The sequence below is a fragment of the Phragmites australis genome, chromosome 11 (assembly GCF_958298935.1).
Source record: "Phragmites australis chromosome 11, lpPhrAust1.1, whole genome shotgun sequence".
NCBI lineage: Eukaryota > Viridiplantae > Streptophyta > Magnoliopsida > Poales > Poaceae > Phragmites > Phragmites australis.
The window spans coordinates 3583608-3655696 of record NC_084931.1 but is presented as its reverse complement, the minus strand read 5'-3'; the positions used below and the strand labels follow the sequence as shown (position 1 = coordinate 3655696).

Here is a 72089-nt window from a genome sequence, read left to right as displayed (position 1 = left end):
GCAGGGAGATTTGGGAGTGGTTTAGATCTAATGATTGAAAGTGAGGATAAGTAATCTCCAGTCACCTGAAATATAGGAAAACCCATATAAAGTTCCTCCTGACATAGCACTATGTATTTGGCTCATAGCTAGGAGTAGCTATCAATTTCTGTCCACGTGGATGACTCGAAGGCATGACCATTGCATTGTATATGTCCCCTTGACACCGCAAACTTTGTTTGGCAGTGTCGGTTCGTGGGTCTCGAAATCCACTTTTAGATGCTGAAAAAATAAATAAAAATTTGTAAGGCATAAGTCACCCGATTCTTTTCACATGCGTACAATTTATAAGAGTTGAACCTACAATCTCACCTTTCTCATTAGCTTCCTTACCATCCTATCTCATAACAATAGCTAATAGCTAGAGAATAATTTATTATTTTGACCATCATTGCTCGTAACTTTGAACAATTATTTGAGCATTTAGATGACTCTAAATAAAAAGTTGTCAACTACGAAGTTCATATAGATCTAATTGAGAGCTACAATTTTATATAAATTTTTTTTCATCTAACTTCTTATAAATATATTATGAATTTATAAATATCTCACTACAAACATGCAAACCGATACATGTTTTCCATGACTTTATTATGAATCAACTTAAGCATTGATTATATCATTTCACCTTGAAAAAGAGTTACGATGAGTGTATTCTATATATAGAAATATGTTAATCTTTCTAATATGTTTAAGCATTGTATATATTATCATTTTCGTTGTGTTTGTTACTATTTTATGCCTTTTCATGTTGTTTAGGAGTGCTAGATACTCCATGAGTGAACCACATCGAAAGAAGTCGACCTTGATAATTACGGATGCCAAATTATCTATCAGTTAGATTTAGGCATCTAGATCACTTCAAATTAAAAAAGATTTCAATTACAAAGTTGTAGATCTCATAGAAGCATATAATATTTATATAAAAATCGTCTCTATTTGACTATATAAAAAAGTTATGATTTTCCAAAACAAACTGTAATATATTATTATTGCTAGTTCGTAATAAGAACCAGCAGTGGTAATAGATTAACAATGTCAGTTCATGTCAATAACTGGAACTTATACTATCACTGTCGGTGATAATAGTTTTTCACTACTATTTTTTTGGATGAACTATCACTACATAAAAAGCACTTCAGTGACGGGTGATAACAGTCATAGGTGACAGGTCCTACATCCGTCACTCTGAACATATCACTAATGACTGATAGCTTATCATAAGTTACGGGTCATAATCAAAACACATCACTAATGATTGATTAACGTTTTTCGTATTTTTAGACACAAAAAAGTTAAAAAAAATATTTTTTTTTCACCCGAGCCATCCCAACACAGGCCCATCGCAACTTACCACGGGTCTCTTGCTATTTTTTAGCACTATTTTTAGTCTTTCCATTCCGTGGGTATCAAACTCGCAATCTCCCCCTCACGTGCATATCCCCTTATCATCTCACCTATCCCGTGATTGTGATAACATCGAATATTTTATCCTTTTACCTTCTTTGCCGAAGGTCATAAGTGACGGGTTAGAACTCTGATCTATCACTTATGAATTATTAGTGACGGACCATAATCTTGACCCGCTAATGACTGAACATTAGTGACGGATTGTAATGTTGAAATGTCACTAATGACTTTTTTTGGCTTTACATATAAAATTTGTATTAACATTTACATATAAAATTTGTATTAATATTTACATATAAAATTTGATAAGTGACTAGTTATAATTTACATATAAATTTTTTCTTCATCTAAATTTGTATTAATATTTCTTCGTGCAAACGATCATAATTTAGTAGGTGACTCGAAGTGCTTTTGATAAAACACGCATAACTTTTACATACAAACTCCAATTTTCATGTTTTTTTACTCTACGGATATCTACAGAAAAAGTTACAACTGTTTCTCCCCATTTCATCAGGTTAGACAACTTTTTCAAGGCTAAATTCGGCCTGGTAGATTGAGTTATCGTCCTCTAAAGTTTCTACACCGTTTTTGGAACGCGCGTTCATGTCATAGCCACCACCCCTTACATCAAACTTGAGCAGAAATGTATATTGATTCCTATTTTAGTGCTGCTGAGGTGAAAAAATAAGAGAAAAATAAATGAAAAATAAAAATTATAACTATATATCAAGCTTGTTCTTGCGCTTGAAATTTGGAGAAGTAAGCACATGTGCTTTGATTGATTGGGCATGAACAGATTGAGTTTTCTCATCCTAATCATGAATACATGTTTCCTCCACTTTGCTCTCTCTCTCTTTCTATACACACACACACACACACACACACATATATATATATAATTTTCTTTTTCTTTCCATGAGAATTTGGCTTTTGCTGCCTAGGGGCTGCACTCCACTCCACATCTTGTTTTTGCAACATGAAAGGTGGAATTAATAATCAACATATACCTGGCCAATACAATATTATCAAAAATGTTTAGATCAAGATTTGTAACTACTTTAAAAATCTTTTGTCACTATTATCATAAGTGATGAGTCATGTTACGACCCATCATTAATTTTATGTATCTTTTGTCTGTTTTTCACGTAGTGTATCATTGCCAGTTCATATTACTAATCAGCAATGATACTATCTTTTGAGATTTCTATAGTAGCATGCCCCTTTAGCGGTCGGTATCACGGTTTGAAAATGCGATGGTTATCAGTCGATAATCGCGATTACTGGCTATATCGCTACAAATCGAATTCATAATGCGGTCGATAATCGATTTTGAATTCAAAAAACTCAAATTGGTTTTAAAAAAAATTAAAACATTCCCAAAAAATTGATAAAAAACTAGAGGTAATTCTAAGACTATTTGTGAAAAAATTTTCAAAAAAATAATGTTTGCATCAACAAATATGTGTTGAAGCATCAAAATATTGGAAAAAGGCCGAAACAGACTGAATGCACAGTGCAAACGGCCCGTTTTGGCCCATCCAAGTGGATAAGGGTGCAAGTGCTCTTCTCATCGGCAGCGTCACAGTTCACTTCCTCTCGCATCGTCCTACCGCAAAAACCACAGCTCCATCGCCCGACCGGCCAGATCCACTGCGTTGGTGCAGAAATCCGGCGTAGACAGCCAAAAACTCAAGCGAGAAGCATAGGTTACCGACCGCATACACCAAGCAAAGTGGAGCGCACAACTTCGAGCGCATTTCAACGCGATTTGATCGGTAACCGCCTAAATCCTAGCGATTTTTCGTTAAATTCGCACGATTATGACTTTGTGTTAGTAAGGGTAGTTAATATTGGTGAAGTTAATTGTTTGTTGAGACATTTATGCTTGAATAGTAACATGACAACACATGTTTATCAATTTAACATGCATGGACATAATTAATTTCACTAGGTAGTGTTTGTTATGGTCGATTTTTAGGTTATTAGGGTTGGTCAGTGTCCATAAGTGTTGGTTAGTGTCTAGTACTTGGAATTTGTGGAGTGCTAATAGGATTGCCGGATAGAGATGTGGTGTGGCAGTACGAGGACAATTTGGCCCCGGGATTTAGGTGCAATTACTGTCAGAAGGAAAAGAAAGGTGGTGGTGCCACAAGGTTGAAAGAATATTTGGCAAGGCGCGGATCGATGTTATAAGTTACGATAGGGTGCTTGCAGATGTGCGTGATTACTTTAGGCGTGAGCTTGATAGGGCAAGAGATAAGAGGAAGGGAAGGTCTGAAGAGAGGCTTTGGAGGTAAGAGGCAGCTGCCCACGTAGATTTGACAAGCAATAATGATGAGACGTGAGAGAAATAGGTGCAACGTGCCATGGCTCAGTCTAGGGAGGAGGAAGAGTTCAGGAGGAGGGTAGGTGATTCCTACAAGCATGGAGGTGGTAGTGGAAGTGCCAGAGGAGGTAATATTTTAAAGAGGATGCTTAGGAGGGCATCTTCGATCAGGGAGCCACCAAGTGCATGGGAATATAATGTTGATGTATCAAAAGCCCCTGTGCAACAGAAGATTGACACCGGGTCATGGTGTGCGAAGGGAAAGAATGCAAAGGTAACTATTGGTTTGTCATGGTCCAGATTTTTTCACACTTCAATTATTCCTGATAGAAGGGCGAACGATGCATTCTTTGCTGCTGTAGTGAGAGAAACACAGAAATAGGGTGAGTGATAAAGTTTGTAATGAATTTTATTGTTATCATATTTCTTTCTTTTTGATTTATGACCATCTGTTCTATAACAGGAGAGGGTATCCTATCTCCAACTGGCTGTGATATAGATGGTAAGTACCTGGACGAGAACGAGAATGCATTGAAGAAAATATTTGAAAAATGGAAGCTGGAATGGCCAGAATATGGTGTGACCATCATGAGTGAGGGGCTCCTGAGATAAAACATTGTCAAGCAGGAGTACGATTCGTTGTATCACAATGATAGAGATACCTTTGAAAAGTACATAGCAGTTATCGATCACAGAATGTATGATCTAACAAATGAGAAGTACTTGAATGCCGGTGAAACACTCTTACCAATTGCATTCTTATTGTACTAATGCTTATGGTACTAATGCTTGTGGTATTAATTCTTTGATCATCACCTTGAAGTGGCCGTATTGAATCCCCGAACGCACTACACATATGGCATGGATCCAACCTTGTTAGAAGATCTCTGGGAGGCATTCGAGAGGATGATTGATGTTAGTACTGTCGTGGAAGCACTTAATGAGATTAAAATGTATCGGACAAAGTCTCGGTTATTCGCTGGTCCGCTCGCCCCCCCCCCCCCCCTCATTAGAAGCTGGTGGTACTAGTGATGATAATTTACTTTCTTCTACTACTTTATTTGTATACCATGGTATTATACTAATTTTTTCCATATCGTAGGTTGCATGTGGCGTGGATACTATGCAAACTATATTTTAAGCATCGAACATCACTTTGGTAAGTATTGATGGATGGTATGTGATTGTGTTTCTATCTTTTGTATAGATAATTACACATGTTTATAAATTCGAGGTGCTACTTATATAATATATGCATATATTCGATGAAACAATTATATGATCATACTCGTATTGCTATTAGTACCTATTTGTTTCCTTGGAAATGTCCAAAATATAGCAAAGGTTATACCAAAAAAAATTTTGATTAAAAAAACATAGCAAATCTTGTTAAATTTAAATTATGCGGCTGGTTATCGCTATAATTCAGTCGATAAATTGTCCAATCCAGTCGAATTAGTGTGTGCTCGGTTATCATTAAAACCGATCGATAAATCGTACAATTCACTCGATAAATCATGAAATACGGGTGTTTACTGGTTATTCGATTCGCTCTGAATCCTCGCCAAATTTGCAAATTTGATCAAATAAACTTGTCTGAATTCTCATCAAATTTTACATGGTTATTGCGGTAACCGCGAATTTTCGGTAACAGCCGGCGCCCGGTTTTTTTCACCTCCAAACGTATTTTTAACCTTGGTCGGCATTAATCAATCATCAAACCGCTAAAATTAATTAAAGCAGGCACACAGTTCCTCAATAGAACATTAAAGCAGACAAAAAGTTGCAAGCATCTCTGCCTTTTCCTTGTAGAGAGCTAAATGGCATCTAACTCTACGTGTTAGATAGAGAAGCACACACACATGCACCAAACAGATTCCAAAACAGTCTTTAGCATGATAAAGTATACTCTAATGCAAGCTAATTGTCTAGTAATACTACTACACTAGCTAGTAGCTAATTGTCTAACTAACCAAACAAACTCAAGCGTTGAAACATTGTTCAGGTGCAGTGCTCCGTGCATGAAACATCAATAATGCAAGCATGTTTGCTTCATAGTGTGATTAGTACTTACATGAATAAGCAGTTTAAGCTTTTGAGCGTCTGAAGCTACTTGATTGAGCTTATCCTGAAAAGGGATTGATGCTATATTTAAGGTTTTCAATATATGTATATTTAATAGTTCATCACCTGCTCATCTGATCTGCATAAACTATTATCACAGTAGTAAAATGAAATTCGTGAGTACCTAGGGGTACAAATTATTGGCAGACAAGAACCGGTGTCGTTCGGCGCGCGGTGCATGATTGAATGTGACGGATTAAGGGCTAGTTTAGTCAAAAGATGTTTAGATTAAGCGTTAGTTTAAAAGATAGAACGATGCTGCATAATTTATGTTAGATTCTTGGAACAAATGTCAGATAGGAAGAACATTTCGGCATGATATCTTTTCTGTTGCACGCACGCATGCATGCATGTAGGAGGTAGAGTAGTAGTTAACTAAGGTCAGAAGGTACCAACTTTTCTAGACAAAACAGCTTTATCCAATGCCTACATATATAGTTCCTCTTTTTGTCTATTGTCTGATTTTCTTTATAAAAGTTGTGCCTACTCTTCCTAGTATTTATGTTGCTATTAACCTTTCCAATCTTTGTCGCAACTAGCTAGGCAAGGTAAAAGCCTTTTGTGCGTGTTTGTGTGGTCTTGATTTGTGGTTACTGCTACAGCGGGTACGTATATCCATGCATCTAGTCTATCGCTTAACTTTGTTGATAATGGAGTGCAAATAACTAGCTAGATTGTTGACTTGCATCTTAAACACACTAATTTTTAGTCCACTCAAGTGATGCATAATCACTGAACGTGGCACTTACTACATCCATCCGATTCACTTGACGTATGATTAGAACATTAACACGGTCTCCAATGCACACATTTGGTGTTTTTAAGTACATGTTACCAAAATAAAAATTATAGTGACATGAAAATAGTTTTGATTAATATTAGTTTCTTGTGAGAGTTTGTCTGAATAGGATGATATTTATTTTAGACCGAGGGTAGTAGATCATGTGCATGCATGTATTGATAGATGTTACGCAGATTTCTTTTGCCACTGGCACTTTAGAATGCAGCTACACTTTTGTATTCTACCATCTAAATTTTTTTATATAATTATATCAAATAATACTACGTGAAAAAAGCTCAAAAGTGATGGATCATAATCGTTATGGGTGATGAGTGCCGTCGCTCCAAATATGTCACTGATGATTAATCATAAGTGATGAGTAAGGACCTGTCACCGATAAGGTCATTGGTGATGGGTCACTTATTAAGATCATAAGTGACGGGTCATAACTGACTGATTTACGTTTTTCACGTTTTTTGATAGAAAAAGTCGAAAAAATATGTTTTCACCGAGCCATCCCAACACATGCCTATCACCACTGGTCACGGATCACTTCTATTTTTTCAATACTATTTTCAGTCTTTGTGTCAAGCGAAATCGAACCCGCCATCTCTTCTCGCGTGCATGTTACCACCTCAGCTATTCTGTGTTTGTGATGGACAATAGATATTTTATCCTTTTACCTTCTTTGCCAAAGGTCATAAGTGATGTGTCATAAGATCATCTCCAACTATATTCCCTTTATTTCGTTCTATTTTCCATTCTCATTCCCTTTATTTTTCTCTCATCTCTAACAGCTTCCTTTGAGGGGAATCGCGAAGGGAAATGAGAGAGAATCCCGTCCTGGAGGGAATGACCCTGGGAATCCCTTCGTGACGGAAACCGTGAAGTGAAACAGTTGGAGCGGTGAAGGGAACGAAAATCCCTTCACGACGGGATTTTCACCCGCGATGGGAATTCTTTGGGCATAGTCTAACCGTGACCCGTTACTTATGAAGGTTATAGGTGACGAGTCGTAATCTTGATCCATCACTAATGACTGATTTTTTTTATTTTACATATAAAATATGTATTAATATTTACATATAAAATTTGATAGGTGTCTGGTTATAAATTACCTATAAAATTGTATTAATATTTTATAATTTTCTGAATATCTCATACAAACGATCATAATTTAATAGGTGCTCCAGAGTGCCTCCAGTAAAACGGGCATAACTTTTGCATACGAACTCCAATTTTGAATTTTTTTTACTCTACGAACATCTACATAAAAAGTTACATCCGTTTCTCCCCCACTTTATCAGGTTCAGCAATTTTTTGAGGCTAAAAACTACTTGGAAGATTGAGCTCTCACCCGTGAAAGTTTCTGCACTATTTTCGGACCACGCGTTTGTGTCCATAGCCACCACCCCTTACATTAAACTTCAGCAGAAATTATATATATATATATATATATTCTATTCTAATGCTACTGAGGTGATAAAAAATAAGAAAATAAAATAAAATAAATTAATGAACTAAGTATTTATGACTATTATCATTGTGACCCGTCACTTATTATTTATCATAAGTGATAGGTCACCTTAGGTCAATCATAAGTGACAAGTAATAAGTGACGAGTCATACTTATCATCAGTGATGGGTCACCTTGCACCACTCGTAAGTGACTTGTGACCCGTCACTTATGACCTGACATAAGTGACGGGTCATGTTACGATCCGTCACTATTATCATAAGTAACGAGTTATGTTACAACTCGTCATTAATTTTATATCTCCTTTATCTATTTTTTATATAGTGTAAAGAGAGGATCATTCAATTATAGGTCTCGAAAACAATATAGTTTATGTGGAGATGCCCAAAGATAACATGAGTGATCGGTGGAAGTTAATCACCTGATGATTTTCCATGATCTAATTTGTTTATTTTCCATTTTCTTTTCCTGTCGAAGTTATACTGTGAGCGGAGATCACACAAAAGAGAAAACGAGAACGCATACAAGCTGCTTCAGGACATGTTTGTTTTTTATTGTGATTATGAAAATTCAATTCTGAATTGTAGATTTTGAAAAATTGGATTATAAAAAGTTGAGTGTTGTTTGGCAACTCCTGTATTTTAGATGTCTTGGATGATCGTTTTGTGTGTGTTATGTCTGTAATACCTAGCAGTTAGATTGAGATTTAGAACTCGGATGGTTAAGGACAGAGAGAGCACGCGTGAGTGTCCTGAACTCCCTGGTGCGTAGCGGGGCTCCCAGCATGACGACCGACAACAAGCGCGATCGGTCTCGCCCTGGACCAGCCGGTGGGGCGTAACATGCATGCGCTCCAATATATTTGCCGTTTGGCACGGCCGAAGTGTCGGTCGGCAGGTGGTATATGTGATAGGTGATCCAAAGTCAGTACACTGCCATTTGTGATAGGTGACCTGAAGAAGTCCAGAGAGTCCAGGCAGCCCCAGTGTCCGTAATCGGGTGTGAGTTCTCTGATCCTAGTTGAAGGTTTCAACAAATCCATCAAATTTTGCACTTTGAAAGCTGGGTTTCAAAATATCACACTTCAAAACTCTAAGATCTTTCGTCGCAAAAAACACTCTTAGATCTTATTTGAAAGCTCATAATTCTCTCTATTTTCCCGTACCTACAACTATACACTACCGGATTTTGATGGGCACACGGCAAAGGCCTAAAAACACTTGGCAACGTGTTTGCCGAGTGTAACACTTGACATAACACGGTCGGCATACACAGTGCCGGCAAACAGCTGTTTGCCGAGTGTTTTATGTCGAGCACTCGGCAAACATATTTACCGAGAGCCAAATACGACACTCGGCCAAAAAAAACGACCTAACGGCGCCAGGGCCTTAACGGCCTCTTTGCCGAGTGTCTAATGTATACACTCGGCAAATCCGAGGAGACGTGGCGCTTGCGACTTTGCCGAGTGTCCGTGAAATACACTCGGCAAATCACGTCAAGTTTGCCGAGTGTATTGGAGGGTACTCGGCAAAGTGAGTACAGAATAGCGCCGAGATAGCACTCTTTGCCGAGTGTATTGGAGGGTACTCGGCAAAGTGAGTACAGAATAGCGCCGAGATAGCACTCTTTGCCGAGTGTATACACTCGGCAAACTGGCATCCAAAATGCCAGATTAAACAGCCTTGCGACACGTGTCACGTATGCCGAGTGTAACACTCGGCAAACTGTTCTATATCAGACGGCCAATTGATCCATACCAGATTCAAAACTGTCGCTGCAATTCAAAACAATTTATATATATCTCACAGATTACCACATTCACATAAACATCACATAAACCGTCGCATAAACATCACATAAACCGTCGCATAAACATCACAAGTGACACAAACATACAAATTGTCGCGACAAGATAGCAAAATATAGTCCAAACAAAAAGAAAATGTTGCAGGCCGTAACAGACTCCACACTTGATTACCACCTTAACCTGCATCAATCAAGGAGCAGAAACACTAAGTAAGAAGTATGCATTTGAAAGTAAACATAAATACTAAGTATAGATATGGGGTTACAAAAGTAAGTTTTTAAAGTGAGGAGAACAAACTAAAGTGAGGTGGAGTACCAATGTGCGAACCTCCAGCTCCAGGCGTATTCGATCCCTCTGATGGATACTGCACAAAGGAGGAGATAGTTAGCACAACACTCTATGGTTGTAGGAATGACAATAATAGTGATTACAAGGTTATAAACTAACTCACAGGAGTGTGTGGAGCCTGTGGAGCAAGTGGACAAGAAGGGGTTGGCATCGGTGGCGGAGTTTGGCCCATTGCAGCATAAAGGGGCGTCATCATCGCATACCACTGGGATCATTCTGCAGCCATCCTCTCCTCGAACGATCTCTCTAATTCGTGCCGGAGCCTCCTTTCTTCATCCAGCTGGGCCTACAATATGTCATCGTAATCTCATCATCGTTCCAATGCAAAGCATGTAAAGATCGTGGAGGATGAATGAAATAGAACTAACCTGGATTTCGTTCATCGCAATCCGTGTAGGCTCTGGGCGAGGACGTATACTCGGACCTGAGCTCGTGCTCTGAGCTCTAAGCTGAGAGAGAGAGGGAGTGGTGGCCGTATCGAGTGTGCCGTCGCCAATCCAGAACCTGCCATGTTTCTTGCCTCCTCCCGCCCTCATAACCACTTCCCCATCAAGATCATGCTCGCTCGGATCAAAGTCTGGGCCGTGGACCTCCTTTGCCATCGATGTGTATCCATCCAGGCGAGCCTTGACGTTCTCATTGCTGTACGCTGAGGCCGGGTCATTCGGGTCATATGCAACCCCGTGCATCGCCTTTGACTTATGGGCCAAAGCATAAGCCTTGAACTGGGAGAGAGGCTGATCATCATTTTTTGCCGACTGCAACAGAAAAGCAATAACATTCATAAAGGGGACGCCCGCACAGAAATTAAGGAGAACTGAGCTTGGGAACAACAGATGCTATTGCATACCCATCTAGCCGCCAAACTAGTCAGGCTGAGGTTGCCTTGATGGTGTGGCGCGCCAGGCATCAACAATCGCCTTTCCCGGCAAGCATTGTGACTCTCCTCCCACTCGGGAGCGCACCACTTCTCCACGATCACCGTCCAGCACGGAAGGTCTCCTGCGCACCACCCCGGAGGCACCTAAATAATCAAGTACATGATATATAAGAAGAAGAAATTAAGTGTTAGTAATCTAAGGAATAATAAGCTTTAATGTACTTTACCTGCAGGTACTGCTCCCGGGTCAGAGATATGGTCCTAGCGTCTTTTTTTGTCACCTTCGCTCCAAGGTGTTCCGCGTGAAATTTGATCACGGCCTGGACGCGCGCCTCGTAGTGCATATCCTTAACAAGCTTCTTGGCAGCTTTGTCGACGACAGCAGCTGCCCTAGCCTCTAAGCCCGGCTCGCATCTAAAAAAATCCTGCATATAGACGCGATGGATCCAGTCATTAGTTAAATAATTTCCATGCGATTAGTATTGACTAATGTAGTGCGAAAGAAACTTACCCACAGCTCGGCTCTATTGGAAAACACCCTTCCCTCCCGGTCACGGGCGTCCGGCGCGGCTGCATAGTGGGCCCATGTGTATGCCGGCTCGGTTACTCCGCCCAAAGTAACCATGCCAAGGAACTTCTCCTTGATCAAAAGTCCAAGGATGCCGTTTACATGGCGTGAGTGGTCACCCTCTCCAACCCTCAGCCAGTTCTTGCACAAGTGTAAAGGCAATTTATTAGTATGTGTTGAAATATTGAAGATACAAAGGCAAAAAAATAGTGAGAGTAGAGAGAGCCATTTACTTCTCTCCATCTGGTCGAATGAGCGGGCGTCTAGCCATTGGCACCGGTCGCCTCGGGAGGCTAGAAGGATCACGCAGCCACACACAAGAAGAAGTAGAGCTAGAGCTACCCCCTGGTCAACCTGCTCCTCCTCTACCTGCTCCTCCTCATCCCCAGACTGAGTCGCAGCCGTAGGTATAGGCGAGTCAGACTCAGACTCAGCCGCACCTAGAGGCGACTCAGTCTCCTCCTCAACAGCAGGTATAGAAGGACCTCCTCCACCCCTGCCTCCGCCTCTCGGCCTTCCTGGAGGTCTTCCCCGGGGTCTCTTTCCGGACCCGTCACCTGCATCCGTGGCTTTCCCCGTCGCCTTTTTTATAGCGACGTTAACTTCCTCATACCGCCCACCATGCTTCAATCACTTCCTCTGAGAACGAGTAAACCAATTAGTACGGATGTTACAACTTGATGTAAATAAATGAAGCATAATAAAAAAACATGCTATGAGAAAGAATAAATCATACAGTTATTAGAAATAAACATACAGTTATTAGAAATAAACATACAGTTATTAGAAATAATCATCATCATCGGGATCAGCTGGATCATAAGTCTCATCATCACTATCACGCGTGTTGAAATAATCATCCTGATGCTCGGGAGGAGGAATGCCGTCATCATTGTCATTGCCTAAATGTAACCGCTCAAGTAATTCCAAGTCCCTCGCATTCTCAACCTCGTCTTCTTCGTCCTCGTCAGCACCAGTTTCATTGTCTACTTCCATGCCCTGAGCTTCCGTCAAGTCGATCTCAAAATTCCCTGCGAGGCCATCTTCTTGAAAGAATTCTCCATCATATGTGTTGGGGTCTATGTTGTAATCTTCATTGTTTGGGACTGATAGTTTACCGTGTGGCGGTACCTTGTACACAACATCCCAACCCTTAAGACGCTGAACGGTTTTGCACGGGTACGAGAGATAATAAACTTGCGTGGCCTGTTGAGCCACAATATAGACATCGTCTCCTGGTAAGACGGTTGATTGTCGAATTTCGACTAGCCCAAGATTAGGGGTCCGTCTCACAACTTCTGGATCGAACCAATGGCATTTGAATATGACGGGATTCAGAGGTTTGCTCCCATCAAAATTCAGTTCGTATATTTCTTCAATTCTTCCGTAGTACTCAGCCCCATCTAAGCCTGGAGTAAAAACTCCGGTATTTGTTGTTCTACGATTGGGCCGACTCTGCTCGTGGCTTGCTGTGTGGAAGCGATATCCATTCACGTCGTAAGCCTTAAATGACCTGAGGCCTAGCAAATGCTAATTCCAAGAATGCATCGGTCTTCTGGATCCATTCATCGGTCAAAAAACCCTGACTAGAGCGGCCAGTGTACATCCACTCACGATCATCCATCCTCTAACATATTGGGAAACATACACATATAATATTTTTTATTCAGCAAGTAATATAAAAGTCAATTTCATCTACCTATACAATTAATTATTTCCATCAAATATTTGTGTTTTACCATAAGAGGGAATCGGCATGCATCAAACTATCTAATAGGTAAAGATAGGTCCTAATCCCACCCGACGATGTGTACATTGGGCCGTTTCCATGCTCTACTCCGATCCGAGACAGAATTTCGGCAGCACCTCCCCGCTGTTCTCCAAATACACGTCTCGGCAACAAGCCAAGACAATGTGTATCCGGAGAACAACGGGGAGACGCTGCCGAAACTCTGTCTCGGATCGGAGTAGAGCATTGAAACGAACCCAATCTACACATCCTCAGGCTGTCCAAAAAATATGGACAATTCGAAACAGTTACGGTTATAGATATGCAAAGACTTGCATATTTATAACCATAACTCTTTCAAACGGGAGACGCATAGGTTACGCGACATGCACATCCTAAACCCTAAATTAGCCAAAATTCTATGAGTCTCTAAATTGTAGTTCGGAAAGGTTGGTTTCGCTTAGAGTACAGGAACAAATCATTAAACTAATTTCTATCTTAAATTTATCAGTTACAAAAAGGTGAAATGGAATAAAACAAGGATCTTATCACCAGGGAACAACGCACAGAACTTTTTTTTTTCTGCAAGGAACACAATGGTGTTTTCTTGCAATGGATCCATATATATATATAGCTCTTCATACTAGACAACATGAAAATTTCTTTCTTTTGCTTTTGCGTGTATAATTTTACTTTTTCTTATATTGTTCTCTCAAATGGGTACAATTAAGTACGGTGTTGCTCATGAGCATTGCGCGAAGAACCAGCTATATATATTTTCCTTCTGTTCTTTATCAACCTTTTGTATATTAGTTAACCTGGATAGATGATTGGACGAAATAAATAGTTAATTAGAATTAGCTGATGAAGTATGCAAGAAGGAAAAGAAAGATGTTTCGTTTAGTTGATTCAAACTTTTCCTTAGATTAGGGAAAGTGATAGATAGCCAGGGAAGAGTGTAGCTTCTTTTTCCTGCACTGTATTAGTAAGCCTTGATCTTGCTCAAAAGAAAGGTAGGGTACAGCTAGATCAGCTAATGTAAGAAGCAAAAAAGGTGTGAGTTCATGACACTACAATACATTGTACATACGCACACAATTGGCAAAGAATATTCTTTAAAAAAAAACAAGTGATAAAAAATGTTGAATTACTTTTAATTCAACTGAATTGGCAAAGGGAACAATACGCTGGAAGCATGGAACGAAAGGTGGTGCTTGGAGTTAGATCCAGGAATTTTACAGAATAATGTTTGTTAGTAATTACTCTACAGTGTTCAAATTAAAGTTCCTGCATTGCAAACAGGTCACTGATACACCTGTGAAATGTATAGATAAAACTAATAGGGTAGCGTGTGTGGACTGTACTGAACAAACATACTGAAAATGATCCAAGAGGAGACAATGCAAGGAACACACTCAAATGTAGTATCCCATTTTCTCATATATATATATATAGATTTTGTTATATATTCCCCCCTCCCCCCTGAAAACTACAGCTTACAAAATGGGGAAAAAAAAGGAGGTAAAAGAAAAGAAGAAGTAAGTTTAAATTATTAGAAACACAGAAAAAGGTCATTGTAATACTAGTCAAACAGAAACATCGAGAGTGACATATCTTATTGAACTTTAGCTGAAAATTTATTTTATGTACTTGGCTAGGACTAAAATTTTAATTAAGGTATACAAGTATATAAAACAATATATAGACTGCTCCAACTTAGTACTGTAGTTTAAGATTTGCATCACCCATCTGTTTTCTCAATCGTTGAAGTGACTTGACAGCTATGTACTAAACAATTCTTATAAGAAAAACTCTCAACTTTGTACTTTTTTATCGTTATCTATATATAATCTGTAAGGACTAGCTCCCTCCAGTTTCTAAAAAAAAAAGAAAAACTCTCAACTCACATATTGAAATTCTCCAATTTCCTATAATACCCTACGGTTCAAAGGAGCCCTCAAAGTAAAAATATGTGAACCACCATGCACTACAGGATACGATGTTAAAAACCTAAGTAGCCTATTTGCAAAGTTGAAATCCTTTTAGGTTCATGCTAGAATTAAACTGTTTTCTACAAAAATTGATAAAAAAATTACTGTGAAATTGCTGTCTTTCAAAGATCCCTCTCAAATTGGGCCACCAACATATTGCCCCATTCATCAGCGAGTCAATGTTTTCTAAGGTGCTGCTATCAAACAAATTCCCGTGTCATTTTCCATCTTTATTGCAAGCTTCCAAGTCCCAACGCAATTTAAGCAAATTATCACTTGCGGCCACATACCTTGCTGATTTGCAGGAGGTCGGAGGGGGGCGGCGCGGGCCGGGGCGGCGGCGTCGGGCGGTGGCGCGAGGCGGGGCGGCAGCGGAGGAGGGGGACCTGGCCGGCGCGGGTCGGCGCGGGATGGCGCGGGCCGGCGCGAGGCAGAGCGGCCGGCGCGGAGCGGCGTCGGAGGGGGGCGGTGCGGGCAGGGCGGCGCGAGGCGGCGTCGGGCGGGGGCGCGAGGCGGGGCGGCAGCAGCGGAGGGGGATCTGGGAGGAGGGGGAGGGCGGCGCTGGCGGCAGCGGCGGATTGGGGCGCGGGAGGCGGCGGCGGCGGCCGGGGAAAACGAAATAAAATCGGACTAGATCTGTCCTCGTGCGCGGCCGGGGATGGGAAACCCTATATTCGTGAAATTGCCGAGTGTCTGTTTTTGCCGAGTGTCAAATCTAGAACACTCGGCAAAGCGATTGTTTGCCGAGTGTAAACGCAAGAACACTCGGCAAACACCTGAATTTTTTTTTTTTGCTACAAATGCACTTAATGAATTAAAAATAGCAAACAGACCCCCAAAAATACCAGATTTTAACATCGAATATGCTATGCTGTATGTTGAGTGTAGAAAAAGTTTCAAGGTCAAACGACGATTGAACCGTCACTTCGGCTTCAAACTTAATCCGTTCCCTCTCGAAACAACGATTCTTCCTCGGAGATGCTTCAGTTTCTAAGCATCGTACGTGATAACTTTTGCGAAACCTTCTCAAATTTTTATCACAGCCTCTACGTATCATATCATGACACTATGGCAAGTCTCATATTTTTCAGACTTCGTTTTTTTTTTTTTAGAATTAGAAAACCAATAAGCTACATGTTGGTGGTCGAGTGTTGCCGTCCAGATGTTTCAAATTTCTTTTCATTTCTTAGGTAAGGCCTAAAAATAGACTCAACAACATGAATATGATTTTTCTACCCATTTTTGTTCATTATTTCATGTACTTGCAGATCAAAAATTGACTTATATCCATTAAAAGCCAGGAAATGCACTTAATGAATTAAAAATAGTAAACGGATCTAGAAAAATGCCAAAGTTTAACATAGAATATTCTATGTTGTATGTTGAGTGTAGAAAAAGTTTCAAGGTCAAACGATGATTCAACCGTCACTTTGGCTTCAAGCCTGATCCGTTCCCTCTCGAAATCACGATTCTTTTTCGGAGATGCTTCGGTTTCTAAGCATCGTACGTGACAGCTTTTGCTTCTTCCACTTGGCAAGCATTGAAAATTCCTTCTTTGTCTGGATGACAGCTGGAATGATAGTATATAGCAGAGAAATTCCTTTTTTAAGGCAAGCAAGAAGAATTGTCATTCTCCTTTGTTTGTGAGCTCAGCTCATCACACGGTAGCATCTTTGACACATGTTTAGAGCACAACTGATTCCAAGGGCCGCTCCCAGGAGTCCACATCTGCTGCATCTCAATCTTGAAGCACGACTGAATTCTAACTCCAAGTTCATAACAATATCATCCTTAAACCATACTGCAGTAGTACCGGAATCGATGTGTGGCGGCCCTTGGTCGGTTGTTATTACGAGAAAGAAAAGAGAACAAAAGGAAACCAAAAAGAAAATAAAGGAAAAAAATAGTTTGCCGAGTGCTTAATATCGGGCACTCGGCAAAGGGGCGACTCGCCGTCAGCCGCCGAACGGAGGGACACGTGGCGCGTTGTTTGCCGAGTGTTTTTTCTCTTTTTGCCGAGTGCTATTGTTTGCCGAGTGTTTTTTGATGAATTTACCGAGTGCCTAATTGTTTGCCGAGTGCTTTCGTTGGGAACTCGGCGTAGGTGGTTGTTTGCCGAGTACCCGATATAATGCACTCGGTATACACGTAGGCACTCGGTATAGGCCTCGTTTCCGGTAGTGATACGAGGCAATAAGGCGACAACTCATGTTGGTCATTTGACAGCTCTTGCGCTCCTGCCGGTACAAAAGTAAAAGGTGTATTTTTTTCTCTAAAAAGCCAAAAAAAAAAAACTCTTGTCGGTAAAGAAGCACCATTAACGTGAGTGTTGGCTGTTTTAACTACAGTCCATATATTTCTATTTTGTTAGCTTGTGTTGAGGCTTACAATAATGAAATTAACTGAGTGTTAAGGCTTGCAATAACTGTGGAAGAAAAACAAGGTAACATCATTGATATAATTGTACTTTTGTCTCTAGAACATATCTTCTAATGGATATCAAGGATAATAATAATCTATTCTCTCATAGAAAATAAAATGTTAGCAAGATTATCACGAAAGATATTCATGTCTCCATCTTTATCTCCTAATCCATTGCCACCACCTCTTTGAGATGAAGATGATTGACCCTCACTTGGGATATAGTTCACGTCTTGATCACGCCTCTCAAAGTCTTCATCCATCAAAGCGCTTTCTGGAATAAAGTTGTGAAGAACTATGCATGCAATAATTATTTTTGTTGCTTAGCCATAGGATAACTAGGCAGGTCCAATAATATTCTTCACTTCATCTTCAAAACTCCAAATGACTGTTCCGTCACATTGCGAAGAGATAAATGCAAATAGTTAAACCTTTCCTTCTTACCACTAGGACGTGAGCCTTATCAAAATTTCAGTAAATAGTACTTTACTCTTTTGAATGGAGCTAGATACCCCACTCGATTAGGATAACCGGAGTCAACGAGATAATATTTTTCTAAAAAAAAACATATTGCATGATAAATACTTATGACAATGCTATAGTGAAACGAGAGTGGATAATATGCAAATATACTTTGTGGGGATGTGGATGATCAAATAAAGTTAAACCAATACGCCCAAATTGTGTGTAAAGATTTGACATGGAAACATTCAGTTAAACCAATACGCTCTTTCATTTATATATAGATTCTTCTGCACAGGAAGAAAGAAGACAAGAATCACACTAAATCTTGCATCACTAAAAAAACACGCAAATGATATGCAGATTTGACATGGAAACCTTGGTACCGTTTTTGTCGTTATGGTCGTTGTGTTCAGTTCGTGGCAAGTTCTGTTACGGGTGTGTGTGTTTGGGTGTGCTTGAACCCTCTTTTATCCTCTCTTAATACAATGATACGCAGCTCTTCTGCGTGTTTGAGAAAAAAAAACACACAAATGGTGGATCTACAACAGAAAGCTGTAATCTAAAAAAAAAAAGGAGTTTACCACAATTTTCTCTGGATTTTCTAAATTCAGATTTGGATGGACCCAACCAGTTCTTATAGCCTGCAATGAAAAACAAAGAGAAATAAAACCATGATGAGCTCACCATGTTTGCATTGAAACTGATAACAAATCCCATGCTGTGGCATGATGGCATCCATGCTGATTTAAGCCATAACAACAACAGTAGGAGTTATTATAAATAGTAATAAAGGATGAAAGGTAGGCCATGGTTATACAGGAATAATGAAACCTGAGTAAACATGTTTATCTAAAAGAATCATTATTCTTCATTCTTTAGAAAATGGAAGGAGCTCTGATATTCAAGTTGCAGATATTTAGAGAAATAAAAACTGTACAAGCATTTGCACCAAATCTAGACCCAATAGTACTTAATTTTTACTTGAAAGATGGCAAAACACAGTTAACTGTAGAGCATCTTTACAAAATAAAGGTCACACCAACCATTCTACATTAGCAAAACAAGTCATAGAATAGGCTAAGCTTTAAGATAATGTGGTTTTTGACTTGTATTGTGCCTTCTGAACATGGAATTACGACATGAAGCTAGCTCCGAGCAAGTATTAGCAAAACAAAGAACTCGTAATTAGGCAATTGCGGGCCAACTCGAGAAGAGGACCAACAAGTTGGGATTTGTTGCAAAATTGGGAGAACGGATGGAGCCGTACCTAGAGCTTCTCGATGGGGACGACGGGGCAAGACGAGCCGGCGGCGAGGCTTGTCGGCGCGGACTCCAGCGGCGGCGGCTGGTGGTGGTGGTGGCGCCTGGTCGATGGCTGTTCGCCTCAGGCTGAGACGGAGAAACCACGTTTCAAGAATTACGACATGAAGCTAGCTCTGAGCAATTAATGAAGTGGTTTCGATCTCGCGAGCAAAACCGATTGGTTGCAAGATTTGGATAGAAAGGAAGATCGAGATCGAAGCCGTAGTCGTTGCAGTGGTCCGGCACAGGTTCTTGCTCGTTGACGGCCGCCGGGAATGGGAAGACGGCTGGCTGGCGGCGGGACGGGTGTCTCACGGCTGCAAACCCTACATCACGTCGTCGCTGTGACGGGAATCGACCGATAGATTATCCGTTTCGAAGTTGATAATTATTTGATCGTAGGTTTTATAGGAACTGATTTTTAATAAAGATTAGCCTTTACCTCTCTTACTCAAAATTTTGTTATAAATTAATTTTTATAGGACATATGATTAACTTAGAATATATTATTAAAAGTTAATCAATTTTGAAACATATAATCAATTTTTCCGAGAGTTCAGGAGCGGGTGCGGGTATACCCTGTGGTATTTATGAATAATGTTACTATAATTGTATACCTATTCTCATATTCTTACCCCTCACAATCTAAAAAATCATCTTTTCTCTTGATTATGGATTTTGCCACAATCTTAATTGTGATTATCATATTATAGATTGTGAAATCTAACTATTTATTTTTTTTATTCTAGCTTTTAAAAGCTATAATTCACCATCACAATAAAACCAAACATGTCCTTAGTCTGGATAGAAAACAAAATAATTGTACATATGCATACGTGTGCCAGCTGCCTCGTCGCTTTTTTGGAACATGGCCACCCAATACGTTTATCCTACGTTGAAGGCGCCTTATTTTTCCTCTCGAAAGCGAAACGCCGATGAAGAGAACGTGAGCGACGTCATGACCGCGCCGCCTGATTAGGAGAAGACTAATAAGTTAAGACAAAGTATAGTAGGTCCATTATTTGCTGTGCATGCATGCATTAGCCCGCAAAACGTTTGGAATATACGTTTAGTTTGGTTTGCCAAATAATCGACCGATAACGTGTGCGTGTCACTTTCATGGACGGTTTTTTATGATTGTCTTTGAGAGGTTCTAAAATTATTTTAGATATATCCTTTCGGGAAAAAAATATTTGGATATCGTTCTGAACATTAAGTTATTTTTAGAGTAAAGTTTCAGTTTGAATCAGATTTTATCGTACTCAGTGCACTTTGGTCGAGATAAAAATTAAAATGAGAACACACAGGGAAGACGTCTCTTCGGTGTTAAGTTGAAAGTGATCCTCGAGATTGCATGGGTTGGGTCCGGACAACTAGGCTCGTGAGAGGACCACGTTTTGACCAAGTCACAAAACAACTTCCTTATTCCATTAGGTATTTTGCACAAATGTTGCCCTTTTAATCATGTGTTCCTTTCTCTCTTTTTTTGTTCTTTTTCTTTTTTTTGAGACAACCATTTGCTTGTTTCTAATTGGAGGATAGTAGAGCTGTACTGATTAATTTGGCGTAGTGCTACGCGTGGTGCTAAGTGCGGTAATGTACTCCTACTGCACATGAGCCTTAACACTACTTGTGGGCTAATTGAGTTGGGCCAGGTAGCAAATCAAGCATGCTCCAGTCCATGTATAAGCAGGTAGATGGGCCCACGGTGTCTTGTCCCAACTCCACTCTTATTCTGATTTTTTATATTTTCTAAATCCAACAATTATATATATATATATATATATATCCATTTTGAAATTTTGCAAATCTATACTCCTATCACCCATTTAAAGAGCCACACCGTCATAGGAGGTAAAAAAATATGTGTCCTCACACTGTTAGTTCGCGGTTCCGGCACACCGCATGCGATGGGTTAATGGTGTCTTGTTCCAACTCCACTCTTGCTTCGCGGCTCCGCACACACCACATCCTTGGTTCTCTTCTTCTTATTCTCTTCTATTGGTGGCTCTTCTTCGTCTCTGGTCTTGAGAATGTGATGCGGCCGATTAGCAATCGGTGAGTTGAGTGCGTGATAATGTGCCGAAGAGCAATCTTTACAGTAGAGTAAAGATTGAGAAAATGAGAATGATTGATTAATTCATTGAATAATTGATGTTTTATACAAGTCAAATAGATGCCCTCTCCGTAAGGGAGACATTTCATTCCCCAACGGATGGGCATATGACAGATGTTGATAATCTTGGTTCGTAACAAAGAAAGATGACCAGACTCAAGTAGACGCCACATCAGCACCACATTCTTCGGAAAAAAACGATGACTTGTCAAAACCACCGCCACGTCAACGCCACCTCAGAGCAAAACTGCTTTTAGATGGACCGAGAGGGTATTTTGTCTGGTTCTAATAGTTTAGCGTGTTGGATATCCGGTTCTCAAGTTTATGGTGAAAAATGGAACTCGCGCAAAAGTTGAGGGGACTTTTTTCGCCAGCTGACACATGGCAGCTAATTTTCCGCTAACACCGTTCTGGCCCAAGAACGTCATGTCTCGGTTCACTCTCACAAAAATGTCCAGCCTACTCATCTCAAACAACTCGGTAATACCGACGAAAAATGTGTACGCACATGGCGCGACAGCATATAATCTCCAACCAGAGGGGAAATATATATGAAACAAAATGCCAAAAAGATTATTGTATCTTATGGTGTAAAAAAAGAAAATCACATTCTGACATAAACTTTCATATTTCCCTGATCAAGAACGATAATTGATATAATCATCAATTATATATACTCTCTGTCAAAATACAGGGCGTATTAGGATTTAAAATTTTAAAAAAGTCAACCTTTTATAAATTTTAACCAACAATTAATTAAAATTTACGTATATTTAATGTGCAAAAGATGTAATAATAGATTCATATTTCACATATCTTTTTAATAAGATATTGATTTTGTAACAATGTATAATATATTGTAAAAGAAATTAATAATTAAAATATACTTTAAAAGATCTTCCTAAATTCTAATATGGGCTGTAAGAAAGAAATGGAGGGAGTATTATTTATGGGGAGCTACTTGGTCAATTGACGGGAACTGAAAGGAGTTTTGGTCGATGATCTGTGGCCGTTGGATTCAAATCCAATGACCCAGACTCTTTCATCTACATCTAGATAAGCCATTTCTCTTCTCTCTCCTGCAACATAGCTGCGACGATGCCTGCCCGCACCCCGCCCTCCCCTCGACTTTTTTTTATTTTAGTCTTTTTAAAATTAATATTTTAATAATAACCCGTCAAAACCTAAATTTTCATAAACTAGCCCCTTTTATCACGCCAAAGTCTCTGATATGACTCTCCAACTTAGTCACGCTATATTTATTGACGTGATCAAAATAGTCACGCTAGCGGAAACCCTGACGCCTTTACATGTGGCAGCCTGAGTCACGCCAAATTAGTTTGCGTGACTAGTATGAACAGTATTTTCGCGGATAAACAGTGCTTTCAGCGGTTTCAATTCTTCTCTTTCCGCTTTCTCTATTTGAGCAGTAGGGTTACCGTACTCTAAAATTCATAAAACTTTTTCTGTATATCCTATAATTCATGATGAATCCATTTTAAAAGGATTCACCTCAATACCCTATCTAGGTTTTAAAATAAAAAAAACTCCAAAAATAGTTACTTTTAGAAATTCTAGTAATTTTTAAGGCCTCAAATAAATTCCCAAAAATCTGAGAAAATTCACTAATATTCCTCTCATGTGGCATAATAATTTCTAAAATTATTTCCAACCCTAGGTTACTTGGTGAAAAAGTGAGTTCCTTTATAATGCTCCATTTATATGTATTTTTATCATTTCATACTATTTAGCCTTGTAAACGCCCTCTAAATAATTAGCAATTATGTTCGATTTTTCTCAAAATTTTGCCAACGCTTAATGCAACATGTACGGGTCCTATTTGCAAACATGCACATCCAATAGAGTCGTAGAATTTGAATTATTCAATTCCGAATGTTGGTATATGTTACAATTTGTTCTATAACAATAATACTTAGGTGACTTGTGGAGCTAAAAAGAATTGCCATTTACGGTCTAAACCATACCAAATTTATTGTATGAATAGTTCATAATATGTTTTAGCCGAACCACATACATGATTTTTAGGAAGACTAATAAACTTTAAATAAGTAGACTAAAGAGAAAGAATAAACGAAAAATAGTAAAGATTGGTATATAAATTACAATAAGTTATTTTATGTAGTTATACCTGCCAACCGAAATGTAGATGTGTCGTATTGTCTTCTTAATACCTTTGACATAAGTTGTTGTAGCAGGTTCAATAGAGACCCCTTGTCCTATTGTGTCTGTATAATGTTAGATTATATGTTATTTTATTAAAGTTATAGGATGGTATTACAATAGATAAAATGTATATTAGGAATGGTAGATGTAATATATAAATGAATATATAGTTACCTGATATGTCTCTAGTGTAATCAATTCTGGTCCTTAATGTATCAAAGGATGCTAGAGTATATGCATATTTGGGGAACGTTGAGAAGCACTAGGGAATTCAATTACCTCAGTGTGACCTGTGAATTTTATCATGTATATATGGTCAACTGCTCGATAATTATTCTTAGCTGGAAACATTTGGAAAAACGTTATGAAATATACAACTCATTCTCTAAGGTGTGGCTTGAATTGATCTACATGGCGTCGTGGCACTTGAGCTTCCTTTGCATTTCCCTGTACATTTGCATAGAAAATTATTGTAAATGATGTATACTCTTTTATTTTTTTCTAAAGTACCTAATGTTTGTGAATACCTCTTGATCCAATAGTACAAAATCAAGTCTATGGACCTTTTCTAGTTTGTCATCCAGAATATATTCGGATAATCTTGTCACGATAGATGTGTTGTCATTTCATGCTAAAAGCTCTGTCGTGTAATTACCATCGGATGGCTCATTCCAATCCACAGTTAAACTACTCATGGATAATGGTTACCACTGTTTCACTCAATGTAATCTAAATTGTGTATAAATTCTTGATGAACATATCTCATGGCTTAAACCTAAGAACATTAATGTTATCAATTGCCTACTTTCAACAAAATTGGAAATTATTTCCTAATTTAAATGTACGTTTCAAAATGCTTAATTCACCCTGTAGTCTCAAAGGCAGTGGGTAGCCATAGCACTTAGTCATGTTTGAACATGCGCAATTTAAAGTTTATTAGTCTTCCTAAAAATCATGTGTATGGTTCAGCTAAAACATATTCTGAACTATCCATACAATAAATTTTGTATGGTTTAGACTGCAAATGGCAATTCTTTTTGGCTCCACAAGTCACCTAAGTATTATTGTTATAGAACAAATTGTAACATATACCAACATTCGAAATTGAATAATTCAAATTCTACGACTCTATTGGATGTACATGTTTGCAAATAGGACCTGTACATGTTGCATTAAGGGCTGGCAAAATTTTGAGGAAAATCGAACATAATTGCTAATTATTTAGAGGGCGTTTACAAGGCTAAATAGTATGAAATGATAAAAATGCATATAAATGGAGCATTGCAAAGGAACTCACTTTTTCACCAAGTAACTTAGGGTTGGAAATAATTTAAAAATTATTACGCCACATGAGAGAAATATTAGTGAATTTTTTCAGATTTTTGGGAATTTATTTGTGGCCTTAAAAATTACTAGAATTTCTAAAAGTAACCATTTTTGGAGTTTTTTATTTTGAAACCTAGATGGGGTATTGAGGTGAATCCTTTTAAAATAGATTCATCATGAATTATAGGATATACATAAAAAGTTTTATGAATTTTAGAGTACGACAACCCTACTGCTCAAATAGAGAAAGCGAAATAAGAACAGTTGAAACCGCTGGAAACACTGTTTATCCAAAAAATACTGTTCACCCGAGTCACTCCAACCAATTTGGCGTGACTCAGGCTACCACGTCGAACTCACATGTAAAGACGTCAGGGTTTTCACCAGTGTGGTTATTTTGGTCACACCAATGAATATAGCGTGATTAAGTTGGGGAGTCACATCAGACACTTTGGCGTGACAAAGGGGGCTAGTTTCTGAAAATTTAGGTTTCGACGAGCTGTTATTAAAACATTAGTTTTAAAAAGACAAATAAAAAAAATTCCCCTCCCCTTCTCTCGTCTCTGGCAGCATCCCCGCTACCGAATCCATGCCCATTTCCCCATCACGCTAATATGAAATCGTCGGGCCGCTTTCTTTCCACCCTAACCATCGACACTGGCCGATGTCTGCCACCTCGTTGTTTGTCACTGCCGTCAGGCCGGTCGCCTCCAAGGCCATTCCTCTAATGCTGGCACTGGTGAAGCCCTCTCACCAACACTAATTTCTCACCGGTGTTCTTCAATCAGGCATTGCCTGAAATTTTGTCCATTTTCATGCAACTGAGAGTGAGACATTCCGCTATTTGTGTGTATGCTTATAGTATGCGAAGGATAGATTTCACAGTAATAATCATAAGCACAAACTTAACAATTGGTTCCTCGAAACATTCAGTCATCCTACGGCTTAATTCCTCAGCACCAGCGATCCGTCGACAGGCGGGGGCAGCGCACGCAGGGAGGGCATGCCAGGTCCCCGGAGGGCACTTGAATAATATACGGCAGCTCTGCCGATGACTGATGTGGGTGGCGGAGGAGGTGCTTCCAGTGGACAGATACTTCCACCTTAATGGCGCGTTGCTGACGCCGTGGAGGAGAGCATTAGCGGCAGGAGGAGCACCGTGATGGTACACTATCACACAAACAGTGAAGGTAATGGTTTCTTAGACCTGTCACTATTAAAGTAGTTACAAATGGTTGTTAAGATAGATGTGTTTATAATATGATCACTATCTTTGTGTGGCAAGAGCTATATACGGTTTTTTAAAATCTGTCTGTATGTCTTTGATAGACAGATGGATTTTAGAATAAATATCTGTAACATTGTCATAAATGGTTTCTTCTAAACCCTGTCTAGACAGTTAAAAATGATAAATCGTCTATACTTAAAGACCATCTTCACTAAGGTGAATATATAGACGGTTCATTCAAATAACCGTCTGTGTCCCTCAATTATTGATCTTAAGACATGTTCCTTTGGTGCGAGTTTTTCAGACAGAGGTGTGCGCGAGACTTCAGACATCGGGCTGAACTTCCTTTGCGAGGTGATTTCTTTGGACCTTGCCTCTGCAGCATGAGCTTCCTCTGTTTGAATACCTAGAGGTTAGTATTTACCATCTTTAGCTTCAAATTGGTAGTTAGATTCACAGAACTATTGTGTCCAAATATTTGAGCTTATGTTGAACTATGCAGCGTGAGCTTTCTCTACCGGGTGATTTGTTTAGAGATTCCTCTGTAGTGCGAGCTTCCTCTATTGCAATTCCTAGAGGCTAGTATTTACTTCCTTTAGCTTCAAATTGGTGCATTCACAGAACCATATCTTAAAATATTTGAGCTTCTGTTCAAGATTTCATATATATACATCTGTTGTCTTTTTCTCGTTCAGGACCGTTATATTGCCTCTAAAATTTACATTTAAAACAACTCTGTAGCTTGAATATTCAATAAATGTTAAATTTTAGAAATCACAGATGTGGACCGAAGTTGGATGTGCCTAGAGAATCGTATTTGTGATGAGTTCCTTGATAGCATATCTGGATTCATGTGTGCTTCCGAGCGGATATATTGAAAAAGAATGAGAAATTTATGTCTTGTCCATGCATTGATTATAGAAATAAGAGAAAATTTTCAAAGATATAAAATATATATGCACACTTGATTATACATGGGTTCAAATCGAATTATACATGTTAGACTAAGCATGGAGAAGAAGACGTGAATGATCCTGATGGTGATATGCATGAAGCAGGAGATCCTGAGTGTGATGTGTATGAAGTTATTCCTAACAAGGACATCAAAGAGATTGTTAATGACTTCATAGACTGAGGTGATGATATTCTTGAAAATTTAGAGCAGATGGTCTGTAATGCTAAGGGGGATGATGAATACAATGATAGAGAGTTTGCTAGATTTCAAGAATTTATGCAGTAGTCGAATGAACCTTTATATCCGGGCTGTGAGGAGCGATACATGTTGCTGCATGTTGTACTTCTACTTTTGAAATTGAAGACAAACAATGGGTGGTCTGATAAGAGTTTCGCTGTATTATTACGTCTATTAGCAGTATTACTCCCCAATGGAAATTTGCTGGCCACATCAACGTATGAAGCAAAGAATATAATTTGCCCATTGGGATTGGAAGTGAAAAAAAATTCTTGCCTGCAAGCAAGACTACATTATTTATCGTGGAGAGAATGCAGACTTGCATGAGTGTCTTGTATGTGGAACCCCTTGATACAAGGGTCATAATGATGGGGATGCCTGTAAGAACTAAGGACCTATGCAAATGTGATGTGGTACCTTTCAATAATTCCTCGGTTGAAGCGTTTGCTTTCCAACAAAAAAAAGAGGACAAATTGCTTCATTGGCATAAAGAGGGCTGTAAGAATGATTCAAACTTGTGGCACCCTACTGATTGTGTGTAGTGGCAAAACGTCGATACAAAATTCAAAGAGTTTGTGACAAAATTGGGGACATTAGTTTGCTTTGAGCATGGATGGAATGGATCCTTTTGATAGCATGAGCAGCAGACATAGCACCTGACCAGTAATTCTATGCATACATAATCTTCCTCCTTAGCTCTGTGAGAAGAGAAAGTACTTATGATGTCAATTTTAATCCAAGGGCCTAGGCAACCTATCAATGATAACTATGTGTACCTCAGACCATTGATGGATGACCTTAAAATACTCTAGTCAGAAGATATCGAGGTATGAGATGGATACAAGAGAGAGAGCTTTAGTCTACATGCCATATTGTTTTGCACACTCAATGATTTACTAGGCCTTGATAATTTGTCAAGGCAAAGTATAAGAGGAATCAAAGCCTACCCCTAATGCTTAGATGCTACCGAGAATATGTGGCTCAAAAACTCAAGAAAAATAGCGTATATGCGTCATCGATAGTTTTTGCCTTAGTCTCATCCATATAGGAATATGAATAAAGAATTTGATGCAAGAGAGAGAATGTGTTAGCTCCTAGATATTTCAGCGGTCAAGAGGTCCATGATAAGGTGAAGAATATGAATATTGTTCTTGGAAAGAGAAAATGCTCTAGTTGTGATGAAAATCTCATGTGAAAAAAGAAATCGATATTTTAGGAGCTACCTTACTGATCGTACTTAGAAGTTCGGCACTGTCTCGATGCCATGCACATTGAAAAGAATGTCTGTGAGAGTCTCGTTGGTACCTTATGCAATATCCCTGAGAAAACAAAGGATGGTATGAAGGAACAAAAGGACCTGGTCAATTTGAACATACGACCGGAGCTTCATCCCCAAAAGGATGATAAAGACAGAATGCATGTCCCTTAGCTGTGGGATATTGACACCTTTCAAAGGAGGAGAGTTTTTTTTCGAGTTTCTACATGGTGTGAAAATTCCTTCTGGATACTCCATCAACATAAAAAAACTTGTTTTTATAAAATATTTGAGACTTATTGGCATGAAGTCTCATGATTGCCATGTGATGTTGACATAGATGCTTCTATTGCAATCAGAAAGATTTTGTCAGTCACTGTTAGAGAGTCTATTATGAGTCTATGTTTTTTCTTTGGCTCAGAAGGTCATCAATCCCACAACACTAGATGCACTACAAAGAAATATGGCAAAGACTTTATATCAGCTTGAGATGTATTTTTTGCCTTCATTATTTGATATTATGGTCCATGTCATTATGCATCTTGTAAAGGAGATAAAGTAATTTGATCCAGTATTTCTACATTAAATGTATCCATACGAGAGATACATGGGTATTCTAAAATCATATGTAAGGAACCGATCTCAACTAAAGGACTGCATAATTGAATGCTATACATCTGAGGAGGTTGTCGAGTGGTGTGTCGATTCCATTGATTCATCAAGTGCTATCGGTGTGCCTATATCTCAGCACAAGGGCTGACTGTAGGTAAAGGGATCATCGGAAAAAAGACAATAACTCATGACTAGAAGTCTTATGCTCAAGCTCACTTTATCGTTTTGCAACAAATAGATTAAGTGTCAAAATATATCGAGAAGCACAAGGCATTGCTCATTTGAGGAAATCCGGAAAGGACTGATGTATGGATAATTAAAAAGCATAACAAAAGGTTCAACACTTGGTTCTGAGATCGAATCCAAGCAAGTTCATGCACAAATCAAACACTTAAGAAATTGATAACAAGGCCGATCTTTACAATTGTGATATGGAAAGGATACAACATTAATGTGTACATATTTTACACAGCCATGCAGGATGAGAAATGTACAAATCAGAATAGTAGTATGCACATAGATACTTATGGAAATAATATGCACAAGAGCTATTACTATATGCAGATAGAGGAAATATGAGAGCTCGACTATATAGGTATCAAGATACCACTATTTCGATGTTGTTGAATTTAGGGCCCAATGGGCATGAAGGTGGACAAGTACGATATCAGTACCGTTGACCTGCGATGCGTTGGATATAAGGAAGAACCATTCATTCTTGTTAAGCATGTTATCCAAGTGTTTTATGTGCGTGATACATCTTTAAAAAACCAACATGTAGTTCTCAACGGGAAAAGGCAAATTGCCAGAGTTGAAAATGTCATTGACGAGGAAGAGTACAATCAATTTGATGAAGCTCCCCTTTTTGCTGATATTTCACCATTTTTGTAAATTGCACACCATATTGATGAATTGATGTAAATATGTGTAATGTAAATTGTTTGTGTTGAAATTAATTTCTATCATGTTTGTGTTGAAATGCCTATGTTCAAATTTATATCATGTCTATGTTTAAATTTATATCCTTTATGAAAATATATGACAATTCTAAAGACACAGATGACAGTTAGAAGACACAGACGGACATAAATCAAAACCGTCTATTTTCATAGGACACAGATGTGCATCAAACAAAAAGTATCTATGAGTATTGGCTCTCTATGGTAGTCTGTGTCCATGGTCATAGACGGACATTAAGAAAAAATCATATGTGACTATTAGTGCGGCATAACAGGTAAAAGCGTCGTACCCCTTAGACATGATGCCACGGGTCCTGGCTTCCCAGAAGGTTTAGGCATGGGATATGGCACATACAGATATTAAGAAAAATTGTCTATGATGTAGTAAGACATAGTCGTATATTAACAAAAATCATATGTGTTGTGTAGTTTAACTTAGCTGCTTATTCAAATGTTCATTCTCAAACAGATCTCGTGGGCGCTTCATATTCTCTTCTTCGTCCTCCTCATTGCGGCGGCACTCCAGTCCTCCTCCTCCACTGAGGCGGCGCTCTGGCCCTCCTCCTCCTCCTCTCCATGGTGGCAACGCTCTGGCCCTCCTCCTCCTCTCCAGTGAATTGACACTCAGGTCCACCTCCTCCACTGTGTTGGCGATCTGTTTTAACTCCTCCCCTACGATGGTGCTTCTAATCCTCCTTCGACACTGATTAGGTATTACAATACTTCCATGTTGTATTCTTGTTCCATCTACCGATCCCTAGGGTTTCCATGTCTAATCCCTAGGGTTTCTATGTCTGGTAATGCCTATGGAAATTGCAAAATAAGCATGTTGGCCTACATGGTCTACGCTAATTGGTGGTAGGAGTATTGTGGTTAATTTATGCGTTAATATTGTGCCTATATACCATATGTTCATGTACCTTTTGCCAACCACAATGATTTATCTTGTAGATATAAAGCAATGATGTGAAAAAGTATCATTTTGTGAAATGAAAAAACATTGTAAATCTAAATCAATCAAAGGAGGCCTTGGAATTTTCTCCAAAGTGAAAAATATGCAATCCTATTCTTGTTGCAAGGATCTTTTGAAAGTTAGGGCATTTGAATCTAAAAGTTAGAGGTGTTAAGACTGAAAATGTTAATCCCCGCGATTATGGGAAGATAAATTGTACAGAAACCAACCTTTAGCTTTAATTTACAATGCAAGAATGCAAGGCTAAAATGAGAAAAATGCTATAGTGCAATTCTTCAGTTGTAGTAGATTTTCAGTAAATAAATCCATGTCACAAATGAGAAAAGAGAAAAATGGCGCAGTGTTGTTAAATCTCTGTAGTTGTATGAGCAAAAATCATACAACTTGTACCTCTATTTCTGAATTACCACTTGGTGGAATATTGATGATCCTTCATATGTAGGAATTCATACCATTAAGGTTCATGCATATGAACCTTTATGTGCTATTTTGCATGTTTTTATAATTATAGCACAGTCATATTTTTATTACAATGTTTCCAGACTTTCAGAAATTAGTACTATGCTTTCCTTCATTTTATTTCTTTCTTTTGCATTAATAAATTAATGTAAAGGTCTTTTGCTAATGCAGTTTAACTAGATGGCATCGAGTGCTCAATCTTCGTTGTCATCCTCTGATGAACATCCCCGCTCAGATGAAGTACCTCGTGGAGATACAATCACATCAGGGGGTTGGGTTCAGCTTGCTAGGACGAACACTAAGTGGCCTACAAACAAAACTCCCATCACCCAGATCAACTTAATGGGGTTACCTATGGCCCTCCTTACGGCGAAGAACCATGTTCGACGGGTTTGTGGTCTCATTAGTAGGGAGAGGGTGCCATTGGTCCTTGCGAAGTGGAAGCTCCTCAGTCATTCAGAGACTGAGGCATTATTTATGTGCCTTGAGAATTATTTGGAGATACCGTAGAATACGTGGGAGCTTGTGACGAGGAATGCTTTGGGATTTATTAACAAGGCTTGGAGGTTATTCAAGAACCAACTTGTTAGGGAGTACATTGATCGCACTAAGGAGCCGTTTGATGACTACAAGTTAATAACACGTGAGGATTGTGCTGCCTTTGTGGAATTGAAGATTTTAGAGGATTTAAACCAAAACGTAGCAAACAAAAGGATGTTCGGGCTCACAACAAGCACGACCACAGGTTGGGCACAAGTGGCTATGAGGGAAAAATCCTTCAATGGTAGAAGGAGGATGAGAAAGCTAAGAACGAATGTCACTCAGTGCCATTTTATGACATTCCCGAGGGGTGTGCCAGGAATTGGTTGCAAGGTAGGTCAACTGTGTCGCCTAGTGGCAAGATCAGCTTCAAGAGCAGCGAGACCCAAGAGTCTCTGAAAAAAATCAGAGAGAAGCTGCTAGAAGCTAGCCAAGGGTTCTTCACTGGTGTTAGGGAGAAGAATGTCCTCTCAGTTGCCATCAAAAACCCTGAGAATCAGGTCGGGTTCGAGGACCTTCTAATTACGAGGGTTGAAAGCATACATGGCCTGAACACCGTGACTTGTATAGAAAGAGGAAGAGGAACGAGCCCGTGGACATTGAACAACTTTCTTAGAGGATTCAGGCAGAAGTCATTGAGGATTTCTTGGCCTGTGTGAGCACCTCGCTTAAGGCGCAATGAATTTAGTTTGTACCAGTTAGTGGAAGCTTTATTGTTCTAGGGAAAGAGTAGTTGTGCATCTATTGAGGTGGAGCATAGCTGCCACGATCCCATAGGTGAACTTGATAGTCCCATGCCATGCACCCTTGTATTTAAGCCCAGCGGTTTCACCATTGAGGTCGCAAGAGGTCAGGTGCAGCCACTACAGAAGACAATGCATTGTGTTAAGATGCGGCAGGGCAATACAGTGGTTCATGTAGACATGGTCCTTCCCAACTTCATATCAGATAAGTTAGAGATCCCCTAATGATGAGATCACAACTCTAGGGGAAGCTCTCTTATAGAGGATCTAATAGAAGAAGAGTGATATACAGTTGAACCCTCCGGCGCTTAGCATTCTTTCCCTACCGTTAAGTGCTCCCACATAATCACTTCCAACCCCTACAATATTTTCAACATCGGCATCATTTTGTGCACCTTCGAAACATTAATCCAAGAGCATTGAGAAGGAGATCAGGGAATAGGAAGTGCATCAACAGGATGTCCTGCGATAGGATGTGCAACAAGAGGATATCCAGTAGAAACAGGTCATCCAAAAGCAACAAGATGTCCAGCAGAAAGAGATCATCCAGGAAGAGCATTGTGTGCTATTCACAGAACGTTATTCAAAACCCAAATTCAAGTATGGCAAGCTGATGCTTTCCGCTTTGCAATCTCAGAGACAGGTCCTACATGTATTGGTCTCCATAATTATTACATGGAGCAATGCAAGACTAAAAGGGTAGACATCTTCATCAAATTTGGTCGAAAGCATTTCTACCATGAGGATGGCTACTTCCCTATCGGCTTCAATGATTTGTTTGACATCTTTATCCTTGATGAACTGGACATGTCACTCCTGAGGGCCTTCACATTGTAAGGACTTTCAAACGTACATTCCAATCATTCATACCACTATATATATGACATATAACTCATTTCTTATGTATATATAAGCACATGATACAAGAAAACAGTGTGAGAAAATAACCTATTTCATATCTTGATCCCGATATTCTAGCCCTACAAAGCATTTGGTTAGATGAAAAATGGTCGTTAAGTTCCTCATAAATCAATTCTCGCATTTCAAGTCCAATGACTACTTCATGTTTCTCTATAACCCCGTTAATCATTGAGTTCTAGTATTTATAATTTCTAAAGTCAACAAGGTGTGGTACATGAATTTCATAAAGGTGCACACACACGACTATGTGACACTACAAAATGTTATAGATACGTGAGTTATGTCAAACTATACTCAATTCATTTGAGGTTCTTTTCCAATTGTAGAACTTAAATTTATATTATTGTTGCATGCATGTAGAGCTTTCGAGACATACGTCTACCACAAAGGAGGTGCACAGACGAAAGAATCAACCAAACTGCACCATTACTTTAAATTCCTAGTATATTAAAATCTTTTAAATATGTTTTATTGTTACTATGTCTCCAACTCACTTTACACAAATATATTTCTGTGCACTACTGCAAAAAGGCATATCAGTGCCCGTTAAAAAACGGCTTCACTGCCAGTTTTCCAACCGGTACTCTTTACTCAGTACTGATACTCGGCTAGTATCAGTGCCGGTTGCACATCCGACACTGTTGTCGTTTCCAGTGAATACAAAAAAGAGAAAATTGGCGACGGCGGGAGCAGCATCCGAGCCGACTCGATTCCGAGCCAGCTCGGATACCGCTCCCTCCGCCGCTCCGCCACCGCCGTTGCCGCCCATCTCAAACCCACCACACCGAGCACCACATACACAAGCACAATACATTGCAGCCTAAAAATCAAACAAAACCCCAAAAATCAAAACAAAAACGCCAGATCTGTGCCATACCAAGGCCTCAACCGCCGCGCCAAAGAGCCTCAACCGTCGGATCTCAAACAGACAGCAAGATGTACCTGCAGCCACAACAAACCAAGCATGAAGAGAAAATTTCAAACAAACAAGCTCAAACAGGCAGCAAGATGTATCTGCAACCACCACAAACCAAGCAACATCTATGCGCAGTTGAGGTTGATGCCGAGGTTGTTGGCCTTGATGGCAGTGCAGAGGCAGATGGCAGCCTCCAGGTCAACAAGACCGTCCAACAGTGAGCAGCATGGGTCGTGGCCGCCGAATGGCTTTGGTGTCAGCGGCTCCGGAATCGGTGGTGGCAGGCAGTAGGTCACGCTCGTCACGGCGGCAAGGACCAGGCTGACAGCTAGGAGGAGTACCGTGGGAAGGAGGCCGGTGTCCGATGGTGGGGAGGAGGCCGGCGTTCGGCGGTGGGGACGAGGTAGGGGAGGAGGCCGGTGGGGAGGGGCGTGGGGAGCAGGCTGGCGCCTGGCGATGGGAAGGAGGCGCACGGGAAGAGATAAGGTTGGATGCCTGGGGAAGAGATAAGGCGTGGCGTGGGGAAGAGATAAGGCCAAGTGAAGCTGAACTTGAGGGTTGTGAGCCAAAATCATATCGATGAAAACAATCGGGTCCGTCACCTTCACTATCGGATCGTTCTGGAATCAGTGCCAGTTCTAGCCACGAACAGGCACTGATAGTTTGTTTTCCGTGCCGGTTCTTAGCGCACATGAGATTATTTGCGCACAGGAGATTAAGAACCGACACTGATATCTTTTCAGTTTCGGTTCCTGTACGATCGGCACTGATGAGGCACTACTTATTGCATGTTCTGTAGTAGTGATGCTTTCCGGTGCTACCAGCAAGTACCAGGCAACACATGTTGTTTCTACATTGCCCGTCATATGCAAGTCATCACTGAAATGAGCAGTCGTGAAGATCCAAAGGTTGATACATCATCTCTTTTAGTTCAATCTTGATTTACACATGCTCATTACTTACATTTTTCTCCTACCGATAGACTTTCAAATTGCCAACTGAAAAACTTAGTAAAAATCCAAAGATAGCTCACTCTTTTCTTACTTTCTCAAGTAATATTCAAGAAATGGGAGTTTCATTGAGATTGGTGATGCATGTCTGAGTTTGAACTATGAGATGTGTATGGATAATATTGTATCTGATGTGTATGTTATATTGTGCAACTTTGATAATGAGTTATGTACACGTAGTCTTGTGTTGTTATATATTGTGTAACTTTGATAATGAGTTTTATTTAATTTTGTGCTATATAATTGTCATGTGTATCTGTGTGATATAAATTACATATATATATATATATATATATATATATATGTTTTATAATAGATTGTAGTATGTCCATATGGCTGTCTGGGAGCAAAATTGGAGCTCAAGAGGGTTTAGGACACACATACGATTTTTGAACAAATACATCTGAAATATACAGACACAAACGGTTCTTAAAGTAACACGTCTATAAAATTTTACCTGAAAGTCAGTATGTATCACAAGACATAGACGGTTTCTTAAGAACTCCATATGAAAGCATTAGACAGTTAGAAACGATTGCTAAAATCTTCATCTGTAACCATCTAAAATGAACATATGATTCTGAACCAAAACTGTATATGACACTACATATACACAGATGGTTCTACCAGACTTGCGAAACTGATATTTGTGCAGCCATTTTACATATGCAATTGTTAATTAGATTTATCTGTGTGTAGCTATATTACAGACGAAGTGATATCCATTTATAATAAATATGATAACACATACACTTTTGTACAGATATAAATAAAACCGTCTATAATAAAATTTAAGAACTGTATGTGATAACACATTCTAAGATAGTGGCAGCGTCGTGGTGGAGGTCTTTTGCCCGGCCATTGTGTTGCAACGGTGCTTCCATGAGACGGGCACATATATACTGTGGACTCGCTAACTCGAGAGAGAGGTGTGATTGCTGTTTAAAAGCATTTTAAAATAATCTGGATTAATTTGGCAGCACTAATTCATGGCGATTTGATTTGCTATCTGATGATAATGCGATGGTTCTGGCAGTGCTTAACTGAGCAAGGATTTGTATCGGCTATAATAGGAGTCGATTATTTGCATTGAGAGGGAAATTAAGGTGGAAGCAAGACTATTTCAGCATGAATTAATAATGCAGGTTTATGTACATACCATCGTTGTAAGTAGCAGCATAACGACATAGCCTCGCAGGCATGCATTTTTTTTAAGCTACGGTTATCTATAACAGGTCAACAAGCCAGGCAAAGAAATTGGATTTTTGCAGCATACATGACATGCATGAATGGTCGATCAAGGCTGCATATTTTTTATTTTTTATAACGGTGGTAGATCGGTACAAGCATCACACGCACCGCACGCATGCACGTAAGTTACGACTAATAATCATCCGCATCTCTGTCAATCTGACTTGCGCGAGTCTAGCTAGCTTGTTGCATGCATTGTTATTAGCTTCGTGCATGTCCGCATGGGTATTTAGGGCATATATATATAGCAGCTACGTCTCGCCGGGCTACGATTGATGCACGCAGCACGCTGAATTACTACTGGTTGCTTGGTACGCAGGAGACTCTCCTGCGTATTCGGCAAAAGAAAAGGAGGAATATAGATCAGTCTGAACGCCCAGTGCAAGACGCATGCATTCCCGGACGTAATGGATCGGTTCCATTTCGTGCCATATGGTCAGGCAACAAGGACATTAGCAAATAAACTATGGACATGGAGGAAATACGGGCATCATAAATTTCCTCAATAATTGTTTGTTATTGTACATCTTCTAAATTTGAGACGTCTAAATACGTCAAAGCATCTTAGTTGACCGTGCGAACGGGTGTGAACACATATGGCATTAGGCCTGCTCATGGGTAGCCTGATGTAGTAAGCCCGACTTGACCTCGCCTAGCCTGAAAAAGCTTGACTTGGCCTTATCCGACTAGTGCACAAGGCCAGGCTCAAGCTTAACTTTCTAGCCCCATAGATTTTTCGGACTGAGCTCGGCTTCAAAAATAGGCCTGAAACCCAAAAAGACCTCACAAAACCCAGAAAAGCCTGAGCCTGACCTGAAAACACCCGTTATTGGGTTAGGCTCGGACTGGGCTTGTGGTTTTCCCATCAGGTTTTTCAAAGCCCCGCCCAGCTCGACCTTTGAACAGGTATACATGGCATTCTTCTTGGTGGGTTTTTTTCATCTCCAGACTTAGAGGGAGGTCTGTGGGCACCAGGTCGGCTTGACGGTGGTTGCAGGCAGGGGCATTACCAGCCTCGGGTGGCACAGGATGATTGGATGGGTAGTGCCGGGATAGGGCTAAGCGGAGACGACTCGATGGAGCCAGGTTAGCAAGGTGGTGGATGGTGCCGATGGATTCAACAGTGGGAGCGCCGTCATAGATGGGTGGATGAGGGCGGCACGGGGAGCAAGGTGATGAAGGCGAGTTCTGTGCTTAGAAAATGGATTCAAAACGACGAGGAGATAATTGCAACGTTGAGAAAACGGATCGAGGAAGAAGATAGTGTGGAGGCTATTAGATTTTCATCCTACAATTCAAAATGATTGACTAAGATTTGCCTTATTTTTAGTATCTCAAATATAGCAACACTCTTATTATTGCCTTATTTTCAGGTATCTCAAATATATCATGCATGCCATTGCAAACGCGGACGCCGATTTGCATGCTGAAGGCTCAGTGCATGTATGAAAAATTATGACGATGGCGCGGTACACGCATCAAATCGCCAGGAAGTCGTCAAGCGCTCGGCGGCGGCGGCGGGCCGCTGGTCATGGCATTCGGTCCACTGGGAAGTTCCCTCAGAACCAGGAAGTCATCGGCAGTGCTTGTGGGCGGCGGCGGCGGCGGGTCATTGTCATAGAGTTCGGTTTATTGGGATCCTTCCTCGGCGGCACCGAGAAGTCATCCGTGTTTATAGAGAAACTTTATATTAAAGTCCTTCACCGGCACGAGATGTACAACGCTTTTTAATTTGAGGTATTTTAAATACCAAATAATAAATGACAGAGGCTTATCTTAAAAAATACATAACTTTTTTATACAAAGTTAGATGAGTACAAACTTTATATGAAAATTATAACTCTGTACAAGATCTATAACTTTGTAATTAAAAATATTTTTATTTAAAGTTATTTATATATCTAAATAATTATTTAAAGTTTTAGACATAAGAGATCAAATGAATTGCATATGGTATTGCTATCACTGGTATTTTTATGGTAGGATGATAAAGATGTATCGCTCAAGCTGAGAGGTTATGAGTTCAAGTGCCACGAAATGCATACGCGTGAAAAATCATGTGACTTGTGCATGGACGTGGGTGCTGGTTGGCTCAATTTTTTTTTAATATCGTTTCGGATAGATTTTCTGAAAAATAGCAACACTGCCAGCTGAAACTACTAGCCAGCAGTGATGCCTCTAAACTCAATACCGGTTTTTGGACGGATAGTGATAATCAGTGACTATCATTATCCATTGTCCACTACCAGCTTCAAAACCGATAATAAAGAAGATTTTAAAATCAGCAGTGAAGCCTTTTTTCGGTAGTAGTGATTTTACCCTATGATAGAAAATCTGCCTCCGGTTTATGGTTTTGCTTCCCCATTTTCTGACGTACGTTGAGCGGAGCCACGTACTACAAACAGACAAAGAAGAGAGAATTTGCAAGGTGCCAATCTTCCCAAATTCTTCCAGATAATATTCATGTATAAACCTGATTACTACACATGAAATGAATGCTTCGTGGTCCTTAATTAAAAGACGAGGAGAAACAAATGGGCTCTGAGCGTCCCAGTGCTTGCATGCGCATTCCTGGAAGATGGACTCGTTCCGGCTTGTATATACCTCCAAACGATCACTGAGATGACATGAAACAGTAAGTATGTAGCATATACTATTTTAGAACGAATTATTACAGACGAATTTTAAATCCTATCATAGACGTTTATGGATTCCGTCTCTATAAAAATATCTGTAACTCATGTCATGCCATTACAAGGAAAACTCTAATGGACGACGGGTCACCCAAAACAAATAGTGTGTGACCACGTGACACCGCCGCCGGAGTAGAGGAGCAACCGAGCTTGAGGCTAGTGTTTCAAGATTTTTGGGATCTAGGGCTGCTCTCTTTTCCTCGGACCTAGAAATCTAGAGCAGAATAGATAGTGTGTGCCGCTGCTATTGGAGTAGAGGAGCAACTGGGCTGGAGGTTAGGGTTTCGAGGTTTTTAGTATTTGAGACTGCTCTCTCTTCCCGGACCTGGAAATTTGGAGTAACACATATCAGGCAATGGGCGCCGCTTTGCTAGCAGGGCAGCGTGGCGCCACTAGCCGCGGGTGGTAGCCACTGATGGTGGGTTAGGTCACAGCAAGGCGTCACATGGGGAGTGCTTAGGGGCGAGCAAGGTCGTTGCGCTAGAGGTTGAGATGGGTGGTGCGACGGGAAGGCCCGACCGTGGTTGGAGGAAGGGAAAGGGAAGGTGTGGTGGGTAGTAGGGCCGCCAATGGCTACCATGGGCGGCAGTAACTTGGGTGGAGGCGGGGCCTTGGTGGAGGGGCGCATGAGCAGCATACATGAGAAAAGGAGGCTGGAGAAAGAGAAAGGCGGGATGCTGGAAGGGGGTCACACGTTCCATGAAAGAGCGACGGGTCGCGGATATCGTGGTCCTGGGAAAGCATTCATGCAGAGTACATACATGCATACACGAGCATTAATAATCTGTGCCGGTGTGTCATGTGTGATAAAAAGGGTTCTGGCTGGATGCTTTCCCTTTCATTTTCTGAGCTTTGAATTCACACTCGATTTATATTCAAAATCACGCATACAAAATTGGACCAAAAATTCAAAATTACTGGGTTCATCTCTTTCTTTCTTTCACCGTTTTTGGGGGTTGAGAGGGTGTTTTACAAGCTGTTTTTTTAGAGATTTACAAGCTGATCGGCGGTCACTTCCGTTCGGGGTTAAGATCAGATTCGTCGCAGCTTGTGCCACGTTTTGGAATTAGATGGGCCTGGAATTCACAGCCCAGAAGCAACCACTCAAAGCGAAAGAAAGAGCCCGGCCTGGTTGTGGCTACAAGTTCCATGCCCAGGTAAGTCCAATCCTTGTTTGGCACGGGCTGGACCAAATATGTGGTAAGGCCGCACATTAGGCATCCATCAGCTCCACACCTGCTGCTTCTGCTTCGTGGAAGAAGCCTCGTCCTCGCCTCGCTCGTGATTCACTTCACCATGGCTAAGTTGACTTGACGGAGACTAAAACAGTGCTGCGGTCCAGAACCAATAAGAAGATGAAGTGTTCAACAAATCTGATCAGTACATGTATTCCCAGCAAGTTGTTACATATGGCGCATGTGCGTACAAAGTTAGATTTGTACTCGGAGGAGCCAACGTTGTTTAGAACACAAGAGCTGGACATCGTTAATTGGTGGAAGTTTGGAGAGATTAAGTATCTACTCTGTAAACACTGTTCAGGATATCATAGCAATTCTTGAGACAATAGTAACATCCAACTCAACTTTTAGTACTAATGGGACCGTGGGAGGACCACTAGTCTGCATCGTAGTTGACCTGCACCCAAAATTATAGAAGCAATTAATATATATATATATATACAAGTTTGATCTCATACTAACATGTTAGGTAAATAAATCTAATCTAATACTTCAATCATTTTTTTCCCTTTCTTTCACTTATGAAAGCACTAACTTCTGAATACTCTTTACTATGAAGAGGAAGAAGAATAAATGGTATTATCATTATCATTCATTTTATCAATCATTCATGTTACCCTCCGTCTCTAAATGTAAGTGTTGGCACAAAAATATGGATTCTCGTGAGCGTACAACAACGGGGGTAACTATTGCACTTTCGCGGCAACAAGCGACCGATTTACGAGGAAACCGACAAAGGATAACTAACCCGGCGAGCAGCACCTGGGAAGCTCAGTCTGGCACTGCGGCGACGGATCTTCGTCAGTAAATCGCACCTGGGAGGGACCCCGTCAGGACACGGTTAACCGGCGGGTTGTCCTTGGTCGTCGAGATCAAGAACGAGTAGCAGCAGAAGGAGGAACATGACTACAAGAGCTAGGCAAAAGACGAAAGAAAATGTAAATTATGTTTGATCGATTGGTTGATTTACTCAATCGGTCATGATCCTCTCATATTTAAAGAGCGATAAGTCTTAGCCGTAAGAGATCAGGACTCCTAATTCAAACCGAATAAGACTTACAGATATAATTCAGCTGTGCTTAAATCTCCAAACGTTCTATAACAAACATATATTTCCTATTCGAACACGTAAAACTCCCATATATCTACCCGAATACGCTTTAATGTAGTTCGGCCATCTTAGATTCGACCAACTCTTCTATCTGTCCGGAGACCAATTGCAGGAACAAACCATGATCACTGGTCACCTGGTCATTCGTCATGACCACTAATCGTGTTCACTAGTCTGAAATCACTGTTCTCCTGGTTGTGGTACTGTTCATCCGGCGGGGTACTGTTGTGGTTACTGTTTATCTCGCAGTTACTGTTTACTGGTCGTGGTATCGTTTATCTGGTCGCCCATTAAGCTAGTCGTCGCTGCAATGGCTACTATAAATGCTAAATCTTCTCATCAACACATGCCCCCTTGTTTTTTGGTAAAGCTTGCGTATCAAAAAATACTTTCATGCGCAATAATCATGAACAGCTTATTATCTATTTCCAGCCTATTTAGGACGATGATAAATGATATGTCGACTATGTATGCTCTTAGGGTGATGATAAATAAATATCGGCCATATATCTTATGCTCTCCTAATAATATTTCTAATATGGCCGTAAGAGCCAATCCTATGTAACTTGCCTTGGTAATGCCTGACTAAACTGTAAATATTCGTAAAACAACATCCAAGGATCACACCAAAACTAAAGAGAATAATCAAACATACCTGGGCATAGTTTCCATGATGAGGACATCAGTGGAACAGGTAATGAACACATATGATGTGGCTACGAAAGGTTTTGGTGATCATGTGAAAACCTGTGATTTTGTGGTTGTTTTCTGAATTCCTTCGCCTTCAAATTTACCTCTGGTGTAGTTCTAGCAATGGATGCTTGAACAATACCTTTAGTCTAAACTTGTGTGCTACCTTTAGGAACCCACATCTTCTTCTTGTAACTAACCACATCAAGGCCATACTTTCAATTAGTCACATCAATTGCCTTCTCACTTTCTTATTTTGAACCTGAACTGGAACACATGCATTCGGCTGCATCATTTACCGTTGAGCTGCTGGACCTTTCCTTTTTGCTAAGCCTGACATGAATAATTCTTCTTCTATGTGTTGTTTTTCCTTGTCGCATACTAATGCAGGAGCCCGAACTAGATGTGTGTTTGGCTTGATCACATGAAGCATGTGCATGTTTATCAGTTACCAATATATCTCTTTCAAATGAATTCACACTTATCAACTCCTAGGGTACAATAGTTAGCTTCTCATCTCTTGAAGACAAATCTGAACTCTTATTCTTGTTATAATCCCTTTTAACATGATAAACTTGTTTGATCACTTCCTCTTCCTTTGATCTCCAGACCGATTCCTTTGATCAAAACGGTTATCTCTAAGATGAGATAGTATATCAAACACTGGTGTCTTAGGTATTGTCCGCCCTGGATGGAATGACTCAAAAGGCATTGGAAGAGGCGTCCATGGACCATGCCAGCCCAGGACGGACAAAGAGGAAATATCATAGGAAGAGCCCCCCACGGCATGGGCATTGGTAGCCCAAAAGGAGGATACGATGCTGCTGTATGAAATCCTTCCCATCACCGATCTCGACCACCAAACTCATACTTTGGAGGTGCTCTCGGCTGCTTAAAATTATCAAATCGACTAGCAGCATTCGGGTTGACTTTCTCCCTCTCATACTTAGCCAGAAGTTGTTTGAATGTCACCTTCGGCTTTGCATTTGGTACAACTCTAACAATTGATGTTTGAACCTTAACCTTAGCTTTAACATTCTGACTACCTTTAGGGATCCAAACTATCTTCTTATTATTGCCTATAATATTGTTAGCTTTATTAATTCTATCATTATTAATCTTGCTAACTATTGCGACCTTCTTGCCTTTTGTTGTATCAGCCTGTTTTGGCCGAATCAACATATTCTTGTTTTCACTACCAGACATAGTCACAGGGAGAGACTGCTTATCTACTTTATGCCTCTCTGTCTCTAGATGGTTTGCAAACTTCAATCAACCTTTACTAATATCCGATTGTACTTGCCGGTGAAACACGTTGCAATCATTAGTAGTATGAGTAAATAAATTATGCCATTTGCAATATGTACGCTGTCCTAATTCTTCACACGAAGGTATAACATGATGACCAAGTAATCTTATATGTTTCTCTTGTAATAAACTATCAAAAATCTGGTCACACATGTTAAAATCAAATGTATAGTTTTTCTTTCTTAGCCGATTCTTTTGTGAAGATGGTTTCAAAGCTAAACAAGCAAATAGTTCAGATTTGATATTAACCCACTCGGCTACACATTTACTTGTATTCATCTTATCCGATATCTTAGAGTTATCTTCTACTATATTAATATTGGTCTCTTCAAATTTCAGTCTCAGCCTTGTATCTCTAAATCCAAAATAATCACAAAACTTATGCTTCATTTGTGACCAAGTGTAGACCAAATTTAGAACAAGTAAAGTAATCCATATAAATATACTGCATAGCAAAGATGATGATGGGAATAATCATAACTTGAATATATTACCATTATCAGCCTTCCTATATGATACAATAACTTGGCTGACAAATCTCCTAGTGATTCTACTATCTTTACTCGTGAATTTTGCAAGTTCTTGCACTTTAAAACCCCACAGGCATGTAACCGTATTACTATGATCACTAATAAACCGTTGGTATGCAATAATAATCGACTTTTTGATATTCATACTCGAACCTAATTGTTTGCTTACATTATTCTCTTTACCCAATCTTTCAGAATCATAAAGCATAGAGTCTATAATATCGGATTGGAAAGCACATAACATAATTTCATATCGTACCTCTTTTAGCAGGGCATCAATGGATGAAATCTCTTTTATCTTAATGACACCATGCTTTGTCTTCTAATAGCATGAAAGCAGCTCCTTCCAATGTTCTTGCAATTTTGCTTTAATCGCGCTATTATCTTTTTCAGATAATTCATTAAGTGTAGATTTGTTGCCACTATTTACATCAACTATGACTGAAACACCTTTATTTCGGTTTTGATCATTAATTGTTTTAGCACAAAATTCAGATGGTAGCACCATAGCTTCCTTTATCTCAAGCATAGCCGTCAATTCAACAACAACCAACTTTTGTTCTTTACTTTCAATTACAACCTGCTTTTCTTTTTCTAAAACCAACTCTGACTCCACATTTGAATTATAGGAACTCACAATCTTCCACACTAGTCAATTAATTCTTTCCTACCTTTAGACCCCAAAAATGTTTCACATATCCTACGTGCTTCATCTCTATTCATGTCAGGTTGCCCCCCGATACTTTTAGGCCCTATATGTTGCTCCGATGTGAGCTGAGTAGATACGGAATTAGCTTGTTGTTCTGGGCTAAAAATATATGGCTTTAGGGTATCACAAGAATACGACGTTGTGGACTATATATATGATATTTCTTGTTGGGGAACACAGAAATAAGTTTCTGGCAATGAATTACAAGGAATACCGGAAATTTGGGTAGTGTGGGAGATACACTATATGCTACAATATTGTATGAAGGTACATGCATACTTGTTGAATTCTCATCTATTTGGTCATAATCTTCAGTGGCGTATGGAGCCGAATTATATGCATTAGGTGTTGCATATGGTGTTGAAAAAGCACAGGGTGTAACCTCCGTTCTAGTGACATATGGTGTAGCATATGGTGATTCAATATAATTGGCCGAATGATCAACATTATTGCGGCTATATATCTCATTCATCGGCATAGCTTGTTGTGTAAGCATAAACGGTGAAACATTTGCCGATAAAACAAGAGGTCTAATTTCTTGTCGTACACTGCTAAAATTATTAACATGTGATAGCTCATAATTATTGGCCAAACCCATCATATCAATTCAGCTGTAATAATTATTCATCGGTATGCTAGTTTGTGACACACTAGGTGGTGCAAATATTGTCGATGAATTAGGAGGTACAAATTCTTGCTGCATGCTACTAATATTATTAAAATTCGATGCACTGTCATCATTCAACATGGTATATTGTATGTCATTACCACCGTATAATCCTTGCACGGTACTTTTGTCTTGGGTAATGATTTTGCTAGTTTTGGGTATGTCCGACCCATATGACCTCTGGTAATATATAGCACGCTTCAGTTATGTACAAGGCAGGAGTTTTGCACTGATTACAACACAAGTGGTACATAGAGACATTATTTTTGTCTTATAGAGATATTCTATGTTGTCTCTATATAGTTTTTGAAGCATTATCTAAAGTGTTATAGTGGTGCTACTACATGCAGTGTCATTACAACGGTAAGGTCACTTAATAAAATGTTTTTACAAACTATAAACTCGCTTGGTAGAGACACGACTTTGTGTACCTACAAATATTGAGACATTTCAAAAGGGCACAAAGAATTAATGTGCTTGTACATGTAAATATATTCTCAAAATATGATGATTTCGGAGAAATCAATCCTCGAACTCAAGACTTAGTGGTCAAATAATCACTATACATGTTCTACTAACCAACTCACCCTCACATCACTACTTGCATATATCCAAATCATTATTCTTACGAATTGTTTATAGGATATCTCAAACGTCAAAAATAGTGCTTCTAGACAACAAAAAATGCCTTAAACAACGTCTCTACAAGGTACGGTCAATTACAAAATGTCACAAAAAATACCTCTACGCTATTTTTGTATTGACAATTTAAAAAATGCCTTGAAAAATGCCTCTATGGTCCATTCTAAACAATCTTTGTCCACAATGTCTTGAATAATGCCTCTACATTTGAGACACGTTCTAAAGTGCCAAAAAACTACAATATAATATGTCAATTTATAGAGGCAAACTAAAAAAATGCCTTTAGCAAAGTGACTCTAAAGGGAGTTTTTGTTGTAAGCAGAGACGAGAGGAGGAGGGGGGGTTGATCGATCTGATCACATTCGGCCAGGTCAAATTTGGACGTGGAATTCGCACCCCAGAAGCAACCAGTCTCCTCCTGAGGCGCTGAAGCGTACAAACACGACGGCACTGCAGCAACAAGCAAAGCCACAGATTTTTTTTCTAAATTATTTTTTATTTTATTTTGCCCAATAGCTCCTCCTCCTCCCAAAGAACCGAACCCGGAGTCAATCACTTGGACATCTAATATAAACTGCTCCCTGAACGTCTCCACTAGATAACAGAAGTTCAGCAATTCAGCCACCACACACACCGTACCCTGCAAAGAAACAGAATGCAGAGATAAGCCAGCAAGCATGCACTCAGTTACAAAGCTCATGATCAATTCCAATGAGAGACTGAAGACTGACCATAACCCAAAGCCCCCCTTTCATGCTTGATCTGATCATCCACAGGTTGAAGAAGCTATCACTATCCCAACAGACCAACAGTACTTGTACCAAGTACAAAAATTTGACATGAAATACTTGTAAATCCTTACTTAGTAATACAAGCAGGCCTCCTGGACTTACTTAAACCACGATCCATTCGCAAAGCGGCATATGTGCGCATTTCATGCGAAGGAGACAATGCAACAAAATGAGATGAACTTTGAACCTAGAGATGCATTGTTTCCATAGGTCCAGATATCTCTACAACATAGACAGCAATCCTCCGTAATGTCATGCATCAGACAATCTATCTTAGAGGTGTCATACTTCAATAAGAACTTTACTAGTGACAAATCTTTGAAGCAAGCACTATGTAATTTAATGGCTTATATCGACCTTCTTCCATTAATTTGAGATATATGTCAATTGTCCCATTAACAAAGCATACACATATTTCACTAAAAAAAAAGCAAAGCATACACATATTTCACTAAAAAAGCAAAGCATACACATATTTCACCAAAAAAAACAAAGCATACACATATTTCACTCAAAAGAAAAAAAACAAAGCATACACATATTTCTAGTTCCGCAGCTTCCGCCGTACCTTTATCGTTCATTAAAAAAGAAAAACAAGAAAATGGTAGACCATATACACCATACAATATAATTTAGCAATTCCAAGGTTGCCTTCCATTATTTCTTGCACTCCACATCAGAACTTTAAAATTTATTGAAACAAAGACTAGTAGCATCAAAGACTACGAAGTATTTATGAATTATTACATTGAAGCCACATCAGAGCATTCTGTTATAGCTGCAAGTAGTCTTGGAATTGGGGGCATATCAAGCTCCTGTAGACCCTCAAGACCCCGGACCACTTCACCCATTGTCGGCCTATCAAACTCACTATCTTGAATGCACCAACATGCAACTTTGCAAACCCTTTCAGCCTCTTCCAAAATGAAGTCACCATGCAATTGTGGATCCACCAAACTAAGCACATCTCCCTCATGAAGCTTGTTGATGGCTTGCACAGGGAAATAGGAACCATGATAATTGCTGCTAGTGTATACTTCAAGTGAATTCCTCCTTCCTGATATGATCTCTAACAGTACCATACCAAAGCTATAAACGTCAACTTTTGGTGTAATAGCAACTCCACTAAGCCACTCTGGGGCAAGATACCCTACAGTTCCTCTAAACGTTGTTAGAACTCGGCTAAAGTCCCTTCCTATAAACGCTGCCATTCCAAAGTCTGCAATCTTAGGAACAAATGATGCATCGAGAAGTATGTTTTGTGGCTTAATATCACAGTGTATGATGCATTCGCGGCAACTCTGATGCAAGTAGGACAATCCTCTAGCAACTCCTACGGCTATTTGATACCTAGTGCTCCAATTTAGGTTAGTAGCATTGCCCTGAAATAGATGGGCATCAAGAGACCCATTTAACATGTGTTCATATACAAGTAGCCTCTTGTCACCTTCACAGCAGAAGCCAATCAATTTGACTAGGTTGATATGTTGGATCAATCCAATTGAGCTCACCTCAGCCCTGAATTGCTTCTCTCCCTGACGGGCATCATCAAGCCTTTTCACTGCTATAGCAGTCGAGTCCCTTAACACTCCCTTGAATACAGAACCAAAACCACCGGCTCCCAGTATTTTCGAGAAATTTTTAGTAGCATGGTCTAAAGTAGTGTATCTAAAGGCTATAATTCCACCACCACTACCTTGACTGTCGTGTAATGGCGCGCCACACCACTTGAATTTGTTCCTCCAAACCATTAACAACAACAGCATGAGCATTAGTAACCCAAAACCAACAATGCTTGCAGCAGTGACAACTCCAACGATCGGTTTTCTTTTGCCTTTTCTCGAGCTTTGCAAATCTTTGGCGGCAAGGCGAAGGTAAAGAACATCTTCAGAAATAATTTCATGGCCATCATTCTGGTTTACATTAAGCAATTCCCCATGCCAGACTGAGCATCTGCTATTGTTATTATAGGAATAAGCAGTGCAGGAGCAGTCATTGAGACACACTTCTGCACATGTGCTCTGAATGGTAGCACCTTCTATGATTTGGGGGTCACGGGGCAATGTGACACGAGCTATGGGGTGGAATATGTCTGTTGAACTTGTGTTTTTCTTACTAGCTATGCAATCTAATGGAGTATTTCTGAAGCACCCTTCAGTTCGGTCACCCAGCTCCCAATCTCGAGGTGACATCCGAGAGAAGCTCTCCATACAGTCACAGAATGGACTTGAATTGTCGTTGCAAACTGTGAAGGGACCACAGGTAGCAAACACAGGGCAGGGAACATCAGGTTCAGAATATATGATTTCCCAAGACTGTCTGGCTTGTGACCAAAGATTCAACTTGATCTGACCAGAGATGTCTATGGAGATGAATGAGGACGATGATTCATCCAATGAGGTGTACATGAAATACTCCTCTTCATTGTTCTCGACATATGCGGGGATAAACAAACCTTTGGTCCGTGGATCCAAGTCTAGCAGAGCCTTGAGTACTGGTATAAGTTTATATGACAATTGTCCGGCTGGCCAAGTCCAATACACTACAGAGGGGGGGTAGTGGTGATTGAGGAGCACCACCCCATTGGCGTCTAGTTCAAAGCTGTATGAGCCAAGACCCAGATCAATCAGGCTCTTCTTTGAGATGTACTGACGATTCAAACCAGTGACCTTATTCCAGCCTAACTTGGCGCCCGGAAGACCAACATCTGTAGGGTAGTCAAAGCTCTGCCACAACATAACATTACTAGACGGGCTTTCTCCTGTAAGGGCTAGGTTTCCATTGTTCCTGAGCACAGAACTAGTCGTGTTTGTGCTAGTTTGTGTCGTCCTATTGACAATAATGTGAGTGGACCAGATTATGGATTCAGTACTGCCATTGTTTAAGATGATGGCAAGATTGCCATCTCTTGAGATTTTGAGCTGTGCTAGCTTGAGCTCGGGCTCAGCGATGGGCTCCTCCCTATTGGCAACCCAGACAGTAGTAAAAACAGGGATCTTATTGAACCATATGCCAAGGTACCAGCCGGGAGAGATGGTGGTGGTGTTGGCAGTGGACTTACTGATGTTGCCTGGTGGCTCTGGTTGGAAGAAGCCGAGCGCGAACTTGCCGTTCCTTGAGACGAGCTTGTCACCGACGGCGAGCGCTTGGCCTGTCGTGAGAGTGTCACCGTTTGCAGCAGCGGAACATGAAGGAGTGTTCAGGAAAGAGAGGAGAAGCACACCGAGTAGTAATATCTGGAGGGGAGGAGGCATGGCCGGAAAATAGAATGCCTGAATTGGAGAAGAGAGGGATACTGATGGTGGATGGATGCAGTGCACAGATGTGTGGTGTCCTGCTCTTCGAATTGGAGAAGGAAGAAGAGGGTATGTATTAAAGAAAGAGGTAGATGCTGCAAGTTGGAGTGCATGCATGTGCAGGCAGCAACACGAGACTGCTGACGGACGGGGAAGACACGGCAACACGAGGCTGCGGGTCATACAAATTCAGACGGATGGTGGCTCGACCCGGCCCACTTGTACTGGGTGGTGGCACGACACAAGCATGCCATGCGTGCCCTGTTCTTTCTATTCAAAGTTGGAGTGCATGCATGCATGTCTAGGCGGCTTATGGCCGGAAGAGGAGGGTATGTATATATACAAAGATGTGGATGTTGCAAGTTGGAGTGCATGCATGTGTAGGCGGCTTACGGCCGTAAGAGACACGACAACGACGCTGCGGGTCATATGAATACAGACTAGTGTTGCTTACGACAGGACAACAGTACCATACCCACTTGGCCAGCCACTTGTACTGGGCTGGTATTCGATTCTATTCTCCGTCAACTTTACAGCAAGGCAAAGAAGAAACCAAATCTCCCCCAGCAATCGCAGCGGAACATGAGGCAGGAGTGTGCAGAGAAGAGAGGATCAGAAGAAGCCAAATATAGAAGGAAGGCATAAAGTTATGACGTCCCCTTGGGACTTCGCATCAGTCCCCTTCGGGACGACTCACCCCGCCGCCTAGATCCTCCCTCGTCGCACCCCATCCGGCAGCCGCCGCCATTGCACTACCGGATTTTGATACAGGGCACACGGCAAAGCGCTAAAAACACTCGGCAAAGTGTTTGCCGAGTGTAACAATCGGCATAACACTGTCGGCATACACAGTGCCGGCAAACAGCTGTTTGCCGAGTGTTTTATGTCGAGCACTCGGCAAACATATTTGCCGAGAGCCAAATACGACACTTGGCAAAAAAAAAAAAAACGACCTAACGGCGCCAGGGACTTAACGACCTCTTTGCCGAGTGTCTAATGTATACACTCGGCAAACCCGAGGATACGTGGCGCTCGCGACTTTGCCGAGTGTCCGTGGAATACACTCGGCAAATCACATCACGTTTGCCGAGTGTATTGGAAGGTACTCGGTAAAGTGAGTACAAAATAGCGCCGAGAAAATATTGCACGGCAAACTGTTCTATACCTGACGGCCAATTGATCCATACCAGATTCAAAACTGTCGCTGCAATTCAAAACAATTTATATATATCTCACAGATTACCACATTCACATAAACATCACATAAACCGTCGCATAAACATCACATAAACCGTCGCATAAACATCGCAAGTTGACACAAACATCACAAATTGTCACGACAAGATAGCAAAATATAGTCCAAACAAAAAGAAAATGTTGCAGGCCGTAACAGACTCCACACTTGATTACCACCTTAACCTGCATCAATCAAGGAGCAGAAACACTAAGTAAGAAGTATGCATTTGAAAGTAAACAGAAATGCTAAGTATGGATATGGGGTTACAAAAGTAAGTTTTTAAAGTGAGGAGAACAAACCAAAGTGAGGTGGAGTACCAATGTGCGAACCTCCAGCTCCAGGCGTATTCGATCCCTCTGATGGATACTGCACAAAGGAGGAGATAGTTAGCACAACACTCTATGGTTGTAGGAATGGCAATAATGGTGATTACAAGGTTATAAACTAACTCACAGGAGTGTGTGGAGCCTGTGGAGCAAGTGGACGAGAAGGGGTTGGCATCGGTGGCGGAGTTTGGCCCATTGCAGCATAAAGGGGCGTCATCATCGCATACCACTGGGATCGTTCTGCCGCCATCCTCTCCTCGAACGATCTCTCTAATTCGTGCCGGAGCCTCCTTTCTTCATCCAGCTGGGCCTACAGTATGTCATCGCAATCTCATCATCGTTCCAATGCAAAGCATGTAAAGATCATGGAGGATGAATGAAATAGAACTAACCTGGATTTCGTTCATCGCAATCCGTGTAGGCTCTGGGCGAGGACATATACCTGGACCTGAACTCGTGCTCTGAGCTCTAAGCTGAGAGAGAGAGGGAGTGGTGGCCGTATCGAGTGTGCCGTCGCCAATCCAGAACCGACCATGTTTCTTACCTCCTCCCACCCTCATAACCACTTCCCCATCAAGATCATGCTCGCTCGGATCAAAGTCTGGGCCGTGGACCTCCTTTTCCATCGATGTATATCCATCCAGGCGAGCCTTGACGTTCTCGTTGCTGTACGCTGAGGCCGGGTCATCCGGGTCATATGCAACCCCGTGCATCGCCTTTGACTTATGGGCCAAAGCATAAGCCTTGAACTGGGAGAGAGGCTGACCATCATTTTTTGCCGACTGCAACAGAAAAGCATCATAAAGGGGACGCCCGCACAGAAATTAAGGAGAACTGAGCTTGGGAACAATAGATGCTATTGCATACCCATCTAGCCGCGAAACTAGTCAGGCTGAGGTTGCCTTGATGGTGTGGTGCGCCAGGCATCAACAATCGCCTTTCCCGGCAAGCATTGTGACTCTCCTCCCACTCGGGAGCGCACCACTTCTCCATGATCACCGTCCAGCACGGAAGGTCTCCTGCGCATCACCCCGGAGGCACCTAAATAATCAAGTACATGATATATAAGAAGAAGAAATTAAGTGTTAGTAATCTAAGGAATAATAAGCTTTAATGTACTTTACCTGCAGGTACTGCTCCTGGGTCAGAGATATGGTCCTAGCGTCTTTTTTTGTCACCTTCGCTCCAAGGTGTTCCGCGTGAAATTTGATCACAGCCTGGACGCGCGCCTCGTAGTGCATATCCTTAACAAGCTTCTTGGCAGCTTTGTCGACGACAGCAGCTGCCCTAGCCTCTAAGCCCGGCTCGCATCTAAAAAAATCCTGCATATAGATGCGACGGATCCAGTCATTAGTTAAATAATTTCCATGCGATTAGTATTGACTAATGTAGTGCAAAAGAAACTTACCCACAGCTCGGCCTTCACCCGCTCGGCTCTATTGGGAAACACCCTTCCCTCCCGGTCACGGGCGTCCGGCGCGGCTGCATAGTGGGCCCATGTGTATGCCGGCTCGGTTACTCCGCCCAAAGTAACCATGCCAGGGAACTTCTCCTTGATCAAAAGTCCAAGGATGCCGTTTACATGGCGTGAGTGGTCACCCTCTCCAACCCTCAGCCAGTTCCTGCACAAGTGTAAAGGCAATTTATTAGTATGTGTTGAAATATTGAAGATACAAAGGCAAAAAAATAGTGAGAGTAGAGAGAGCCATTTACTTCTCCCCATCTGGTCGAATAAGCGGGCGTCTAGCCATTGGCACCGGTCGCCTCGGGAGGCTAGAAGGACCACGCAGCCACACACGAGAAGAAGTAGAGCTAGAGCTACCCCCCTGGTCAACCTGCTCCTCCTCTACCTACTCCTCCTCATCCCCAGACTGAGTCGCAGCCGTAGGTATAGGCGAGTCAGACTCAGACTCAGCTGCACCTAGAGGCGACTCAGTCTCCTCCTCAACAGCAGGTATAGAAGGACCTCCTCCACCCTGCCTCCGCCTCTCGGCCTTCCTGGAGGTCTTCCCCGGGGTCTCTTTCCGGACCCGTCACCTGCATCCGTGGCTTTCCCCGTCGCCTTTTTGTATAGCGACGTCAACTTCCTCATACCGCCCACCATGCTTCAATCACTTCCTATGAGAATGAGTAAACCAATTAGTACGGATGTTACAACTTGATGTAAATAAATGAAGCATACTAAAAAAAAATGCTATGAGAAAGAATAAATCATACAGTTATTAGAAATAAACATACAGTTATTAAAAATAAACATACAGTTATTAGAAATAATCATCATCATCGGGATCAGCTGGATCATAAGTCTCATCATCACTATCACGCGTGTTGAAATAATCATCCTGATGCTCGGGAGGAGGAATGCCGTCATCATTGTCATTGCCTAAATGTAACCGCTCAAGTAATTCCAAGTCCCTCGCATTCTCAACCTCGTCTTCTTCGTCCTCGTCAGCACCAGTTTCATTGTCTACTTCCATGCCCTGAGCTTCCGTCAAGTCGATCTCAAAATTCCCTGCGAGGCCATCTTCTTGAAAGAATTCTCCATCATATGTGTTGGGGTCTATGTTGTAATCTTCATTGTTTGGGACTGGTAGTTTACCGTGTGGCGGTACCTTGTACACAACATCCCAACCCTTAAGACGCTGAACGGTTTTGCACGGGTACGAGAGATAATAAACTTGCGTGGCCTGTTGAGCCACAATATAGACATCGTCTCCTGGTAAGACGGTTGATTATCGAATTTCGACTAGCCCAAGATTAGGGGTCCGTCTCACAACTTCTGGATCGAACCAATGGCATTTGAATATGACAGGATTTAGAGGTTTGCTCCCATCAAAATTCAGTTCGTATATTTCTTCAATTCTTCCGTAGTACTCAGCCCCATCTAAGCCTGGAGTAAAAACTCCGGTATTTGTTGTTCTACGATTGGGCCGACTCTGCTCGTGGCTTGCTGTGTGGAAGCGATATCCATTCACGTCGTAAGCCTTAAATGACCTGACCCTACAGGCACAACCATCAGCAACTTGTCTCAAGTCGGCACTCATAGACTCGTCGGTTGTTCCCTACAAGTTTAAGCGGGATAGCTTGGTGTATTAGTCGCATGTAAGAAATGAAATTAAGTTAGAAATGAAATCAAGTTGGTGTAATAGCCAAGTTAGAAAGTACTTTCTGTTTGAACCAAGAAATGAAATCAGGCATGTCATTTCCCACACCATCTCTAAGAAGGGCCGAAGCTTCCTCGAGGGTAGGTTCCCTTGATTCATGCCAGAATTGCTCATTGAATTCCCTATAGCGATGAGAAGAAGCGGAGTTGGACACAAACTTGTGACTAGTTGAGAAATAATGTATTGAGCACTTACTGCATGTACGGCTCCACTTCGGATAGGTTGGTCAAGACATACAACATAATAGTGCGCCACTCTTCATGTTGCAAGGTCTTGTTAGTTGCACCACTTGCACTGCCAAGTTGCTCTCTAAAGATGCTAAGCTTTGATTCATCTTCGGGGTTGCCAGCATTGTAACGAGGGGGTGGATTATGCACACTGGGAAGATTGTTAGCATAGTATTTTGTTGTGAAGTTTGACATCTCCTCCAGGATGTATGATTCGGCTATGGATGCTTCAATTTTGCATTTCTTTTTACATTTATTTCGAAGAATCTTTTGCAATCTCTCAATTGAGTAGCACCAACGGCCCTGCACGGCCCCCCCCCCCATTCGTGCCTCATACGGGAGGTGCAAAATCATATGTTGCATCGAATTAAAGAAGCCGGGTGGAAAGATCTTCTCCAACTTGCAGAGTAACACAGGCGCCAGTCTTTCCATATCTGCTACCACGGTATGAGATAACTCTTTAGCACAAAGCTGGCGGAAGAAATTGCTCAACTCCGCAAGCACTAGCCAAACATCCTCGGGGACATAGCCTCGAATCATCACCGGCAGTAGCCGCTCAAGCCATATGTGATAGTCATGACTCTTGAGCCCGTTGATTCGCAAAGTAGCTAAATTCACTCCCCTCTTCAGATTCGCTGCATACCCATCAGGGAACATCAAGGTTTGGATCCACTCAAGTACTTCCCTCCTTTGGGCCCTTGTAAGAACGAAATTGGCCTTTGGCTTCGTCCACGATTTCCCGCCTCTAGGAGGGGCCATGTCTAGCTTTGGTCTATTGCATAATCTCGTTTGATCGACTCTAGCCTTAACGTTATCCTTCGTCTTCTCAAGAATGTCCATGATTGTTCCAAAAATGGCCTCAGCGACATTCTTTTCAGTGTGCATTACATTAATGTTATATGGAAGAAGGAGATCATCGAAGTAGGGGAGATTCCACAAGCATGGCTTGTGAGTCCAGGCGTGTTGCTCACCATATCCCAGAAATCCATCTCCTTGGGCATTGGCCTCGAGAGCGTCTAACTGAGCACGAACTGCGGCACCGGTCATCTTAGGTGGTGCCGAGCCTTCGACAACTACATCTTTCGTAAAGTTCTGCACGTCTTGTCTGAATGGATGGTCAAGAGGAAGGAATTGTCGATGCTTGTCGAAGGAAGAATATCTGCCACCCTTTGTCAACCAAATGAACATCAGAGCCGCCCTGCATACTGGGCATGGGAACTTCCCATGCACACACCAGCCACAGAATATCCCATACGTCGGTAGGTCATGCAGGGAGTACTGGTACCAAACATGCATTTTGAAGTTTGTCATTGTAGCTCGGTCGTATGTCCAGACCCCATCCTCCCAAGCACGGACCAAATCATCCATCAGCGGCTCCATGTACACACTCATATTCTTCCCCGGGTATTCAGGCCCCGGAATTATCAGCGACAGGAATATGTTCTGTCGTTGAAAGATGACGCCGGGGGGGAGATTGAGGGGAATAACAAACATGGGCCAACAGCTGTATGAGGCACAAGTCATACCATATGGATTGAGACATTTCAAAAGGGCACAAAGAATTAATGTGCTTGTACATGTAAATATATTCTCAAAATATGATGATTTCGGAGAAATCAATCCTCGAACTCAAGACTTAGTGGTCAAATAATCACTATACATGTCCTACTAACCAACTCACCCTCACATCACTACTTGCATATATCCAAATCATTATTCTTACGAATTGTTTATAGGATATCTCAAACGTCAAAAATAGTGCTTCTAGACAACAAAAAATGCCTTAAACAACGTCTCTACAAGGTACGGTCAATTACAAAATGTCACAAAAAATACCTCTACGCTATTTTTGTATTGACAATTTAAAAAATGCCTTGAAAAATGCCTCTATGGTCCATTCTAAACAATCTTTGTCCACAATGTCTTGAATAATGCCTCTACATTTGAGACACGTTCTAAAGTGCCAAAAAACTACAATATAATATGTCAATTTATAGAGGCAAACTAAAAAAATGCCTTTAGCAAAGTGACTCTAAAGGGAGTTTTTGTTGTAAGCAGAGACGAGAGGAGGAGGGGGGGTTGATCGATCTGATCACATTCGGCCAGGTCAAATTTGGACTTGGAATTCGCACCCCAGAAGCAACCAGTCTCCTCCTGAGGCGCTGAAGCGTACAAACACGACGGCACTGCAGCAACAAGCAAAGCCACAGATTTTTTTTCTAAATTATTTTTTATTTTATTTTGCCCAATAGCTCCTCCTCCTCCCAAAGAACCGAACCCGGAGTCAATCACTTGGACATCTAATATAAACTGCTCCCTGAACGTCTCCACTAGATAACAGAAGTTCAGCAATTCAGCCACCACACACACCGTACCCTGCAAAGAAACAGAATGCAGAGATAAGCCAGCAAGCATGCACTCAGTTACAAAGCTCATGATCAATTCCAATGAGAGACTGAAGACTGACCATAACCCAAAGCCCCCCTTTCATGCTTGATCTGATCATCCACAGGTTGAAGAAGCTATCACTATCCCAACAGACCAACAGTACGTGTACCAAGTACAAAAATTTGACATGAAATACTTGTAAATCCTTACTTAGTAATACAAGCAGGCCTCCTGGACTTACTTAAACCACGATCCATTCGCAAAGCGGCATATGTGCGCATTTCATGCGAAGGAGACAATGCAACAAAATGAGATGAACTTTGAACCTAGAGATGCATTGTTTCCATAGGTCCAGATATCTCTACAACATAGACAGCAGTCCTCCGTAATGTCATGCATCAGACAATCTATCTTAGAGGTGTCATACTTCAATAAGAACTTTACTAGTGACAAATCTTTGAAGCAAGCACTATGTAATTTAATGGCTTATATCGACCTTCTTCCATTAATTTGAGATATATGTCAATTGTCCCATTAACAAAGCATACACATATTTCACTAAAAAAAAAAGCAAAGCATACACATATTTCACTAAAAAAGCAAAGCATACACATATTTCACCAAAAAAAACAAAGCATACACATATTTCACTCAAAAGAAAAAAAAACAAAGCATACACATATTTCTAGTTCCGCAGCTTCCGCCGTACCTTTATCGTTCATTAAAAAAGAAAAACAAGAAAACGGTAGACCATATACACCATACAATATAATTTAGCAATTCCAAGGTTGCCTTCCATTATTTCTTGCACTCCACATCAGAACTTTAAAATTTATTGAAACAAAGACTAGTAGCATCAAAGACTACGAAGTATTTATGAATTATTACATTGAAGCCACATCAGAGCATTCTGTTATAGCTGCAAGTAGTCTTGGAATTGGGGGCATATCAAGCTCCTGTAGACCCTCAAGACCCCGGACCACTTCACCCATTGTCGGCCTATCAAACTCACTATCTTGAATGCACCAACATGCAACTTTGCAAACCCTTTCAGCCTCTTCCAAAATGAAGTCACCATGCAATTGTGGATCCACCAAACTAAGCACATCTCCCTCATGAAGCTTGTTGATGGCTTGCACAGGGAAATAGGAACCATGATAATTGCTGCTAGTGTATACTTCAAGTGAATTCCTCCTTCCTGATATGATCTCTAACAGTACCATACCAAAGCTATAAACGTCAACTTTTGGTGTAATAGCAACTCCACTAAGCCACTCTGGGGCAAGATACCCTACAGTTCCTCTAAACGTTGTTAGAACTCGGCTAAAGTCCCTTCCTATAAACGCTGCCATTCCAAAGTCTGCAATCTTAGGAACAAATGATGCATCGAGAAGTATGTTTTGTGGCTTAATATCACAGTGTATGATGCATTCGCGGCAACTCTGATGCAAGTAGGACAATCCTCTAGCAACTCCTACGGCTATTTGATACCTAGTGCTCCAATTTAGGTTAGTAGCATTGCCCTGAAATAGATGGGCATCAAGAGACCCATTTAACATGTGTTCGTATACAAGTAGCCTCTTGTCACCTTCACAGCAGAAGCCAATCAATTTGACTAGGTTGATATGTTGGATCAATCCAATTGAGCTCACCTCAGCCCTGAATTGCTTCTCTCCCTGACGGGCATCATCAAGCCTTTTCACTGCTATAGCAGTCGAGTCCCTTAACACTCCCTTGAATACAGAACCAAAACCACCGGCTCCCAGTATTTTCGAGAAATTTTTAGTAGCATGGTCTAAAGTAGTGTATCTAAAGGCTATAATTCCACCACCACTACCTTGACTGTCGTGTAATGGCGCGCCACACCACTTGAATTTGTTCCTCCAAACCATTAACAACAACAGCATGAGCATTAGTAACCCAAAACCAACAATGCTTGCAGCAGTGACAACTCCAACGATCGGTTTTCTTTTGCCTTTTCTCGAGCTTTGCAAATCTTTGGCGGCAAGGCGAAGGTAAAGAACATCTTCAGAAATAATTTCATGGCCATCATTCTGGTTTACATTAAGCAATTCCCCATGCCAGACTGAGCATCTGCTATTGTTATTATAGGAATAAGCAGTGCAGGAGCAGTCATTGAGACACACTTCTGCACATGTGCTCTGAATGGTAGCACCTTCTATGATTTGGGGGTCACGGGGCAATGTGACACGAGCTATGGGGTGGAATATGTCTGTTGAACTTGTGTTTTTCTTACTAGCTATGCAATCTAATGGAGTATTTCTGAAGCACCCTTCAGTTCGGTCACCCAGCTCCCAATCCCGAGGTGACATCCGAGAGAAGCTCTCCATACAGTCACAGAATGGACTTGAATTGTCGTTGCAAACTGTGAAGGGACCACAGGTAGCAAACACAGGGCAGGGAACATCAGGTTCAGAATATATGATTTCCCAAGACTGTCTGGCTTGTGACCAAAGATTCAACTTGATCTGACCAGAGATGTCTATGGAGATGAATGAGGACGATGATTCATCCAATGAGGTGTACATGAAATACTCCTCTTCATTGTTCTCGACATATGCGGGGATAAACAAACCTTTGGTCCGTGGATCCAAGTCTAGCAGAGCCTTGAGTACTGGTATAAGTTTATATGACAATTGTCCGGCTGGCCAAGTCCAATACACTACAGAGGGGGGGTAGTGGTGATTGAGGAGCACCACCCCGTTGGCGTCTAGTTCAAAGCTGTATGAGCCAAGACCCAGATCAATCAGGCTCTTCTTTGAGATGTACTGACGATTCAAACCAGTGACCTTATTCCAGCCTAACTTGGCGCCCGGAAGACCAACATCTGTAGGGTAGTCAAAGCTCTGCCACAACATAACATTACTAGACGGGCTTTCTCCTGTAAGGGCTAGGTTTCCATTGTTCCTGAGCACAGAACTAGTCGTGTTTGTGCTAGTTTGTGTCGTCCTATTGACAATAATGTGAGTGGACCAGATTATGGATTCAGTACTGCCATTGTTTAAGATGATGGCAAGATTGCCATCTCTTGAGATTTTGAGCTGTGCTAGCTTGAGCTCGGGCTCAGCGATGGGCTCCTCCCTATTGGCAACCCAGACAGTAGTAAAAATAGGGATCTTATTGAACCATATGCCAAGGTACCAGCCGGGAGAGATGGTGGTGGTGTTGGCGGTGGACTTACTGATGTTGCCTGGTGGCTCTGGCTGGAAGAACCCGAGCGCGAACTTACCGTTCCTTGAGACGAGCTTGTCACCGACGGCGAGCGCTTGGCCTGTCGTGAGAGTGTCACCGTTTGCAGCAGCGGAACATGAAGGAGTGTTCAGGAAAGAGAGGAGAAGCACACCGAGTAGTAATATCTGGAGGGGAGGAGGCATGGCTGGAAAATAGAATGCCTGAATTGGAGAAGAGAGGGATACTGATGGTGGATGGATGCAGTGCACAGATGTGTGGTGTCCTGCTCTTCGAATTGGAGAAGGAAGAAGAGGGTATGTATTAAAGAAAGAGGTAGATGCTGCAAGTTGGAGTGCATGCATGTGCAGGCAGCAACACGAGACTGCTGACGGACGGGGAAGACACGGCAACACGAGGCTGCGGCTCATACAAATTCAGACGGATGGTGGCACGACCCGGCCCACTTGTACTGGGTGGTGGCACGACACAAGCATGCCATGCGTGCTCTGCTCTTTCTATGCAAGGCGGTATTGCCGTAAAACCTTGTGCTACCTAGCCAAGCATATTGTCGTCTCCCTCGATCGACTTTGATAGCAAAGTTAGTGCATGCATGCATGCATGTCTAGGCGGCTTATGGCCGGAAGAGGAGGGTATGTATATAGACAAAGATGTGGATGTTGCAAGTTGGAGTGCATGCATGTGTAGGCGGCTTACGGCCGTAAGAGACACGACAACGACGCTGCGGGTCATATGAATACAGACTAGTGTTGCTTACGACAGGACAACAGTACCATACCCACTTGGCCAGCCACTTGTACTGGGCTGGTATTCGATTCTATTCTCCCTCAACTTTACAGCAAGGCAAAGAAGAAACCAAATCTCCCCCAGCAATCGCAGCGGAACATGAGGCAGGAGTGTGCAGAGAAGAGAGGATCAGAAGAAGCCAAATATAGAAGGAAGGCATAAAGTTATGACGTCCCCTTGGGGCTTCGCATCAGTCCGGACGACTCACCCCGCCGCTAGATCTCCCCTCGTCGCACCCCACCCGGCAGCCGCCGTCATTGGCTTCTTCTCCAGCGGCGGTGACCCCCCAGGCCCGGTCCTGATATTTCGGTGGCCCGGGACGAGATTAAAAATACACCATATTATTAAATATAAATCGTATAGATCTAATTTTTTCAGTTTTTTTAGCCAATATACACAATATATATATATATATACATATATATATATATACATATATACATATACATATATATATATGGGGCCTCTGGGTTTTGGGGGCCCTAGGCGGCCGCCCCGCTCGACCCCCCCTAGGGCCGGGTCTGCCCCTCCCACTCTCTCTTCCCCTCCTTTCTCCTCTCCTGTCGGCTAGTTTTTCTCTGTCGAGAGGTGCTTACTAGGCCCATTGTGTCCTCGCCGGATCCGCTCCGAGCTGGCCAGATCGGTTCTCCTACCCACCAGATCTACGTCCTGGTGGCCAGCTCGCTGCAATTCCACTCCTCTCCGGTGCTTCGGCATGGTTGTGGCTAGTGGCACATTGTCGATGCCCAGATCGGCGCTCTTCTAGCCGGGACTGCGCTCTGGTGGCATTTCGGTCGCCGGTCTCTTCTTCATGTGGCGGTTGTCGTCTTTGTGCAGCATCCGTGGTGGTTGTGGCCAGATCCGGCCGCCCTAGGCCAGGTTCTGCGGCCTCACTCCCTTCACTCTCCCCTCTGAGGCCGGATCCACGTTGGGCGCCCCTCTGCTCGCCCCTCTGTGCGTAGGCGCACCAACGTGATGCGCGTGCCGACGTGATCGGCAGCGGCCCCTCTGTGTGTGGGCGTGCCGACGTGCCCCGACGTGTTGCAAGTGTCGACACGCTCGGCTGCGGCGGCTGTCTCCAATCGCGGGCCTCGTCGGGAGAGTGGCCGTGGGCGTGGAGCAGCACGTTGTGGATGTGCTTGCAGGCACGGCCCAGTTGGGCCTCGTGTTCGCCAGTGTGGTGCCCTATATCTTTGTGGGCGCGTTCCAGGTGGCGCCGTGCACATGTACTACGTGAAAAACAGATAAAAGAGACATAAAATTAGTAACTGGTACTAACATGACCCGTCACTGATGATAATAGTGACGGGTCATCCTGGGCTAGTCATATGTGATGAATTAAGTTATGACTTGTTACTTATGACTAGCATCAGTGATGGGTCATGCTGGGCCAGTCATAAGTAACAGGTTAAGTTGTGACCTGTCACTTCTGACTTGGTATGAGTAACGGGTCGTCATAGGCCAATTATATGTGACGGGTTAAGTTGTGACCTGTCACTTATGACTGGTATCAGTTGCGCGTCATCCTGGGATAGTTATAAGTAACGGGTCAAGTTATGATCCATCACTTATGACCTAACATCAGTGATAGGTCAAGTTGTGACCCGTCATTAATGACGGTATTCATAAATATTTTTTTATTTTTGATTTTTCTCTTATTTTTTCTCACCCCAGCAGCACTAGAATAGAAACCATTGTACATTTCTGCTCAAATTTGATGTAAGGGGTGATGGCTATAGACACAAATGCGCATTCCGAAAATGGTGCACAAACTTCAGGGGGGCGAGAACTGAATTTTCCAGGCCAAATTTGGCCTCAAAAAATTCACCGAAACCGACATAGTCGGTCAGCAATGGATGCAACTTTTTTTGTAGTTGTTTGTAAAGTCAAAAAAACATCAAAATCAGAGTCTATATGCAAAAGTTATAACCGTTTTACGAAAGGCACTACAGATCATCTATTTTATTTGTCAAGATCTTAATCTAGTTCATATTTTCCCTAATGTAAGCTCTTCAACATACCTCACCCATTGCTCTAGTTGATTTTAGCCGTTGATCCTATAGGGCCAAAACTCTGGATTCTTTAAAACAAAAGTTTGAATACACTTGTCCCACATTTTACAAATTGTACCTAAAATAAAAATCAGTCATAAGTGACGGGTCATAACTGTGACCTTGTCATAAGTGATAGGTCACAGTCATGACCCGTCACTTATGACCTTTGTTAGTGACGGGTTAAATTTTGACCCGTCACCAATGATCTCATTGGTAACGGGTTCTTACCCATCACTTATAACTAGTCATCAGTGACGTGTTTGGGTGATAGGTGCGGGACCCATCACTCATGGTGGCTATCACCTGTCACTTATGACCTTTTTTCATGTAGTGGTGGACGCCCGCGCCGACGCGGTGCTATTGGCGGTGCTGGTGGTGCTGGGCGAGGGTCACATGGCTTGTACCACCTTTTGTGTAGGTTTCCGAGGCGGGGAGCCGCGAGCTAAAGCTATGCCCAGCTTGCTGGTGCCAATGTCATTGATACCTTTAGGCGTCATTCCCTCCTAGGAGGCGACATTATCGCGTCCCTTCGACCCTTGTTGCTTCTCCAGGTGAAAACCCTGTCCGAATGTCCGGATGGGCGATGATGGCATTGATATCGTTACCTTCTTGAAGGTGTCACTTCAAGAAGCCCTGCTCTCTTTGTTCTGAACCACTGGCTTCTTCTGTAGGTTTACCCCTACATCCTCATTTCACAGTGGCTCTTCATCCTGGATTGGCACTTCATGACAACGATTTGGTCCAATTCGCGCTCCTCCAAACGATGCGCTGTCGACTTGTGTGATAGAAAGGTGCGACGTGGGAGTAGGGCTCCTCTAACCTAAGTTGTCAGAGATGTGCAGCGTGGGTGCTAGGCTCCGCCGACTGAGTTGTGAGGATACAATTATTTGGTTGGTTAGCACACAAGTTAAGTTGGAATGGACTCGTCTGTTGTCTGGTTGTGCCATTTGGTGTGAGCATCATTCTGTTCGAGTTGAGGCTGTATTGTCCTTTTGGGGTTGGTTGCTAGTTTTCCTCTCTGAAATTGTGCCTTTGTAAAGGTTTTCAGGCCTGGTTTCCCTTATAAACTGGGTCAATTATCTTCTTCTTAATATATATGCTCAGCTGGAGCCCTAGCTCACCGTGATCTTTCGAATAAAAAGAGAGAATGTCTGAATTGGAGAAGAGAGGAAGTATGACTGACTGCCGGTGGATGGACGGATGAACGCACACATATGTGTGGTGTGCTGCTTTGATCTTCTATTCAGAGAAGACAAAGTGGATATATCTCTACTACTTAAAAAATACGTAGTGATTCCAGCACCAGGTAGGATATCCTGCCCCTCTCACCTAGCACTGACATGTGGGCCTCACCCATCCTCCTCAACTGTCTGCATCCCTACGTCGCTCGCCTTTCTCCTCCCCCGTTCCTCCCCACCGCTGTTGCATCCCATCCCCTCTCCCTTCCCTCTCGTCTTCTACCTCCACTCGCTCTGGCGCCACGACCCTCCCACCCTCACACCCGCACCTACACATGCACACATCCTGGTCCCCGCCACCGCCCCCATCCTGTCCCGCTCCATCACCGCAGGGCTAGAGCAGCGCAGCCGAGCCCAAGGACACCGGGTCCCGGTGGCCTCTCGCACCATCTCCACCCGTCTCCCCCAAAGCTTGGCCCGATGCACCCGCCTCCTCCCCCATGAAGTTGCTGCCGCCGCCTAGCTCGCTTGCACCGTGGAGTTCTTCTCCAACCTCTGCTAGGACAACGACGAGGGGTTGAGTCAGAGAGCGAGGATGAAGCCATGGCGGCAGGGTTCTTCACAAGGTTGTTCGAGCGGGATGCGGTGCGCCAGGGCTACTACAAGCGGGGCTAGAAGGAGGGCCAGTGTTCTCTCATGGACAAAATCCTCTCGAAAATAAAAAGGGAAATTCGCATCGCGCAAGTTGCTTGTCTTCTTCCCGATCCCAGTTTCCAGCCAAGCATTCGATTGTTTCCTCCTCGTCCGCGTCTTCGTATCTGTCGACCCACGAAATCCTATAGATGCGAACGAGAGAGGCTAGCAGCGATGTTTGGGTACCAGAAGGCTCCGGACGAGGAGGCTGGCGAAGGGTCAGCGTTGCTATACTCGGGGATGACAGAGAGCCCCGACCTGCGGTGGGCGCTCGTCCATAAGATCTACGTCATCCTCGCCATCTAGCTCTCCATGACCGCCACCGTTGCCTTCGTCGTCAAGGTGCGCGCCATCTCTCAGCTCTTCGTCTCATCCAACGCCGGGATTGCGCTAGACATCTTCCGCATCATCCTTCCCCTCATTGGTCGGTTCAGCTCAGCTCCCCCTTCTCTCTGTCTCCATTGTTTTTTTTTGTGAACTAAAATTCTTGTGTTGATGCCTTGATCGGTTCGCATGCAGTGTTGTGTCCTCTGCACTAGTACCAACAGAAGCATCCGGTCAATCTGCTGCTGCTCGACCTCTTCACCGTCACCATTAGCTTCATCATCGGCATGACATGCGCCTTCACCAGCGGTAACAACTTAGATTTCCTTGTTCAATTTCTAGTTGTTCTAACTTCTACATCACGTTTAGATATGACAGCTTGAATGTAGTTATTCCAATTAAGCATCTCTGCATCTGAAATATTGTTCGAGTCAATTGGTGATTCTTTTCTAATGAATGGGAGTTGCTGTTAGCATTAGTAATCCTCTTCTTTCATGATCCTGTAACTAAATTATTGGATTCTTCCGTTTGATGTAATTCAGCATTCAAAACGGTTAGGCAAGCCAATGCTGAATTATTGATCCAATGAACGGAATCCACTCTTAACATTGGGAAACTGTTCCACAAGAATATAGCTGATGTGGTGCTCTATTAAGTCGAACACCATAGGATGAAGCTTTTGGCCAAAAGCATGCCCATGTTGCTTGTATGTGTGGATAGAAATCTCCCCTTTGTAGTTCCATATGTGGATAACAGGTTCCTATATGTGTATTGGCAGCAAGCGTTGCGTTTTCTCATGGTTGTTGCCAAATGTTCTCCAGTATGCTATGATTGTGTCAGTACTTCAAATCGTTCAGCAAACAATTTAAGCAATACGATAATAGTTGGTTCATTATACTAATTTATGATAAACAATGCTCTGTTATGGGCGGCTATACAGATATGGGCGACCAGATATGGGCGGGATTTCATCTCCAGTGGGTGGCGTCGTGGTAATTCATGCATCTAGTAATTCATGCTTCCTTTGTCGTTGAATCGTGAGGTGGTCAATCCTATTTACTTGTTAAATATTGTGATTGATCTATCATTTTGGTAGAGCTATGCACCATAGTGGTCTTAGCATCAAACATCGATTAGAAGTAGATCATGTTATCTGTGACAATGGTTGTACGTGTCAGCCCATTCCTGGAACTAACACAGAGGTACAGAGTTCCTGGATCCATGGTAAGGAATTTGGGGGAGTTACAATATCTGTTGCAGGGATGTGGCCACAAAGTTTTTATTTCTAACCAAGTTTGATTCATAATTGTACTTGGAAGTTATGTATCCAAGTTTATAGCTACACCGAAAATTATATTATTGTTACCTGGCATGTAGCTATGAAAATAGACAATCCCATATAAATTAGCTACATATTTTTGTTATTTATTTTCTATTTTTGATCTAATTTATGATTATCCCGTTATTTGCTTTTTTTCCCCCTTAAGTGTCACGCTGAGTTCCAATAGAGCTGGCCAAAGCTTGCGCCTTGAAAATCTTATCACCTAGGCACACAACAGCAGTCGCATTTTCACACATGGTGTGAAATGTTTCATCCAATCGATAATATTATCTTGTAAAAAAAAATTTAGCTCTCATTGCAACGCACGGGAATTCAACTATATATACTTCAAAAATACGCAGTGGTCGTCGTTCCAAGACAGGCAGAACGTCCTGCCCAGGCCATCAGATCGTTGCCATTGAGAGGTTGCCACTAGCCATCGTGTCGAGTAGGCCATGGTGCTCCCGTTGGCTACTGTGTCGTGTATGTTGGATCGCTCCAGCCGAACTACCGCCGTGATGTTGAGATCAGTTTTTGCATGTGTGTCCTCCGTGGGTGCATGGTCAGAGTTGTCGTGTCGGCGTTGAGATCATTTTTGCAGTTGTGTCCACCGTGGTTGCAAGCCTAGAGTTGCCATGCCGGTGTTGATATCATTTTTGTAGGTGTGTGCATGATGTTATCATGTGTAAATTTTTAGCTCCCGTTGTAACGCACATGCGTTCAACTAGTATAGAAAGAAAGAGGTTGAGCAACACACATGTAGGACAAGGATTCCACTCTATTACTGTACCCAAGAAATTTTAAATATTCAAAGGTTAACCACAGGCTCGCGTGAGGGTAAAGTTTGATTAACTTTTTGATCCGTTGCTTGGATGGACGATCACATACTGCAGATGCATAGATCTCATCAAGACAATTCTGTTTTGCTATCTAACATCATCTTTATACACTTTATGAAGCTATAGTGAGCCCAATAAATTTTGACCATTGGATGGCAGAAAAAAAGATAAGTCGGGTGGGATCAGTCCTCAACCTGATCCCACCCATTTTCTCGCCTGATCGGCTCAACCCTGGGTGCCAAGCCACATTGTCTTCATTGGCGCCGCCCTGCCAGTTGCGCCACCCCACCAACCACGCGCATCTGCCCTCACCATGCTCGACCGCCACCAGCGTTGTGCACTACCGTGTGGGCACCAACGGTGCATCGCCGGCTTGCCAAGGCTAGAGGGGGGCTGTAGCCAAGGGAGAGATATGGAAGGAGACGAAAGAAGAAGAAAGAAAGAGGAAGAAAAAGAAAGAAAGAAAAAGAAAGATGTTGACAATTGGTGAACCGCTGATCTTACAAACTTGTAGAGGAGGTAGGGGAAGCTTCGAGTTGACGAATCAAAGAACACACAGAGAGATTTATACATGTTAAGAGCTCCCTTAGGATAATAGCCTTACATCATGTTTGTATTGCATTGATCTCTAAGACTGTTATAAGTGGTGTGTGGATAGCCTAGATGGATCTAAACTTAGTTGGATGGCTCCCTTGCATGTAGTTGGGGGAGGTATGCTAATACAGATCTAACTGCAGAAGCTTGGTGGACACCGAGCTTCTGCAGGCTTGTAGCGCTTGTTGATACTTCTAATGACTTGTACCGCTCTCTTCTCCGCAGGGTCCCTTGGCTCTGTTATTATAGGGGGCGTACTATAATGCCCCAAAAAATCATATAAATAGGTGTTGACTGGGCACTTTAAAGAGGACGCAAAGAGTTGACTTTTTGATCCGTCACTTGGATGGATGATTAGAGATCACGGATGCGTAGGGCACGTCGAAACGATTCTGTTTGACTACTCACATGTTATGTTCGGAGTTCTAAACATAAAGCTGCGAATTTGGATGCTTGAAATTCAAAGAGAAAAAAAAAGAGACCGATCCTTTTATGCGTCTTGTTCCTCTAAACCCTAGAGTCATGTTCTTTTCTTTCCCACAGCAACCACCGCTGCCTTCTTCCAAACTTCACGCAGAAGAAAGAACAGAGAGGAGAAAAGAAGAAAGAGGACGAAGAGGGGGCTAGTGCCCCTCTCACCCAAGTAGGAGTTCCTCTCCTGTTTTTCCTTGTGCCGAGCTCCTCCCTATCCCCTCCCATCTGCATCTTATGGAGCTGTTGGTCTGTGCAGTAGCAAGGAAGGAGAAAGGAAGAAGGGAAGAAGAAGGGAAGGAGAAGAGGAGGAAAGAGTTGGGAATCACTGGGTTCTTGTCGTCTTGCTCGTGGTTGCCCTAGGTGAGGATTCGCCACCCTAATCCCCTCCATTTGGTTCATTTATGAGGTTTTAATCACGAGTTTAGAGGGGTTTTAGTTGGAGGTTTGGTTGAAATCAATTTTGTCCATATTCTGAAATCCGTCAGTTTGTGTAGCCTCTGTTCAACGTCGTTTTTGGGCAAGTTAATGGCCGAAATAAAGTCCACTATGAACAAAGTTGTGGAGAACTTTAATACCTTTCTTTTGGCACCAAGATCACCCTCATAGCCCATGTGGTTTGGGAGATATTGTTCCTACATCTTGGCTGTTTTTCTGTGATGAGAGCCTGGACAGTATAGATCGAAACAATTTTAGGTACAATATGAAGCAAAGTTGTAGAGTTTTTCATAATCTTTCCAACAGCGCAAAGTACATCTTAACAGGATGAGTAGAACTCCAGTTATGACCTCTTAAATGTTTCTGTTGTTGTTTCATCATCAGAAAAGTTCAGTCTCATTCAAAGCGTGTTTTGGCCACTTTAGAGGGTTCAAATCCAAAAGGCTATACCTAGCAAGTGGAAGATAATGGAGTTTTATAGCTTCTTCAAAAAGTTTAGAATTTTTGGATTAATTACAGGAAAAATGTGAAGGGTACTACCAAACTTTTCAGGACAATTTTCAGTGTTGTTTTCAATAGCAGATTAGAGACCCTTATTGACCTGATAAAAATATGGTTTCTCCATGAACATTTTAACCCTTGTTCTGTCATTTCCAGAAATGTGGTTTTTACCATGATATCAGTTGCAGAAAAAATAATATCATGAAGGATTATTATTGTGGTATATGTGGATGATGAAGGCTATGAGGTGATGTGGTATTTACATTTTCATATGCATTCATTTGCATTGCACCTCATATGAACTAATATGTCGTTGTTTGTTGGCTGTGACTTGTACCGGTACGCGTCATACGTTACCCGAGGAGGGGCACGGTGCAGCTATACACTTTGTTGGGTGTAAAGGTAGTGGACATGCATTTACATTGCATTTGCACTATGCAGTTTCAAACTGAAGTTTTTTCTTATCATTGAAGATATGAGTTTTCTCCTGTGGATATTTGGAGGTGGATAATCTTGCTATCTACAAATCGTTGCTACTCTCATGGCTAAAACGTTGCTTAATGAACTTGTAGTTAAACAGCTTGTTAAAGCCGTTTGCTAGCTGAGATTTATCTCACCCCGTTTACAATCTTTTTAGGTGCTTGATGTCTTGCTTGGCTTAGAGGGATGGGAGTAGTAGCACTTCTTGCACATTGTGTTTCACCAAATTATCAAGTAGCGATGTGGTAATAATAATATATTAGATGGAGTTGCACTCGTATCTTAGCGTGCTAACTTGAGTTTTGGTTTGTCATATGATAAGTTGTAGTTCGAAGTTTTAATATGTTGGTTAATTGCTAGGATGCTTCTACGATAGTGTGCTATTTTACTTTATGCATCATTTATGATATCTGTTGCTGCTTCCGCTTTATCATGTTTTAGAGGAGGTGTTGCCGAAATTTTATAGTTTCAGCAAGTTGTGGAGTAGTTGTGGTAACATTCCGGGATTTTGCTGTGTCTGGGGTGTTACAGTTGGCATCATAGCCTAGAATTTAGATTCTAGTTGAAATAAGGCTTAATTTGACATACTTGCACATGTAGGATGGGTAGAAGGGTGGTTTATTTTATGCTTATACTCTGTTGTGCTTGTTCTATCTCGTGTTATGTTTGTTCTGTCTAGTGCTTATGCTTAATTACTTGAAGTTGATGTTTGTGTCATTTGTATGTTTTGGTGGCTGTAGTTATGTCACCTAGGAGGCGTGCGGCGGCTAGACCAGATGGTTATGGTCAGGCTGAGCTAGCAGTCGCGATGCGGGCAATGCAGAACA

At 41.7% G+C, this 72089-nt stretch overlaps 3 protein-coding genes and 2 long non-coding RNA genes across 5 annotated transcripts; all 5 read right to left on the bottom strand.

Moving 5' to 3' along the window:
• Nucleotides 1-17964: 17964 nt before the first annotated feature.
• On the bottom strand, nucleotides 17965-20029 carry LOC133885685 (uncharacterized). The gene is made up of 3 exons (XR_009903250.1): nucleotides 19637-20029; nucleotides 18951-19010; nucleotides 17965-18274 (listed from the first exon to the last, which is right to left on the bottom strand). It is a non-coding gene; the product is annotated as an uncharacterized LOC133885685 (long non-coding RNA).
• Nucleotides 20030-35220: 15191 nt separating this feature from the next.
• Nucleotides 35221-35670, bottom strand: LOC133885081 (14 kDa proline-rich protein DC2.15-like). The gene has a single exon (XM_062324715.1). The coding sequence runs from the start codon at nucleotides 35668-35670 to the stop codon at nucleotides 35221-35223; it is 450 nt and encodes a 149-aa protein (XP_062180699.1).
• Nucleotides 35671-48361: 12691 nt separating this feature from the next.
• Nucleotides 48362-51345, bottom strand: LOC133883883 (G-type lectin S-receptor-like serine/threonine-protein kinase At2g19130). The gene has a single exon (XM_062323272.1). The coding sequence runs from the start codon at nucleotides 51212-51214 to the stop codon at nucleotides 48479-48481; it is 2736 nt and encodes a 911-aa protein (XP_062179256.1). The 5' UTR covers nucleotides 51215-51345; the 3' UTR covers nucleotides 48362-48478.
• Nucleotides 51346-55601: 4256 nt separating this feature from the next.
• On the bottom strand, nucleotides 55602-56038 carry LOC133884283 (uncharacterized). Its single transcript, XR_009903052.1, has 3 exons — nucleotides 55954-56038; nucleotides 55760-55880; nucleotides 55602-55656 (listed from the first exon to the last, which is right to left on the bottom strand). It is a non-coding gene; the product is annotated as an uncharacterized LOC133884283 (long non-coding RNA).
• A 2762-nt stretch (nucleotides 56039-58800) lies between these two features.
• Nucleotides 58801-62055, bottom strand: LOC133883943 (G-type lectin S-receptor-like serine/threonine-protein kinase At2g19130). Its single transcript, XM_062323350.1, has one exon. It carries the CDS (start codon nucleotides 61991-61993, stop codon nucleotides 59258-59260), a length of 2736 nt encoding a protein of 911 aa, XP_062179334.1. The 5' UTR covers nucleotides 61994-62055; the 3' UTR covers nucleotides 58801-59257.
• Nucleotides 62056-72089: the final 10034 nt, after the last annotated feature.

What these genes read in the sequence shown, in the direction of transcription:
- LOC133885081 (XM_062324715.1), bottom strand. Translation starts at nt 35,670, where the DNA reads ATGATTTTGGCTCACAACCCTCAAGTTCAGCTTCACTTGGCCTTATCT.
- LOC133883883 (XM_062323272.1), bottom strand. Translation starts at nt 51,214, where the DNA reads ATGACCCGCAGCCTCGTGTTGCCGTGTCTTCCCCGTCCGTCAGCAGTC.
- LOC133883943 (XM_062323350.1), bottom strand. Translation starts at nt 61,993, where the DNA reads ATGAGCCGCAGCCTCGTGTTGCCGTGTCTTCCCCGTCCGTCAGCAGTC.